Source organism: Sturnus vulgaris, chromosome 29 (genome assembly GCF_052056855.1).
Source record: "Sturnus vulgaris isolate bStuVul1 chromosome 29, bStuVul1.hap1, whole genome shotgun sequence".
NCBI classification, from domain to species: domain Eukaryota; kingdom Metazoa; phylum Chordata; class Aves; order Passeriformes; family Sturnidae; genus Sturnus; species Sturnus vulgaris.
The window spans coordinates 1942150-2011089 of record NC_142271.1 but is presented as its reverse complement, the minus strand read 5'-3'; the positions used below and the strand labels follow the sequence as shown (position 1 = coordinate 2011089).

At 56.0% G+C, this 68940-nt stretch overlaps 2 protein-coding genes across 6 annotated transcripts; both read right to left on the bottom strand.

Annotated features, from left to right (window-relative positions):
* Window positions 1–16555: 16555 nt before the first annotated feature.
* Window positions 16556–40257, bottom strand: KCNC4 (potassium voltage-gated channel subfamily C member 4). Of its 4 annotated transcripts, none has more exons than XM_088180400.1 (5): window positions 39891–40249; window positions 37298–38044; window positions 32122–33058; window positions 30111–30296; window positions 16556–17590 (listed from the first exon to the last, which is right to left on the bottom strand). In XM_088180400.1, exons 1-5 carry the CDS (start codon window positions 40056–40058, stop codon window positions 17529–17531), a joined length of 2100 nt encoding a protein of 699 aa, XP_088036526.1. In that variant the 5' UTR covers window positions 40059–40249; the 3' UTR covers window positions 16556–17528. The 4 variants fall into 4 exon arrangements, with proteins under 4 accessions (XP_088036526.1, XP_088036525.1, XP_088036524.1 ...); XM_088180399.1 differs by lacking the exon at window positions 16556–17590 and adding an exon at window positions 17602–18719 and having other exon boundaries at window positions 39891–40257; XM_088180398.1 differs by lacking the exon at window positions 16556–17590 and adding an exon at window positions 24372–24906 and having other exon boundaries at window positions 39891–40257.
* Window positions 40258–42822: 2565 nt separating this feature from the next.
* Window positions 42823–66275, bottom strand: SLC6A17 (solute carrier family 6 member 17). Of its 2 annotated transcripts, XM_088180397.1 has the most exons (13): window positions 66102–66275; window positions 60491–60542; window positions 58722–59128; window positions 54844–55001; window positions 54497–54623; window positions 53658–53839; window positions 52461–52571; window positions 51221–51462; window positions 50733–50925; window positions 50204–50396; window positions 49630–49789; window positions 49015–49177; window positions 42823–47219 (listed from the first exon to the last, which is right to left on the bottom strand). In XM_088180397.1, exons 3-13 carry the CDS (start codon window positions 59005–59007, stop codon window positions 46851–46853), a joined length of 2184 nt encoding a protein of 727 aa, XP_088036523.1. In that variant the 5' UTR covers window positions 59008–59128; window positions 60491–60542; window positions 66102–66275; the 3' UTR covers window positions 42823–46850. The 2 variants fall into 2 exon arrangements, with proteins under 2 accessions (XP_088036523.1, XP_014728108.1); XM_014872622.2 differs by lacking the exon at window positions 60491–60542.
* Window positions 66276–68940: the final 2665 nt, after the last annotated feature.

Below are 68940 nucleotides of genomic sequence, written 5' to 3'. Positions count from 1 at the left end.
AGCTCCTGCCATGCTCAGACCACAGAATTCACACAATTCCTGGAATTCATGGAATTCATGGAATTCACAGAAGCACAGAATCACCAGGTTGGAAGAGACCTTCAAGATCATCGAGTCCAACCCATGCCCTAAACCTCAACTAGACCATGGCACCCAGTGCCACATCCAGGCTTTTTTTAAACACATCCAGGGATGGTGACTCCACCACGCCCCGGGCAGACCATTCCAGTACTTTATTATTCTTTCAGTACTTTATTATTCTTTCAGTGAAAAACTTTTTCTTAACATCCAACCTACATTTCCCTTGTTGCAGCTTGAGGCTGTGTCCTCTGGGTCTGTCAGTGCTGCCTGGAGGAAGAGACCAACCTGACCAACTACAACCACCCTTCAGGGAGCTGTAGAGAGTGATAAGGTCACTCTGAGTCTCCTTTTCTCCAGGCTGAACAACCCCAGCTCCCTCAGCCGTTCCTCACGGGGTTTGTGTTCCCAGCCCCTCCCCAGCCTCGTTGCCTCCTCTGGATGAGCAGGGTGGGTGTGAGAGATGCAGTGACTGAGAGGCCAAGGGAAGTGGCCTGGGTCACTATTTACAGCATCACTGCCAGCCAGGGCAGGGATTGTCCTGCTCTGCTCTGCTCCAGGGCAGCCTCACCTCCAGTGCTGGGGCACTTCTGGGTGGCACAGCATAAAACACATGTGAGGCCACGAGGATGGGGAAGGGTCTGGAGGGGCCTAATGAGGGGGTGCTGAGGGGACTTGGGCTGCTCAGACTGGAGAAGGAGATGAGGGAAGACCCCGTTTGTGTCTTCAACATCCTCCCAAGGGGCAGCAGAGTGACAGCTGCGACCTCTGTGACAGGGACAGGAGCCAGGGAAGGGCTGGAGCTGGGCCAGGGGAGTTTAGGTTGGATTTTGGGAAGGTTCCTTCCCCAGAGGGTGCTGGGCACTGCCCAGGCTCCCCAGGGAATGGGCACAGCCCCGAGGCTGCCAGAGCTCCAGGAGAGTGTGGACACTGCTCCAGGGATGCCCAGGGTGGGATTTGGGGGTGTCTGTGCAGGGCCAGGGCTTGGACTGGATGGTCCTGGTGGGTCCTTCCCATTCAGGGCATTCTGTGATTCTTTTATCCCAGGCAAAGTGGTGTCCTTTGCACATCAGTGGGACCCGCGTGCTCAGAGCCACAGTGACCATTGCACATCTGGACAGAGGTGCTCTCCAAGGGCACTGGGAGACCTGGGGACACAGACACTGTTGGGGCACTGATGTGGGCAAGTGGGACACTGGATTTGGGGTGCTAGGTTTGGGGGGCTGGGTTTGGGGAGTTGGTTTTGGGGGGCTAGGTTTGGGATGATGGGCTTGAGGGGCTGGGTTTCAGATGCTGAGTTTAGGAGGCTGGGTTTGGGGAGTTGGATTTGGGATGCTGGGTTTGAGGGGCTGGGTTTGGGATGCTGGGTTTGGGATGCTGGATTTGGGATGCTGGGTTTGGGGAGCTGGCACTGATGGAGAGGTGGCAGTTGGGTGTGTTGCTGAGTGTGACACGGGCTGAGAGAGCTGGGAATGTTCAGCCTGCAGAGGAGAAGGTTGTGTGGACACCTCACGGCACCTTCCAGGGTCTGAAGGGGCTACAAGGAAGCCAGAGAGGGACTGCTCATAATGAACTGGAGTGACAGGACACGGGAGAATGGGTTCAAACTGTCAGAGGACAGGAATACATGGATATTGGGAGGGAATTGTTCCCTGGGAGGGTGGGCAGGCCCTGGCACAGGGTGCCCAGAGCAGCTGTGGCTGCCCCTGGGAGTGTCCAAGGCCAGGCTGGACAGGGCTTGGAGCAAGCTGGGACAGTGGAAGGTGTCCCTGCCATGGCAGGGGTGGAACAGGATGAGCTTTAAGGTCCCATCCAACCCAAACCATTCCATGATTCCATGACACTGGCATAGGTGACCATAGGTGTGGGAGGGGCAGAGGGCACTCACTGAGTGTGCCCATGGCAGCCCATGCTGAGGGGACCTGGCTGGGACCCCCGGCAGGGTCTGGCTGAGCCTCTGAGCTGCCCAAAGAGAAAGAGGTCCCCCCACAACCATGGCTGCCCCCCCAGGGCAGCTGCAGACATCCCTGGAGAGCCAGGAAGCTGAACAGGAGTAAAAACAGGCGTAAAAATAAAACAAAATCCCATCCTGGGCTAATCCAGGTCCTGCTCCAGCCTTGGACTGCTGTTCCCCATGGCTGCTCCAGCCCCTCTCTCCTGGTGAATCTGCCTCCCCTCCTTCCTCCGAGCCACAGCATCCCTGTGAGAGCTCTGATCATTTGATCTGGAGCTGCTGCCCGGGGAAGGACTCCCAAGGACACCAGACAGGGAAGGGCACACCACGCTCAGCTTGATGAGATGGATTTGAGACCAGCTCTGAGCCCTCCTCCAAGGCCAGTGGAGCAGGCCTGTGATCTTCCCAGGTGACTGGCTCCAGTTTGCTTGGGATACCAAAGGGGAGATGATCCCATCTCCGTGGCTTCCACATTTTCCTCTGGGCCAGGGGTGCAGCCCTTCAGCGTTCCCCCTCCCCTCTGGCCACTGTTCCCACAGGGAGAGGAGCAGCAGCTGAGATAATTTACCATTTCATGTGAGCAGATGGCTTAATTTAAACCAAATCAGAGGGGAGAGAAGCTGGTCTGAATATCTCCAGGAGTTCAGCCTGTCCTCCTGCCTCTCCCTGCACTGCCTTTCTCCAGCAGCAGGGAAGGTCCTGCAGGGCTGGATCCAGCCCCAAAGCTCCTCAGGTCCTGTCATCCTTTCTCCTCCCCAGGCACTGCTGTGCAGGAGGAAGGAAAAATCTTTGCAGGCGTAGCAAAAATTCCAGCCTCCCCCAAAGCCCTTTGCACAGAGTCTTGGTCTACAGCAGCCCTCAAGGTCACCACTTTGGGAGTGGTGTTGGCTGGGGACAGGTACTGGTGTGGCTGGAGGTGGTGGCACTGTCACCCAGTGGTGCAGGGGCAGAGCTGGCAGCAGTGGGGAGGGACCAAGGTGGGCACAGGGAGCAGGAGGACCAAGACCAAAGGGACTTTGGCTCCTGTGCTGAATCTGTCCTGCTCCTCAGGAACATCCAACCATGGTGCCCATGAATCCCTTCCTGACCTGCCCCCCAGGCTGTGCTGCCCTCCCCTGTGCCCATCCCTGCCAGCTCTTACAGGGCTACAGAAGGGTGGGAAGGTTGGTCAGGCTGGGCAGAGCCCTCTGGGTTGGCCCAGCCCGACCCCAGTGCCAAGGCAGAGTCACCTGGACACGGGAACACCCAGGTGGGTTTGGAATGGCTCCAGAGAGAGGCTCCACAACTCCCGGGGCACTCTGTGCCAGTGCCCATCTCGAGCTCTTCCCCTGGCTCAGGGCTTCTCCTGCCTCTTGCCTTCCACCCAGAACCAAATCCCACTCTGGCTTTGGCCACGTGGGTCCCATTTTATGCCCTTCAAGTCCCTCACACCATGAGATCCTGCCCAGACCGGAGCTTTCAGTGCTAAAATTCAACATTTTCTTGGTCAGCAGGGGTGGAGGAGGCAGATCTGAGGCCAGGCCATCCTAGGGCACGGTGTGAGAGCGGAGGATGATGAAGGAAAGGTGTGATCAAGAGTTCAGCACTGCCTTTTCCTACCCAGGAATTAGCCCAGCACGGCCTCCTGTGCCCACAAGGAGAGCCAGGCAGCCAGCCCTGCTCCTGGCAGGCATCACATCCATGGGCTGCCAGCCTCCACCATCCCCACCTGCACGAGGAAAACAACTCTGAGATGGGGGGAAACACCTCCAACAACTGAGCCGACCCCCCTAATTTCCAGAACAAACACACCAGGCTCTTCGCTGTCAAGAGAGGTTGATTTCCCTCTAATTACCCACATAACAAATCCATCCTGGTTATGCAGAGCTTTCATAACAGGTTGCATGGCCGTAGGTGATTGCTTTAAAAAGCTCCCCACCCATGGAGCAGCGCTGCCGAGCCTGTTCCCTCCGCAGTAATAAATGCTAATAATAAGGCTCAGCACCACGCAGCATTTTATGGCCTGTCTAATGCAGGAAGTCAAAGTAACTGAACACAATGGGCTCTTCTAGCCGCAAAAATGAGCAGAATCCAAGGAAAAAGCCAAAGCAGAGCGAGCCAGCAGCCTTGATTTGGGCTATCAAAGCTGAATCTGCGAGTTAAATGATGCGCCCGAGGCTGGAAATGCATCGGTGGCAGGAGCCGGGGCTGGCGATCTGCTCCTCTGCCAGCCGTGCCCGCGATTCTGCCTCGGGCACACAAGTGCATGGATGGATGGTTGGCATCCCCTCGCAGGGATTTTCTCCCCCTTTAGAATAATTATTCCCCCCCCATTAGGATAATTATCAGCCCAGCCCGGTGCCTGCCGGGGGTCTCGGGAGCTGCTCGGTATCAGCACGGAGCAGCTGCTCCACCGGCTGATGGGCGGCCAGGGTGTGCTGAGCCGAATTTCAATCAGGCCAGGCGAAAACCCATCCACCCGCATCCTCCACGGGAGAAATCTGGAGGGGAAAAACCCGGGAAATGTTTCTTTCCGCGGCTTGGGAAGGGTCTGATCCCGTGGGGATGCAGCAGCAGCGGGGGGCTGAGGTGGGCAGGGCAGCTCCGGAGATGATTTTGTCCTGCAGGCTGAAAACGTGGAGGGAAAAAGCAGCAGTGAAATGTAGGGAGAGGAGCCAGGAGTAAAGGTTGGGGCTCACAAAGGATGGACTCACTAAGAAAATTCACTTTTTTTCTCGCTGCTGGTGAGATTTTGCGGACGGGCATAAACCGTGACCACCAGAGACTGGAGCCCTTCCCTCCGCAGCAGCTCCGTGCCCACTGTGGGAGTTGAGGAGGGCTTGTTGCACCTCCTTTAGGCTCAGCTGGACTCGGGAGCCATCCCGATTCACCCCTGGCTGCGGGGCTGTTCCGGCTCTGCAGCGCAGACAACGGGATTAGCATCGATCCGCCGGGAGCAGCATCCTGGGCACGGGCTGCGCACCCACCGCCCCTCCCTGCCCCGGCTCCCCCAGCCAGCAGCTGACATTTCTGCAGTGTCTTGGCCCCGTTCTGCCCCCAAAGCTGTCCATCGGAGGGGACCAAAGCGGGTCCTGGCCCAAATAAACCCTGACCCAAACAGGCGGTGCGGGTCTGAGAGCTGAAGCCCACCGTGCATCACCTCCCTCCCTCCCTCCCGCTTGGCGTTTTGGTTACAAATGTTTTAGGAGCACGGCCATCCCCACCAGCAGCTGCTTTCCCGCACACGAGAGAGGGGAAAACATCCCTGGTTTATCCCCAAATACCTCTCTGGCTCCAGTAACATCTGTGCCGTTTCAGAGGGAAACGGGGAGAGGGGCTGAACATGAAAATAAGACAATTCCTACTGCGTGCTGCATTTTGGGGTGGGGAGATCCCAGCAGCCCAAGGAGCTCCTGCATTGAAATTCCTTTTGCTGGGAGCTGGGTCCCGGCCCGGGGCTGCTGAGGAGGGGAAGGAGCAGCACGGCCAAGGCTGCGTTTGGAATCGTGGAATACTGGAATGGTTTTGGGAGGAAGAGACCTAAAGCCCATCTTGTTCCAACCCCCTGCCATGGGCAGGGCCACTTTCCACCAGACCAGGTTGCTCCAAGCCTGGTCATTGCCAGCAATTTCAAAGAGGTGCTGAGAAACAAAAGCCCTTGAGCATTTTTAATGATGGATGTTCCCTGTCTGCTCTGCGGTGAACAAGGAGCCTTTAAAGTCGGGCTCCCTTTGATTAGACAATAGACTCGGGGAGAAAGAAGTGCTTCTCCTCCTCCTTATCTATCATCTGCCCTCCTCCAGACCCATCCTGCCCCAAAAGGGCTAAATTTAGAAGCAAAAGCCCAAGAATTCCGAGCAAGGGGCAGTAGGGGCTGCCCGGGAGTGGAGCAGCAGCCCCACAAACAGGAACTTTTAATCTACGGTGTCCCCTGAGGGGTGTTAGCAGAGGATGGGGGACATCAAGGGGGTCCCTCAGCATTTATCCCCAGTTTATCCCTATCATTTTCCGGGATACAGGGACTCTCATTGTGCTGCACAGAGCCAGCACAGCCCCTCCATCACAGCCAAAAGAGGAGAACTTGCTCCTTCCCTGCTCCTCCTAAATCTCTTCCAAAGTGCTGCTCCAGATGAGTTAGGAGCCCCGAGCTCTTCAAAGGCCATTTCTCCCCACAAATCCCAGCCCTGCCAAGCTCCTCAGCTCATGCTGGCTTTCCACATACCCGACTGGCTCCAAGGACACTTAAAGCAGTGACGGGAATGTGACGTCCTTCTCTGAGAGGGACAATACTCAGGAAGCACCAAGAGCCCCCAGCTGCAGCTGACTCCCGATTATTCTGCTCCCAAAGTGCTCCGTGGTATTTTTTGGAGTTGTTAACATCCCATTAAAAGTGCCCCGTGCTGGCTGGCAGGGAATAGGGAGGGTGCACGCCCGGAGGGAACCACAGCTCTCCCGTTATGGTAAGTTTTCCAAAACCTACTGCTTGTGTCCCTAAATAGTTTCCTTCCATTAACAGTGAGATGGTGTCAGCTGCCTTTTTGAAATGAACAGCAGAAAACAAGAGAAGAGCTGCAAGTGGCGGCTGTAAATGCAAAGCAGGGGCTGGAGGGGGTTGGGGTCCCCTGGAGAGGGGCTGGGGGGTTGCAGGGAAAGTGGGAATGCATTCCAAGGGGAAAATGCTGGGCTGGCCCTGCGAGGAGCTGCTGCAGCCTGGCAGAGCTGCTTGGACACCACTGACCTTCCCTTTGCTGCCAGTTTGGGAGGAGATGGTGTCTCTTCCAGCTGGAAGCAGCCATCCATCCCTGGAAGTGTCCAAGGCCAGGCTGGATGGGGCTTGGAGCAACCTGGGACAGTGGAAGATGTCCCTGCCCATGGCAGGGGGTGCAATGGGATGAGCTTTAAGGTCCCCTCCAACCCAAAGCATTCCCAGTGAAAGCTGCTCCTTGGACTTCTCCCCTCTTCCCCTGGCCACGTCTCCATGCTCAAGGGGGGACTCTGTGCTCTGCTGCAAAATTCTTCCCGCCAGGGCATAAATACATCAGGTTTGTCATCTATCTCTGCCCAGCCCTGTCTGACCCTCCCTGCTTCCCACCAATGCTGGGAATCACAGAATCATTGAGGTTGGAAAACACCTCTAAGAACGTCGAGTCCAGCCTTTGAATGAAGCTGCAAAAATCTTCCTTTCTCCAGGAAGAACCCACGGAGAATTCAACCAGGTTACTGAAATAAAGTCAGTGGATATCTGGAGTGCTACAGTTTGGTTTGGTTGGTTGTTTTCCTTGCAGGCTGTTCCACAAATAACATTTTCTGGGAGCAGGAAGCAAAGCCAGGGACTTGCTCTCACTGGGAAAAAAACAAAGGCTGACAATGGAGCAGCCTGGGCAGGGATGAGAGGGAATTCGTTTGCATGTGTTGCATGCAGCCTCAGACACACACGAAATGAGCCCCTGGTTACCACAGAGCTTCTGGCAGCAATGAGAGAATGCCCTTGGCACGTTGTCCCTAAGCCAGGGAGAAGGGACTCCCTGGGACACCCCTGCTGTGGTGACAGCATTCCCAGGGATGGGATCACACCTTGCACCCCACAGGAATGTCAACCCCAGCAGCACGGGCAGGGCTGGCCCTTTCCTGACCTCTGCCAAACCTTGGCCAAATCCACGATCCAAGAGCTGAACCACAACCCCCCCAGCACCAAAATGCCTCTGGCAGCACCCCCTGGACTCCATGGGGAACAACACAGCTTCCAAGAGTACAAAAAGCAGGGAGTTGGGCAGAAAAACGACTTTTTTTCCTCTTATATTACTGAGAACAAGGAAAACAGACCATTTTCTGAGCATGGCCTGAATAGGAACAAGTCTGCCTAAATTCTCTGTGAATGGAGATGAAATGCCATCGTGTCAGCTATTTCCAATCCTGGAAAATAATCCGTTGGAAAGGAACAGTTTCAGGCGTGCTGAGGCAGGGCAGGGCTGGGGGAGCAGCTATTAGTGCCAGTGGAAGTGGTTCTCAATTAAAAAAAGCCGATGCCAACAGTTTTTAGATCAAAAGAAGCCTTTTCACAGGACATTTTCTTTGCTTGGGCAGAAATGTTAATCAATCAGGCTGAGAGGAGCTGTAGCAAAAATCGTTTGGTTTGGTACAAGGTGGTGAGTTGGATTTGGCTCAGAGGACACGGGGTGTTAAACACCCATTGCTGTTCTGATGAAAACACCTCGGGGAGAGCGAGGGAGCTTCTCTGCAGATGGGATTTCAGGATTTTTCCTCAGGTAACGGATGGCAAAGCACAAACTCTGCTTAGAAAATGGAGCAATTTGTTTTCAACCACGGCTGCTCATGACTGGTTTGAAAAATCCAAATAATGAACTGTGCTGTGAACAACGTGGCCTTGAAGTGCCTGATTGCACCAGAGGTTTGGTGGCTCGTGTGTGTCTGCAGCCTTCCAGCTCTCCATGGATCCCACCTGCCCTCACACCTTGGCTCTCACCAGGACATCTGGGTCTGGGGAGCCTGCCAGGAGCAGCTCATGCTCCATCCAGGATGGTCCATCCCTGCCCAGCAGCTGCACCATCTCCATGTCCCCCATGGAGTGTCCCTGTGGGAGCAGCATTCCTGTGCAGTGAGGCAGTGCTGGGGCTGACCAAGGGCTGGTCTCTGCTTTGTCCTCGATCCCATTGTGCTTTTTAGCCTCCCTTGGGGCACCTACAAGTGGCTCCAGGTTGAATTTTCAAGGTTTCCACATGCTGGATCACCACGAAAAATCCCACCACAGCAGGGGAAAACAAGCAGCAGGAAATTCTGTGTCTCCAGCCTGGATCTCAGCAGCTCAAGGCTCATTTGGGAAAATCATCCCTGGGCAAGACCCCAGAGCTGGAGCTGCATGAGCAGAGATCAGCTCCAGGGTTCAGCATCTGACCCACGGCCACATCCCCACCCAGGAGAACCTCCAAGGGTGCCACGGGGTAAGTCCCCAGGCCAGTCATGGTGTGGTTATTGGGAAAACCAAGAGGGCTGGGTCCCTCTGCCAAATCTTCTCCAGTGCCTCACTGGGAGCACTGGGTTTTCTCCCTCTGACCAGCTGTGCCCCCCAACACTCACTGCACCAGCTGGGCTGAGCCCTGGCCACAGGTAAGAGAAGTTAGAGCAAAGTCCTGCAAGAATGAAGAGTTTTCTCTTTTTTCCCTCCGAATTTCCAAGGCAGATGCAGCGGGAGGGGCGAGTGGAAAGGGGAAATGTGCCAAGAAAATGACAGAGAACCCAAACACTCGGGTCTCTTCTCCATGGGAGAGTCTTGTGGTTGATGTCTCTGTGTTGGCCAAGCAAACCAAGACAAGAGAATCCTGTGGTGTGACCCTGGACCTTCATCCTCTCATCCTCTGAGGCCTTTTCTGCTCCTGCACGTGGGGCTGGAGACAAACCTGCCCCTGGAAAAGCCCTTTCAGAGATGCCTCAAGAAGATGACACAGAGCCAACCTGAGTAAGAGAATCTTCTGACTTAACTCATTTACTTCCTGGACATGGGGTGACAATTCCTGTTTCCACCACTCCAAACCCAACCTTGCCATCACATTGCCCCTTTTCTCCACAGCAAAGCTCCAAACCCAGCCCCTAAAACCCACCAAAGGGCCATGGGGTGGCTTCAGCAGCACAGCCCACACCCAAGCACCTTGACCAGCATTTCACACCCACACCCACACCTCTGCTTCTGCCCCAACATCCCAGCGGAAAGGAATTGGGGTTTCCAGCCTGGATTTTCCCCCTGGAGCCATCCCATGGCCAGCCCTGTGCCCGCTCTCTACCTGCCGCCTTTTTTTTTCTTTTTTTTTTTTTTCTTCTCTTCTTCTTTTTTTTATTATTTTTTTTTTATTATCATTATTTTTTGCAAGGAAAACGGGTTGCCCTGGAGCTGTGTCTCCATGGAAACTTGGGTTTTTCAGACACTCAATGGAAAACGCTGGCACGGAGACGCTTGTGCAGGAATACTGATTCAGCCCCAGCGTCTGTAACACTGACTGCATTTTAATCCCGCTCCGCTACCCGGAGAGCTAAAAATACCCTGTGAGCTGTCGCCTCCTGAACTCGAGTAAACAGCTTAAAGCAACACGGTGCTGCCAGAGCAGAAATTCCATGAATCAGCTAAAAAAAAAAATAGGGGTGGGGGAGGTACCGTGGGGTCTCAGCTCTCGAGGAGCAGCAGCTCGGAGGGGAAGAGCAAATCCCACTGCAGGGATGGAGAAAGAGCCAAGGCTGCAGACAGGCCCTTGGGGCTTTGTTGCACCTCTCCAAGATGCCCTTTTCCCAGTGTAAAGGCAGGAAAAGCAGGTTTGCCCTGGTCCCCGGCTGGCTGGGAGGAGCGCTGTGCCCTCTGCCATGCCAAGCCCCACGCGTGGCACTGACACGGGCAGGGAAGGAGCCAGCTGTCCCCACCCAGGGGGCTGGGGACAATGAGGGAGGGGTAACCTTGCTGGCACCGCGTTTTTCCTTCTCCCTTCTATCATTTCTCTGACAAAAAGAAAGACCTTGAGGTGCAGCAGAAGGGGCCCTGGGGCCGTGGGCACTGCCAGCCCCTCGCCGTGCCAGCCCAGCCTTCCCAGGGCCCTAATAGGAAAATAAAACCCAGCTCTCCCCTCCCAATTAGCGGGGACTGTCCTCAGCTGACTCCCAGAGCTGCTTTTTGCAGAATACACAAACACCTCCTTAATTTCTTTTTTTTTTTTTTTTTTTAAAGGACATTCTCCCTGCAGCTCAGCATTCCCCGGGAGAGAACACCCAGATGGGGAAACTGAGGCACAAGCCTGCTTGCTCGAGAGCTCTTTGCAGGCTGGGAGTGAATCCAGGTTTCCCAGATCTGTGCCAGGAGCTGGGATCAGGCATTGCCCTGCAACACCCCATCAAGGAAACTCTCCTACCCTGATTAGTGCTGCTTCCTAATTAAAAGGCTCTCTCTAAAGTCCATTGACCCACATCCAAGTGGCTTTGTGGGGGCTCCAGCAGCTGGATGGAGAGTTGGGATTGATTTTTCTAGGGAAACTCTGCATTTATACATTTGGTTTTCTTCCAGCTGTGGGGGAATCAGGTGGCATTCCCAGGATGCTGCTTTAAACCTTCATTTCTAGCAGGATCTAGGGAAGCAGGAAAAATGCCATCCCCAGCTCACAGTCAGACGATTTAGGGTGGGTGATAAATGGGGTTTTGCAGTGGAAAATTCCCCCCTGCCCTGCTCAGTGTGGGAAAAGCCTTTTTCCCAGTAGAAACCATTTCAGGGATCAGCCATTCCCAGCACCCCAGGCACCCCTCCTAAGCCTCTCCCCAGCTTATCTGGCTTTTCAACACATCTTACAATACTGCAAAGCGGGGATGAGGAAAAAAAGAACATCTTAGGTCAGTTTTTGTGGGCTCTAAGATCTCACTCCAGCAGGGATGGGATTAAGGCCATTGGCTCTGAGTAGCCAGAGCAGTGAAATAAATCTGTGCAAGGCAGGCATGGCCTGGCCAAAACCAGACTCAAGGCTTCTTCATTCCTTGATGATAAAGAAACTCTGTTTGGGGCTTGAGTTATTTATTAGACTGCATCTCGTTAGAAGAGTGGAAACTGGGCACACTGAACACCCCCAGCCCTTCCCTCCCCTCCACACTGAAATCCTCTGCCCCAGCACCAAAACTGGGAGCCTGGAGCATCCCTGGAGTGGGGACGTGCAGGGATGTTGCAGTCAGGGAATGCTGCAGCTGTAAATCCCCGTGGGATCACGGTGGGATCAGGGGGATTCACCCCCCCAGCCCCACCGTTGGCTCCTGTGCATGGAGCAGCATTTGCCACGCAGAGCCGTGCTGGGACAGAGCCCAGGAGCTCGGGAGCTCCCTGGGCATGGGAACACCAGCTGGGAGAAGCCCTGAACCAAACTGGTTCCAGTGGGTAAAAGGGTAGTGATGACCTGGTGGAAACAGGGATGGTGGGAATAGTGTGGGAGATGCTGGAGCTGCTGGAGCCAGTCCAAAGGAGGCCTGAGATGTTCTGAGCCCCTCTGGTCCAGAGCCAGGCTGGGAGAGCTGGGAATGCTCAGCCTGGAAAGTCTCCAGAGAGATCTTAGAGCCCCTTGCAGAGCCTAAAGGGGCTGCAGGAGAGGGACCTGGGACAAGGGCATGGAGGGACAGGACACAGGGAATGGCTCTCACTGCCAGAGGGCAGGGATGGATGGGATATTGGGAAGGAATTGTTCCCTGGTGAGGGTGCTGAGGCCCTGGCACAGGGTGCCCAGAGCAGCTGTGGCTGTTCCATCCCTGGAAGTGTCCAAGGCCAGGCTGGACAGGGCTTGGAGCAGCCTGGGACAGCGGGAGGTGTCCCTGCCCATGGCTGGGGTGGGACTGGATGGGATTTATGGTCTCTTCCAACCCAAACCATTCCATAGTTCTGTTCCATGAATAAAGGTTCCTGGAGGCTGGAGAGAGGCTGGCTCAGGGGTCTTTGATCACACCCAGCCAGGGGAGGGGGCTCCACCTGATGCCAGGGTACATCCAGCACATGAGGCTGAGGCTCTGCAGGGGAAAAGGGTTTTACAGCATCCCACTGATCCCAAAGTGAACATGGCAGCCCCTTGAACCCCATCCCTTACCTTCACCATCCTCGCTCCAAGGCTCTGACCGGGGACATCAACTGCACCAGAGACTTGGGCGAGCTCGGAGCTGCTCTGGGCTGGGTTCAGAGCCCGTCCAGTGCCCCCAGCTCCATCCCCTGCAGCCCCCTGGCTCCCCAGGCTGTGGCATCCTCAACCAAGAGCTGGGATTAGAGCAGGGAATCAATCTCCTCATCTTTCCAAGGTGGGAAGGAGGAAACACACCTGGATCGAGGGAACCTCCCCTCCCAAAATCCCCAGGAATGTCCTAGAGGTGAGCAGCCCCACACCATGGAATGCAGAGAGGAGGGATACAGGGATCCACCTGCCCCTGGTGGGGTACAGGCTGCTCCCCATGGTTTACCCTTCCTGGAGCCCTGGAAATGCATCCTGGCCCGGAGCTGGCCCTTCCTGCTCCCTCAGGGGGCTCAGCTCCTGCTGCCCTCCCAGGCTTTGCTCCAGCTTCATCCCACATCCCACTGCTGCCTTCACCCCTGCCCTGCAACGCTCCCTCTGCATCCCCACCCCAAATCTCCCCATCTGAAAGGGGTGATCAAACATCTCCTCTTAGGAGTGGGGAAACCGAGGCACAAAGCAGCTGTGGAGAATCCCAACAGCCCCACACAGAGCACCCATCCCTTTCCCCAGCACCTGGGGGAGACAGCTCAGGTTTGGCCCCTTCCCTTTCCCTGGCTGGATGCAGCTCCTTCCCCAGCCACCTCCACGGCTGTTCCCTCCCAGCGGGTACTTTCCTAGATTAAAAACTCTGCTCTCCTCCCCTGGCGTGGTGCCTCGGAGCCTCGCACTTGTTTTTATTGACAGCCCTATCTTTTGTTGATTAAAATTCCTTTAAGTGCACCTGATGGTTAATCCCATTCCCGAGCCAGGGATGCTGTCATTGTCCCTGTCCCCTCCCACTGGGCATTTCTGCCTCTCAGCCGCGTGTCCCCGGGTGCTCCATGTGTCTCCTTGGCTTCAAAAATAAAGGAAAGGAAATAAAAATGCTCTGGGATGATGGGGAAAAGGGAGATTTTTATTTGGGAAGGGAAAGGGACTGGTGTCAGGGCATGCCAGGCTCTGTCCTCATCCCTTGTCTCCCTTCTCCCACTTGGCTGGATTCACACCTAGAGGGATGCAGAGCCAAGGAACACGGGCCAGGAGCAGATCGTGCCAAAAGCTCCGGAATCCAAGTCTTGCGGCTCCAAACAAGCGGTGGCACCGACAAAATCCCTGCCAGCCCCGGGCTGGGGCTGCCGGAGCCGGGCTGGGCTGGGACCGCCCAGCAGGGAGGGTCATCTGCTCAGTGGGGATGTGGGAATGCCAGGAATCCCACTGCCCAGCGAGGGGCGATGCCTGGGTCCAGGAAAGGTTTGGAATCCTCCTGGGGACTGGAGGGCATTGATGAACTCACCTTCCTGCTCCCCTTTGGGATTTCTGCTCCTTTGGGATTTCTGCTCCCTCCAGGAGCTGTGGCTCTTCCACACCTGATCCTGGTGCTCCCCCAGGAGGGTTTTGGTCCATGCGAGGTTCAGCCTCCCCCAGCTCCATTCCCCACAGCATTCCCGTGTCTCCATGCTCTGTTGGGAAGTCAGGTTGCCCACGGCCTTGCCCGGTAGCCCAGCCCATGGAGCCCAGCAAGCCCTGCACTGGCTGGAGTTTGGGATCCCCACACCCCCAGGGGTCCTGGGCTGCAGGACCTTACCTGGCTCATGGATCACCTTCGGCAGCTTCAGAGACGTTTGGCCACTCATTCCCCTGGCCCCGAATTGAGGCTGGGGGCACAGTTCCCACCCTGCAGCCCCAGGCTCAGGCGTGGAGGGATTTTGCTCTGTCCCAAAGCAGGAGGAGGAAGGAGAGGGGCCCGTGGGGATCCGTGCACACATTCCATCCCTGAGCCACCCGTTTGTTCTTCCTGCCTGTTTTTTTTTGCCCAGGGATCAGAGAGGGACAGGTTGCAATTGGAATGGAGGTGGGAAGAGGCTTTGTCCAGGCTGGAGCAGGGACCTCACCCTGCTGCTAGGGATCATCTCCAGCCAGTTCTGCCCCAACCACCCACAGCGTGACCACCCTGTCCCCACACCCCCTGCCACAGCCTGGGCTGTTCCTGTCCCCTCGAGGTCACCCGGGGGCACCCTGGGCAGGTCCCAGGCTCTGCTGAGATGTTTCCAAATTCTGAGATGTTCCAAATTCTGAGATGTTCCAAATTCTGAGATGTTCCAAGTGCTGAGAGTTCCAGGCACTCGTGGTCCCTGGCAGGACCCTGTGGGGTGCAGGGCTCAGCACCCCCTGATCGACCCTCCCTGATCAGCCAACCCCAGCACCCAGCATGGATCCCATGATTGATCCCATGATGGATCCATGCCCACAGCCTGGCAGAGCAGGGCCTGGCACAGCTGGCAGCACCACGGGGCTCTCCCGAGGACTCTGCAGCCACAGAGGGAACAGAAGACTCTTGGAGGAAGGTTCTTCTCTCTTCTCTCTTCTCTCTTCTCTCTTCTCTCTTCTCTCTTCTCTCTTCTCTCTTCTCTCTTCTCTCTTCTCTCTTCTCTCTTCTCTCTTCTCTCTTCTCTCTTCTCTCTTCTCTCCTCTTCTCTCTTCTCTCTTCTCTCTTCTCTCTTCTCTCTTCTCTCTTCTCTCTTCTCTCTTCTCTCTTCTCTCTTCTCTCTGTAATTGCTCTTTGGCCTCCAGCCACCAATCACTCACATTTGGGAATGTTTTCTTTCCAGTCTCATGCTGCTTTTCAGTTCCCTCGCTGGTTTTGTCCATCCCAGCCTCTTCCTACACCACCACTCTCAAATAAAAGAGCTCATGTTGTCAAAGGTAGAGCCCCAGGATCTCCAGAGGTGTCAGCTGCAGCCCCGAGCTCATGGCAGGGATTTGGGGCACCCAGACTTGTGCCAGGGCTCTGTGGTTCTCCGAGGGCTCTCACTGGGCCGAGGGGGTACAGCCCAAAAAGGATGGAAATATTACCTGTGGAGTCAGGAATGAGGTCAGGCCCACACAGCCCAGCAGGACCAGCCCGTTCACCCCATCCTGGTGCTCCCTCTGAGAGCCAAGGATGGCCCTGCTGATCCAGCAATGCTGTGGGTCCTGTCTGGTGGCCGGGGTCAGCTCTGGGGGGCCTTTCCCCCATGACAGGGATGTCACAGGGATGTCACAGGGATGTCACAGGGATGGCTCTTCCCTGGGATTTCCAGTGTGGGCTCTGCTCCAAGCCATGTGAGAAAGCAAAGAGCTCAGCCACAACACGGAATCCCAGAATCCCGGAATGGTTTGGGTGGGAAGGGACCTTGAAGCCCATCCAGTGCCACCCCTGCCATGGCAGGGACACCTTCCACTGTCCCAGGCTGCTCCAAGCCCTGTCCAACCTGGCCTTGGACACTTCCAGGGATCCAGGGGCAGCCACAGCTGCTCTGGGCACCCTGTGCCAGGGCCTCACCACCCTCACTTCTTCCCAATATCAAACTTAAATTTCCTGGTTTTGGCTTGAAGCCATTCCCCCTTGTCCTCCCACTCCAGTTTCTGAAGAACTGCCCTCCCCAATCTTCCCTGTAGACTCTCCAGACCCTGGAAGGTCTCTGAGGTCTCCACAGAACCTTCTCTCCTCCAGGCTGAACAGCCCCAACAATCCTAGCCTGTCTCTATAGGGGAGATGCTCCAGTTCCTTTATCAACTTCATGGCCTCTTCTGGACTCACCCCAACAGTTCCATGTCCTTTGAATGATGGGGGCTCCAGAGCTGGATGCAGCATTGCAGATGGGATCTCATGAGAGCAGAGGAGGGAGGAAGAATCACCTCCCTCGAGGTGATCCAGGCAACACTGAGGCAATGCCATGGCCCAAATCCCCATTCCTACCGCCAGGGACAGCCAGGGTTGGGACAGGACTGTGTGGGCACACGGAGAGCCAGAGGCAAAGACCCAGGGAGGCAGGAGGGGTACAGGAGCTGACTCAGCTCATGGATGTGTTTATTGGAAGTCTATACAGGACAGGCATGCGAACAGGACAGACGGAGACAGGAGTATTGCCTTGGTCACAGAGATATGGAACAGCGTTGGAAGGACCCTGCCCCCTCCAGGCCCCCGGGATCCCCACACCTCGGTCTCCTATTGCTTCCCATCCCCATCCCTGCCCCCACCCACCCCACTCGTCCCCCTGTGCCCGTGGGATCAGCACCCGGGGAGGGAGCAGTGGTGGCACCTGGAGTGGAGCCTTTGGCACCCCGGAGAAGGGCTCCCAGTGGCCGTGTGACAATGGAGGGGTCAGAGCACGGGCAGAGATGTCCTGGTGAGCAGCTGGATCTCCAGAGGTGGAGGGTGAGGTGCAGCCAAAAGCGTGGGCAAGGGGAGGGGGCAGCCCAGGGGGTGCTGGGGCAGCGTGGCCGTGGCAGGGCTGGCACCGGGCAGGGGAGTGGGGCTGTCCCCGACCTCCCTCCTGACCCTGCTGCTCTGTGGCACCTCTCGGGGGGACCCAGCTGCCAGCCCCAGCCCGGGCATGGAGCTGGAGCTCTGGGAAAAGAAAGCTCCTTGGGAAGAGCATCCCTGGGCTTTGGGGGGAGCATCCCTGGGGGAATGCATGGCCCAGCCTTGGGGAGAGCATCCCTGGGCTTTGGGAAGGGTGTCCCTCAGCCTTAGGGAGAGCATCTCCCTTGGGAAGAGCATCCCTCGGCCCCAGGGAGAGATCCCTAGAGGAATGCATGTCCCAGCCTGAGGGAAAACATCCCTGGGCTTTGGGGAGAGCATCCCCGGGGGAGTGCCTGTCCCAGCCTTGGGGAGAGCATCCCTCGGCCCCAGGGAGAGCATCCTTCCACCTCGGGGAAAGCATCCCTGGGGATACACATCCCTGCCCCTTGGGGAAGGCACCCCTGGGGAAGATGTCCCTCCCATGGTGGTGCCTGCATCCAGCTGGGGCTCAGGAGAAGGTGACCACCTCACCCTGGGGGTAACTGGAAGCGAGGGTGTCCTGGCAGGAATCTGCAATTAAAGACATAAAGATGAAACATGGCATGAGATATTTGATTCCATGAGCTCTGTGGGGAGAAATAGGAGAGGGAGAGGGAGAGGGGACCCCGGCCTAGCAGGATGCAGAAAACAGAGTAACCACAAAGTGAAGTGGCCTTTTCCAGAGGGATAAAATGCTGATGATCCATCTGTAAGTCAGGGAAAAATGGTTTTAAAAAGCCTCAGAATGGTGGCAGAGATGGAGACTTGGGCAATGATTCTCCAAGGGAAACCACGCATGGAATTGGTGATTTTGAGGGCATAAATGAAAAGCAGGGCAAAAACATCACCCTCACCACATCCCTCCCAACCCTCCCCTCCCACAAAGCTGCTCTTGCCCAAAACTTCCCAAGCCAACCCCAAGCCACATGTCCCTGGTGCATTAATCCCTCGGTGTGTTTTCTTCTCCCTGTCTCCCTTTCATTTGTTATCATTGAATTAATTATCATTGATTGGAGCTCTGAGTCACCCCACCACCTCTCCCCATGTGCCAGGGCCCAGTTTCCAGGCCAGGGGCTGTCAGGCAGGGAAGCCAAGGAATTTTGCTTTAAACCTCACCCCCAGCTCCTGCTCATGGGTTTGACCCAGCTGCCTCCCCTGCAGACCCAACACAGCTCCAAAACCTCCTCCTTTTCCACAAAATAAAGGTCTTGTTCTCCATCGAGCATCTCTGCACAGCTCAGGTGAGCAGTGCCCAGGCATGGGGGCTTTTCAAACCTCACATCCCATAAAACCCCTGGGGATTAAAGGAGCTCTCCTTCCTGAGCTGGCAGGAGAGCTCCCCACCTCCAAAGACAAAATGGTTTGGGGACCCAACAAAATCCCCCTGCAGCAATTTGGGGACCAGCAGTGCCCACACATGCAGCAGCTGCTGCAAAATATCCCAGCTCTTGATTCAGTCACTCCTGCAAGCAGCTAAAAGCTCTTGGCAGGGCTCGTGTCCTGCTAGAAACATTCCCCATCAGGTCGATTGATTTACCAGGGGCACGACTTGGCTTTTACCTCCCATCTCCTCCTCCCCGTTCAAAGCCATTTTGTGTGTTAGCTCGAGACCTGCTGCCCGCAGCCTCCAGGGACCTGCCTTGGAAAGCAGCTTCCCAGCCTGGGGAAAAAATGAGCACGACTAAAAATAAATAACAACAGCCCAGATTTGGATTTTTTTTGTCCCCCAGACAAAGGCACCATGAGAAAACAGCTCTCCCGTCTTGGTACCAGCTCTGTTCTGCCCTCGCCCTCACGGCCCCTTGGTGATGTGCAGCCCCTTCCTCAAGCCTATTTTTGGGTGCAGATCTGCCACCAAGCTCCCTAGGGTGCTGCCCTGGGAAGGGCAGGAGGTTTGGCACAGCCTGGCAAAACCCAGCTCCAAATACCCCCAAGGTTTGCAGCGCTGTGCCCAGAGCCATCACCCCCAAATTTCCTCACATGGGGGGGTTCACCCAGTCCCTCCCTCCCCAAACACCCTGGAGTGCTGCTTCACACCCAGCTGTGCCAGCACCCAGCTGTGCCAGCACCCAGCTGTGCCTGCACAATGTTTGGGTAGGTCCCAAGTGTTTGGGCAGAGCAGCCCTGAGGAGGAGAATTTGGGGGTGTTGGAGGATGAGCAGCTCAACATTCCCCAGCCACTGGAGCCAGAACCCCCCCGTGGGCAGCAGGGAACGGGGGGGATTCTGCCCTGCTCAGGTGAGACCCCACCTGCAGAACCTCAGCCCTGGGAGCCCCTCTGCTCCAGAGCCAGGCTGGGAGAGCTGGGGGTGTTCACCTGGAAAGGATAAAGCTCTGGGAAATCTTAGAGCTCCTTCCAGAGCCTAAAGGGGCTCCAGGAGAGCTGGAGAGGGACTGGGGAGAAGGGGGAATGGCTTCCCATTGCCAGAGGGCAGGGATGGATGGGATATTGGGCAGGAATTGTTCCCTGGGAGGGTGGGCAGGCCCTGGCACAGGGTGCCCAGAGCAGCTGTGGCTGTTCCATCCCTGGAAGTGTCCAAGGCCAGGTTGAACAAGGCTTGGAGCAACCTGGGACAGTGGAAGGTGTCCCTGCCCATGGCAGGGGCTGGAATGGGATGGAATTTAAGCTCCCTTCCTACCCAAACAATTCCCTGACTCTTTTTCACAGCCACCAGGACACATTCCCTGTCCCCACCTGTCCCACACAGGAGGAAGTGTGACTCTGTTCCCAGAAGTTCACAGAACCCTTTCTGAGCCTCCATTTACCTTTTCTGTGGGTAAAACCTAAGGATCAGTTGCCCGGGTGGAGGTAAGGAAGTAACAGACTGGGAGCTGGGAGGCTCCTATTTATAAGCTCCACTGATCCTATTTTGCATCTGCCTCTGCTCCCCCTGTTCCTCGTCAGCACGGGCAAGCCATGGGGTTGCTATTTATTTTCTGTTTTTCTTTATTGTCATCAAATAAGCAGTGAGGATTTTTCCTGGCAGTGCTGGGGAAGCCAGGAACAGGCTCCTTCTGGGTAGAGCAATTACTCTCTTGACATCTTCACCTCCTGCCCGGCTGCCTGACAGGCCTTTCTATTTTCTCAGCTCTCTCAGGCATCTCCCGAGAAACAGAGCAGTTGTTGCAACAATAAAAATTAATACTTTGCAAGCAACCCCGGGATCATGGTGCAGCCTCCATGCAGTGCTGGACTCTGAGTCTTCCAGGAGGAAAAGAGAAGGAAGGGGCTGATGCTGGAGAGGGGAACTGCTCCCAAATCCCCCTGATGCTCTGGTTTGGCTCCTTGAACAGGGGTGGGTGGTGACAGGGGTTCAATCCTTGTCCCAAAATGCTGATCCATGTCCCAAAGTGGGCAGACACAGGCAGAGGAGTGCAAGGACTCCACCAGGGCAGCCCTGTGTCACCCAGACCTCTGGAGTGTTCCAGGCCAGGCTGGACAAAGCTTGGAACACCCTGGTCTGGCAGAAGCTGTCCCTGCCCTTGGCCCTTCCAACCCAAATCATTCCATGACTCCAGGACCTCTGGTCCCATTCCCACTGCTGAGCATCGCAGGAGGAACACACGGGGCACTGAAGCTCTGAGTGTTCCACCCTGCCCAGCATCCCACAGGTGAGGGACACATTCCTGTACCACACCCAGTGCTCATCCCTGTGTTCCTGCTCAGCCCTGCCAGGAACGATCCCCAGCACACCCATCCCACCCCACAGCACCCAGCACACCCATCCCACAGCACCCAGCACACCCATCCCACCCCACAGCACCCAGCACACCCATCCCACCCCACAGCACCCAGCACACCCATCCCACAGCACCCAGCACACCCATCCCACCCCACAGCACCCAGCACACCCATCCCACAGCACCCAGCACACCCATCCCACCCCACAGCACCCAGCACACCCATCCCACAGCACCCAGCACACCCATCCCACCCCACAGCACACCCATCCCACCCCACAGCACCCAGCACACCCATCCCACCCCACAGCACACCCATCCCACCCCACAGCACCCAGCACACCCACCCCACAGCACCCAGCACACCCATCCCAGCACACCCATCCCAGCACACCCATCCCACAGCACCCAGCACACCCATCCCAGCACACCCATCCCATCCCATCCCATCCCATCCCATCCCATCCCATCCCATCCCATCCCATCCCATCCCATCCCATCCCATCCCCACACTGCCATGCCATGACAGTCACTGCACACCCCTTGATGTTATTTTTTTTTTTTCAAAGGCCATTTTAGGGATTGGGCAGGGGCAGTTGGACTCCTGTGGATTTATTCAGTTCCTCAGGAATAAATCCAACAGCTTGGCTTTCTCTTGGTGCCTTTTGCCTGGGCTGGAACGTGAGCTCCTACCAGATCCCCAAACACAGATAAACCCTGCGAGGATATTCAGGGGAAGTATCGAATATTCGTGCTCTATTCTTATCCTATTCTCCAGGCAGCCAATTTTGGCCACTGTTTGAGATAAAAACCTGAGCTCCAGAGATATTTAGAGGTCTGCTCTGATCCACTACGGCTCCTCTTCTAATCTTACCCGGGGATTAACCCATGCTAATTCGCCCCCAAAACCAACCCAGACCCCACCTAAAAATAACAACAAGCTGTTTTCTCCCTGCTGCATCCCCCAAATCCTGTTCAGAAGAAGGCGAGGAGGAAGAGGGAGAAGATGCGTTGGGTTTTTCAGCAGTTTGGTGCCTCCCACTGAAATCCCTCCATCTCCCTTTCGGGGCTGGGTTGTTTTAGAGGAGCTTTTTGCACATTAGTCATCCCTTCTCCAGGGTTGCATAACGCCCCAGCTAAAAATTGCATCCTGCCAGCTCCGTGTCAGCTCATGCCCAACTCTCCTTGCTCTGGTGGGGATAAAATTTTGGGGTCCACCAAAGGTTTTCCACCCCAAGCAACCACTCTGGCATTGGGATGAGCTGCTCTGGGAGCCTGAGGGGGGAAAGGCAAGGATGGGATCTCCCGGGACCTGTGGCTGCTCTGGGTTTAATCCTCTACCTCCAAGAGACTCAAACCCCAAAGTTTGAGCATCTCGATCTGATTCTTCTGCAGGAGACAGGGTTTCATACCTGGCTCATCCCCAAAGTCAGCACGTGTCCTGGATAAATCATTTATGATCCAAAGACCACTGAAGTCACGGAGGGTGACCTGGGGATATTCCAGCTCCTCCTGCTTCCAGAGGGGAGGATGAGCCAGAGAAGCACCTGCATGGTGCTGCTGTACCGACCCCTTTGCCCAGTTCATGGAATTTTGGGTGATTCATGAACGTGCCCTGTGATCCTGTCCATCTGCTGTGGGAATGCACCACTACAGAAATCCAAGGGATGCAGCTGCACCCAACACAAACTCAGCTGTGAGGGAGGGAGCAGCACCACAGCCCAGTGTGGCACATCCTGAGCAGAGGATGGATGTAGCTCATCCCAATTTCTCCCCAAATCCACAAAAATTCTGGCTCCAGCACCAGTGCAGTGCTCAGCTCCTGTCATCCATCCCAAGATCCAGCCCAAGGCACAAAATTGTTCATGTCTTTTGTGCTTCTCTTTGGCTCTTGCACAGCTGGGACAGGGGAGGGAGGGAGGGAGGGAGGGAGGAAGGAAGGAAGGAAGGAAGGAAGGAAGGAAGGAAGGAAGGAAGGAAGGAAGGAAGGAAGGAAGGAAGGAAGGAAGGAAGGAAGGAAGGAAGGAAGGAAGGAAGGAAGGAAGGAAGGAAGGAAGGAAGGAAGGAAGGAAGGAAGGAAGGAAGGAAGGAAGGAAGGAAGGAAGGAAGGAAGGAAGGAAGGAAGGAAGGAAGGAAGGAGGGATTGGACATTTGCTGACTGTTTCTCCTGGCTGCTCCTTCTCCACACCGAGGGAAACTGAGGCACAGGAAACCTGGGATGGAGTACGAGGGTCTTGGCTGTGGGATCTGCCAAAATCCTTCTTTCAAGTGCAGGGACCATGGAATCACAGAATCATTAAAGTTGGAAAAGACCTCCAAGATCACCGAGTCCAGCCTGTGCCCAGCCTTGCCCCACAGGAATCCTCACGTCACCATTCCCTGAGCATTTCCTGCTCCAGTTTGGCCATGATGGAGGGGACGGGTCTGACCCCAGGAAAGATCTTGGGGCTCTTTGCTTTTTAAACACAGCCACATCTAAGCTCTCCTGCCCAGAAAAGTCCCCAGGCTCCAGCCCTGACTCGCTCAGAGTGAGAAAAGAGGCCAAGAGAGCACCGAGGGGGATCCAAGGCCAGGGCTGGACACCCCTGGCAGCCAGCCAAGATCCAAACAGCTCCAGGGGGGCTGAGCTGGACAGAACTGAAATGAGCCAGAGGTCAGGGACTGAAGGGTTTGTTCTAGTTCAGGAAGACACCTGAGATCATCCAAAATCATCCCAAAAACCAACACACGTGAGCAAAAACCAGGGAGTTTGACTGTCCAGCCTCATCCTGCCAGGGATGGGGAGAGCCAGGTTCAAACCCAGCTCCCATCCCATGGGAATGTTCTGCCCCACTGCCTCACATCCATCCCGAGCAAGGATTCATCCCTCATCTATTTCAGCATCATTTGGTCTCAAATCTTTCTCTTCAACACCAGCAGCAGCTTTCCCAAGGACCTTTATTCCTGTTCCCACCACTTCCCAGCTCTGCCTGGGAGTATCCACACATATTATCCCAGTTCTGTGGGCTCCCTGCACCCTCTCCCAGGGCCCTCCAGCCTCCATGGGATCTCAAGGCTGGTATCCAAGGCCCTCAGGCCCATCCCTGAGGTTGGAAGGAGAAGTAGACACAATCTGGGAAAAAACAAGTAGGATTTAGGCAGAAAAAGGCACAAAAAAAGAGGGGAACCACTGCTGGGCAGGGAATAGAGGTTTATTCATCTGTTGCCTCCAGAAACTTGGGGCTGGTTTAAAAAAAAAAAACCAAACCAAACAAAATAAAACCTAAAAATATATGAATTCAGCCATTTGCAGCACAATGAGATATAATTTTATGAGTCAACTTGTCCTTCTTGCTTTTCCACCACCCTTTAGCCCAACACAAATGGCCCACAGGAGGCAGGGCTCGACACCAGAGGGAATTGCAGGGTTTATTTAGGATGAATAATGTTTCAAGGAGGGGAAAAGTACCCCAACACCTATTGCAGGGACTGTCCATACACATGGACACCAGACAAGGTCAGTGGAGATGTTACAGGTCCTGCAGCCAGGGCAGGGGCAGCTGGGGAGAGTCAGAACCAGCAGAACCAGCTCCAGGGGAGGGTCAGAACCAGCTCCTGGGGGGGATCAGAACCAGATCCGGGGGGGGGGGGGGATCAGAACCAGCTCCAGGGGAGGATCAGAACCAGCTCCTGGGGGGGATCAGAACCAGATCCGGGGGGGGGGAAATCAGAACCAGCTCCTGGGGGGGATCAGAACCAGCTCCAGGGTAGGATCAGAACCAGCTCCTGGGGGGGATCAGAACCAGCTCCAGGGGAGGGTCAGAACCAGCTCCAGGGGAGGATCAGAACCAGCTCCTGGGGGGGATCAGAACCAGCTCCAGGGTAGGATCAGAACCAGCTCCTGGGGGGGATCAGAACCAGCTCCTGGGGGGGATCAGAACCAGCTCCTGGGGAGGATGGGAGGCTCAGAACCTGCTCCTGGGGGATGGAGACGTCCCAGCTCTGGGCACTGGAGATGCAGCGTGGTGGGGACAGCCGGAGGGACACACGGGGCACAGCGAGGTCCTTTTAGAGGATGGCGGGGACGGGGGAGCAGGGGGAGCTGCAGCGGGACGCCAGCGGAGCCAGCCCCAGCGCGGGTCCTGCCGCACCGTCTATGCTGCTCAGGCTCCGCGATTTTCCGTAGCCTCGGTGAAGAAAACAGACAGGTTAGAGCCCAGCAGCCTCCTGGCCTGGGCTCGGCAAGCTGAGAGCACCGCACACCCCCAGCAAACCCCTAGAAAAATTCAGGAAGGGATTTCTGAGCGCAGCCAGGCTCCCCTGGATCCTGCAGACCTTCCCCTGCATCGAGCGGCGCCGGCCAAATCCAGGACTCGAGAGTCATCAATGACGAGACCAAATTGCTCTGCTAGAGTGTTGGGTTTTGTTTCCCAAATTGCTCTGAATGAGGAATGAGTCTGGGGATTTTGTGGGCTGAAGCAGACGGGGAAAAGCAGCAGAACTCAAACAAATAAGGGATTTGGAAGGAGTGATTCCCCCAGCTCTGGTTCTTACACCCCTGTAGCAGCAAGCTGCTGCTGACACCTTTCTGTGTGGAAAGGAGCAGGTAGACTTGCTCATTATTTTCTACAAGAAATTGCATTAAAGAACAAATATTTCTATTTCTTTAAGCATGGGGACCCTTCACACTCCTCCAAAGAGCCAGGAATTTCTCCAGCATTTATTGAAAAAGCAATAGCCAGAGGAAATGTTCTCGCAGGTGGAAAGCCACTTTTCTTGCTGGAAAGACACAAAGTCTTTGCACTGAGAATTGGATTTTTAGGTCCACAAAGCACCACTGCTAAGGATGAGTCTGTTCCCTGGATCTGCTGCCAAAATATGGAAAATTAATGATGCTCCCAGCTGTGATGAGCCCAATGTCCCAGCGCCTGGATCTTCCCTGAGAGCACCCGGGTGAGCAAACCCAGCCAAGCCTGAGCCTTCCCAAGGCACCAGTGAGTTCCAGGGAAAGCACGACCATGGAAGCAGCGTGTGGGGGGAGAGAAGAGAGAGGCAGCTCCTGACAGCAGAAAAACAAAGTGATGGATGGTCCCTATGGCAGTGCCAGGCTGGGAACCCCTCCCTGTGTCCCCAGGAGTTCCTGCCACATCTCTGGGTTCTGTTTTGCTGCTGCTGGTTTGGGCTTGGATCAGGGATCAAGGCTCACACCAGAGCAGTCACAGCATCACCAGGGGGGATGCTGAGACAGGAACACCCCCTGGAAAAGGTTCCAGAGCACTACCTCTGCAAATCTGGGGGTTTTGACATTTTTTTTCCCAGCCCCAGTAGCCAGCGAGGATTCTTCAACCCTTGAGAATGGAATAAAAGTTTTTTAAGATACCTCTCAGTTTCCCCATCTCTGGGTCAGAAAAGGGCAAAATCCGACACCTCCCCAGCTCTCAGCCCCTCGAGGACACACAGCTCTTCCAGCTGTGGGGCAGACACAGCTCCAGGGGACACAGGGACACCTGCCCAAACCTGTTGCTGACTCCAGCAAAGCTTTCCCCTCCCTGCAGTGGAGCAGAAGCAGGCCTGAGGAGAAGAGCAATTTCCTTATTTACTCCTTGGCAGGGATCCACACAGCGAGTGAGGAGGGAAGTGAGCACAGCCCTGAGCTGGGGGAGCTGAGCTGGGAGTTCCCCACCCACAGCAGCTGATGCAGAGACCACCCTGCTCCCCACAGCACTCCCCAAAACCTGCGCCGGGCTCATCCTTCCTTCCCCTTCTGCTTTCCCCGGCTGTGCTGGGGCTCTGTGAGGAGCTCCCGCGTTTCCTGCCGCCCGGAGCCGTGCGTGGGCAGCAGCCGTGCCGAGATCCCAGCGGTCCCTGAGAGCCTGGGCCAGCCCTGGATGCAGCACCCAAAGAGCAGCAGTTGGCAGGAGGGTGATGGGGCTGGGGATGGCTGGGAGCTGATGGGGTTTATGGGGCTGATCTCTGCCTCTGGCTCCCAGCTCTGAATAGAAAAGGGTGCAAACAGGCACAGAAACTGTCAAAATCACACTGCTCACTCTCATTTAGTCTCAAGCATCACATTTTGGGGCAGAACTTCATAAAGGTGTTTGATTCCCCCAGGGACCCTCTGCAATGGGAAGCCAGAACAAACCTGCCCCAAGCCCAGCTCTTCATTCTCTCCATCCATTTATCCCAAGCCACGCCTGCAGGAGCACCTGGGAAGGAGCTCAAGGCTCGGTCCCTCAAGGCTCTCGTGGTTTCCCACCACGCCCAGGGCCAGGTGCCACCACAGAGTGAAGCCACACCGCACAAGGGATTGTGCTCTGCTAATTGCCACAGCGGACAATCAAAGCTGGTGTCCCAGTAACTCGCCCTGGGCTACCCAGAGTCACTGGGATTGCTTTAGGAACGGGCTTGCTGCCAAGAAAAGAGCGTTTGTGTGTCCCCAGGGGCTCCTCCTGGACCTTGGCACTGCCAGCTCGGCTCTGAGTGCTCACACAGGCACGGGGGGAGCTGGGGGCAGATGGGACAAAACAGGGAGGCAACAAAGTCCAGGAACGTCCTGTTGTTGGTCACAGGGGAAATAAATAAATTTGCAGGTCCCCACGCAAATGTGGGCTGGTCCTCAGTCCCCCCAGCCAGGCAACTGCAGGGGATGCTCCCGTGAGCATTCCCAGCTTGATCCCATCCCTCGTGCTCGGGCCAGGTCAGAGTCATGGCCCTGCACTGACACCAAGGAACAGAGTGAAAATCGGCTGCATGATGCTCCACGGAGCCAAGAACTGCTGCTGTGCCCTGCTAATGTGCTGATAAAGGAGGGGGAGATTTTTAAGGGACACACAGATGTGGCATTTGGGGACATGGGTTGCTGGCCGAGTGCTGGGGGAAGGTTGGGCTGGTTGAGCTCTCTTCCAACCCAAGTGATTCCATGGTTCCATCCTAACCAGTCTCACTGCTGGACTCCATCCTCCAAGCAGAGGACTTTGTGCCAAGGCAGCCCCATGCCAAGGTGTCTGCATGCAGCAGGACACGTTTTTGGGAGCTGCTGAGCAGGATCCCAGTGCTGAGGGGAGATAAAGGGTCTGAAACCATCCCTGGCAGGCAGGGAGCAAAGCAATACCACTGGAGGCAGCCACAGCCACAGAAACACATTCCACAGAGGAATCCACAGCAATCCAGCTCAATCTGCTCCAGGCTCAGGTCCAAGGGCAGGAGCAGCTCTTGTCTCTGAGCTGCCCCAACAAGACCAACTGCTGGAGTCGGGGTTAAACCACAGTGGATGCCGGGATCTGCAGCTTATTCCCAAACCAGCTCCCTCTCCTGATTTCCACAGCTTGTACAGACACCAGTACCTGTCCCAGGATCTGACAGATGGCCATCAGAGAGTCGGGCTCAGAACCAAGCTCATCTCAATTTGCAGAGCTGCCAACATCCCAGTACCAGAACAAACAGCCTCAGCAGGAGATAAATCAAGCCCAGGGGAGGAGGTGCCTCTGCAGTTCCCAGTGGATTTTGGCTGGAGGCTGCTTTGCCCCCTGGTCACCTTGGTCACCTCTGGTCACCCCTGGTCACCCCTGGCCATACTGGAACATTTCACTAGGCCAGCCCTGGCCTCCCAGGCCAGCCTCCCACCCATCTGTCCCACACCCCAAGCAGAACAGGGGTACTGATGTTCCCTCTTCCCAAAAGCAACTGGAGCATCCCTGGAGCCCCTCTGGACACCAGGTCCGGCTTCCTCCAGGTGCAACATCGTTCCAGCAGCATGGGGATGAGTGACCCGTGCACACCTTCTGGTTTGAAGTGTAAGAGGCACTCTGAAACTTGCAGAAAAAACACCAGAACACCCCAAGAGCAATCACCACAGTGCACTTTCAAAGAGCTGCTGCTGCCACCACACAAGGACAGAAATCTCCTGGTCTCCTGCAATCCAGTGATGGGATTTGGGAGTGAGTGAAAGCAGCTCTGGATCTTCAACTCTTAGAGCTGCTCCATTTCTCCTGGCTTCAGTGGAACCACACTGAAATGCTTCAGTTGAAGCCTGACTTCAGCATTTTCTAAGGAGGAAGATCAGCATTGGCTTTCATCCCTCTCCTTCATCCCTTCCAGTTCAGCATTCCAGTCTGGAGTGGGACTAAACCTCTCTGCCCTCTCCACAGGCATTAAGAGACCAGCTTCACAGGAAAAGGCACTTCCAGGGAAAAAACATCAGGCATTCCAAACAGATATCTGATGGTACCCCAAGGATGAGCAAAGCTTTTCCTCTTTGTCCCCTTTCTGAGGTTGAGCAGCAATGCCAAAGGGAATCCCTGATTTCCCAGGAGGAAACAACCAGTTCACTTCTACTACTGATAAAAGTGATTGCCCCAAACACCTCCCTGTGTCCATCCTGTCTGTGCCATCCCAAGCAGTTCCCGAAGGAACAAACCCTTGAGGCTCTCCAGAGCACCAACAGGTTTTGGGGAGCAGCTCAGAGAGCAGCACATCCTCCCTTCTCCTGCCTGGTCCCAGCTCCCAGGGAGCTCCCTGGGAGCCACGGGCATCACTTGGTACCAGGGAGGTAGAAGTAGGTCAGCTCTGCAGCTGCAGCATCCCACGCCACCTGGACACACAAAACACTGCACAACTGGAAAACTGAGCAATGCCCTGAGAGTTATCCCAGCAATCGAGGGTGCAGCTGGATTTTGGGGCGCTGGATTTACCCTCTCTGGGGCTGGCGTGCTGGGGGAAGGCAGAGGAGCAGAGAAGTCTGGGTCCAGGTTGAAGAAGATTTTGTTTTGTCATGGGAAGAAGATTTTGTGTTTTCCTGACTCATCTCCCCCTCAGTTTCCCATGGAGAACCTCAACACTTAGCACAGCTCCCGTTCCAAAGCCAGAGGAGCCTTTCTGGCAGCCCGGAGCTGCTGGCAAGGCAGCACCTGACACATCACAGCTCCCCACGCTGCAACCCACTGAAAGCCACCAGAGGGGAGGGGAAGGGAAAAGCCTCTGGACTTTTTTTTTCCCTGCTGAAAATCTTTTGGTCACCTTCAGTCACAACCTCACCACGTCCCCAGGAGATGTCCCACTCACACCAGCCAGAGATGAGTGGTTGAACCCCAGGGAAAGGAGCTGGAGGGGCAGAGGTTGGAGCATTCTGTCCTCAGGGAGGGCAGTGCAGCCAGCACGGGGTCACAGACCCCAAACGGGGCCAAGTGGGGAGGAGAAAACAAAACGTGGAGCCAGCACGGAGAGATGTGTTGGACAGAGGTGAAGCAGATGGAGAGGCAGGAAAACGTGGATTTGGGGAGCAGAGAACAGCCAGGCAGGCACATGGAGATGAACCGGTCTTGGATCGGCCCAACAAACCTCAGGCTCCACCTCTCCCTCCCTGCCCAGGTGCTGCTCACACCTGCAGCCGTACCTTTCTGGATGCCTCCATCTGCTGCACAGGAGAAGTCCCCCGTGGCCAGCAGGAAGCACGTGGAGGATTTCTTGTTCTTGTCGCGGGTGCTGGAGCGCCGCATCGGCCGCTTCTCCTCGTCCGCCGGCGACAGCGGCTGCTCCTCGTCCGACAGCACCACGTTGGCCTCTCCGTTCTGCTTGGAGTCTGCAAGGGGGTGCCACAGACCCATCAGCAGCTGACAAACCCACGGCACAAAGTGCTCAGGGGTGGCCAGAAGGGCTTGATCAGATTGTGCAAGGAAGCAGAAGAGCAGGTTGCAGATGGCCCAGAGCAACAGCCACCGGTTCAGGTGCTGATCCAAGCTGGACACGCTCACTTAGAGCAGCCAGGGGAGCAGGACCAAGACAGAGATAATTCCAAGCACATCCAGTCCTGCTGAGGGTTATAAAACCTGCATGAAACCAAAGCTGGGGATGAAACACCCCAGGTTTTTGAGATCCACCCACCTAATTGGAGGGAATTAGCTCTCCAAAATTCACACTGCTGAGGAACGGGCTGCTCGGGGTAGTGGGAAGTGCTAATTTATGTCCCCTGTCTCCCTGGTTCGTTGGCTGAGAGGATGCTCTGCCACGTGAGGGCCTGGCCTGAGCTCCTGGCTCGAACTGCTCCTTGCTGCCAGGGCTCCTGGGGCAGATGGCATTCGCAGGCATGTGGAAAAAGGAGATTTATAAAGGAAAAGAGCTGTTTGGGCACCCAGAGCTCCCTGTTTCCCTGGCAGGAGAAGGCCCTGGGTTAAACACATGTGGCCAGATGTGCAGCTGCCCAGGGCTGACCTCGGTGTTGGTGCAGGACACAGCCCCACCATGGTGCCTCCTGTTCCAGACACCCTGGGGGTGCCACTGGCAGCAAACCAAGAGAAAAGGGGCAGAACAGTCACCATGGCCAGCACTGACAGTGGGGCAGGGCTCACACGGACCCCCAGAGTTAGCCCAAGGGGTATCTCCCACAGTTGGGGCTGTGTCTTCTCCTGATCCAAAGGAAACACTGGCCAAACCCCAAACTTCAGCTCAGCGTGTGAGATTAAAAAATGAAATATCCAGGGGCTGGTTTTGCTCAGGATTTGGTGCAGCAGGCAGGGATTCTGTCCACCAGCAGATGAATGAGGAGGTGGGGTCAAGCCCTGGGGAATGTCCGTGGATTTATCAGTTTTGGTGAAGGTTACCCTGATTTATGGTGGGGGAAGCAAAGGAAAAATCTGTCCTAAGGGAATGATCAGGCTAACATGGCAGCCTTACCTCTGTCACTGTGAGGGGAGGTGGGTTAGACAGGGACACCTTGACACCCTCCATGGTGGTTGGATCTGTGCCATTAGGAGGGGAGGATATGGCCTTTGGGAAAGCAGGATATGGCCTTTCCCTCCTGCCTGGATGGGGGATTTGATGAGCAGTGCCCTGGTGCACCAGCACAGTCCCCAACACACCCGAGGGGCTCAGCCCTTTCCACACCAAGGTCTCACCCACCCAGAGGTGGGAGCCACATCCTGCACCATCCCCAGGGACTTGGGGACACAGGGCACCAAACTCATTGCCCTGAGGGCTCCCAGAGGTCTCTCCCTGTGGACACACACATTTAGAGAGCTAGGAAATTACAGCTTGAGAATTTTTTCTCAGGCCTGGACTTCTCCTGCCTCTCAGGTCCATTCCCAGACTGATAAGCTGATTGTAGCTTCAGTTAGGGAGGAATTCTCCCAGGATGATAATATGGTCAAAACAGAATGGAATTCATAATAAAGGTGTTTTTCCCATGGGACACATCCTGAGGTACGGTCTCATGGATGTTTTTCCCAATTATCCAATGAGCTCCTGTCCTGTCTTAGCTCTGCATGATATGCTTTAAATACGAGCTGTCCATTCAATAAAGGTGACTTTTTTTCCTAAACAGGTCCATGTGTGCTGCTGTTTTTGCTGTCTCTCTCTGTCTAGCCCTGTAACCACATCCCCCTCCCTCGGCCCCACCTCTGGGCTCTCACCTGACCGTTTCCTCTCAGTCGCCCCCTCCTCCACTGCCAAAGGGCAGGTGTCGCTCTGGGTGCTGTTCCGGGGGGAGTTTTCCTCGGATTTGCCGTAGGTGGGGGAGTCCAGCGGCGCCGGACGGGGTATATGCTTTTTCTTCTTCTTTGGCAGCTTCTGCTTGGCCATGGCCAATGAATAGTACATCCCAAAGTTATTGACGATGACGGGCACGGGCATGGCGATGGTCAGCACCCCGGCCAGGGCGCACAGAGCCCCCACCACCATCCCTGACCACGTCTTGGGGTACATGTCACCGTAACCCAGGGTCGTCATGGTGACCACGGCCCACCAGAACCCGATGGGGATGTTCTTAAAGTGAGTGTGGTCGCTGCCGGTGGGGTCGGACGTCTTGGCTCCGATGCGCTCGGCGTAGTAGATCATGGTGGCGAAAATCAAGACCCCCAAGGCGAGGAAGATGATGAGGAGCAGGAATTCGTTGGTGCTGGCCCGCAGGGTGTGGCCCAGCACACGGAGACCCACAAAGTGCCGCGTCAGCTTGAAGATGCGGAGGATGCGGACGAAGCGCACCACCCGCAGGAAACCCAGCACGTCCCGGGCGGCTTTGGAGGACAGGCCACTGAGACCCACCTCCAGGTAGAAGGGCAAGATGGCCACGAAGTCAATGATGTTGAGCAGGTTTTTAATGAAGAGAAGCTTGTCTGGGCAGCAGATGATGCGGACCAGGAACTCGAGGGTGAACCACAGCACGCAGACCCCTTCGATGTAGGTGAGGATGGGCTCCGTCTCCACTTTGTGTGTCAGCAGCACTGTCGTGGTGTTGCCCACCACCAGGGTCTCGGTGACGTTGACGTCGATGTTGAAGGCCTCGTGAGTCTCCAGGCAGAAGGTTGTGATGGAGACCAGGATGAAGAAAAGCGAGGCAAAAGCAACCACCTGCCAAAGTCAAAATCACACGGGCTCTGAGCTGATGTGGGGCAACCTCTTCTGTCTGGAGGAGTCAAAACGCTCCAGATGCTGCCACCCACTGCCCCAAGACCAAGGGTGGAGAATGAGGAGGGATCCATGGACCTCTCCCATGAGCTGACTGCAAACCTCAGTGCCTGGAGCCATCAGTCCAGGACCTTTCTCCAAGCACTAAAGGAAAAGGTGAGCTGGGCTCCAGCTGTGCCAGGAATGGCACTGGTGGGGATGAAGGGAAACTGAGACAGTCTGGGACTGGAGCAGCCTTCCAATGGGAACAGACATGAAAAGGGAAATTTGACAGGACACATCCAAAGAGCTTTCCCCCACATCCATCACAACCCCCTCCAGATGCCAGGCTCACACTGTTCACAGCAGTGAGCTTTGGGGTCTGGATGTGCCAGAGCCATCCTTTCACCCCTCCCTGAGGGTCAGTGCCCACAGAAGGTCCAGGAGTGGGAGGGCAGGATGAGGAGAGGAGCTCAGCCTCCTGTTGTTGCCTGGACCTGGTGACACCCAAATGTTCACCCAGATGTCCCCATTTCTCTGCTCTGCCCAAGCAGGGAGACTGCTGTCCTCTCCATGTCACCTCCTCCCTTCTCCCCGCCTCGGGGCTGGCAGCATGCACTGGAAGTCACAGCTATGTCACAAAGAGCACCTTGTTGTGCTCCCCTCAATCCTGCTCAGCTCCCTCACTCATGACCAGCCCGTTACCTGGAGCATCTGTTTCCAAGAGCCACCATCCCCCCTCCAAAAAAAAAAAAAAAAATTAAGCTTCAGAACAGAAAAACTCTTGTTCTAACTTCCTCCAGCACAAAACCCAGGTGCTTTCAGCTTCCCAGGAGCAGGTCCTGCTGCAGCCCCTCTGCTGCACCTGCACCTTTTGCTGTCAAAGCCACCCAAGCAGCTGTGCCTGGCAGAGCTGCACCACGAGCTGCTCCAGGCAACAGCCCAGGATCCTCGGCTGGAGTGAATCAGCAGCAGAGACAGCCTGAGTCACGCTGGAGAAACACCCGGCCGTGGACCAGCCCAGCCTGCCAGGAGCATCCTCGAGGGGTGTCCCCAAGGGCAGGCCCCTGTGGGCTCACCACAGAGAGCAACAGCCTTGCAAGAGTTTGGTGTGAAGTTTAAATCGGGCATTAAATGATGGAGAAACCTCTGGAAGAGGAATGATTGTCCTGCTCGATGAGAGACTCCTGCTTGGGGATGCCATGAGAGGCTCCTGACCCTCAGTCAAACCCTTTGGACCACACATGGGGATTCGGCTCTGAAGGCTCATCAGTCGTGTGCAATTTGGGAAACAAATCCAACAAAATTGGGATCTTAAAGCATGGCCAGCTTAACCAGACAAATGTCTCTACACAGGGGTGGCACAGCCAAAATAATCCTCTTTTCAGCTGAGGGCTGAGTCACGTTCCTGAACTTCCCTGGATGGGGAATCTTGGGAAAACCTGAAGAGTAAAAATTTAGACTTAAAGCAAAGCAGAAAGAAAAAAATCACCCAGGAAGGGAGTGGGACCATGCAAACACTTGAGTAATGAAGCAGCCCTGCTGCTGGGTGTGAGGTGAGACCTGATTTAGCCCAGGGAGCAAAATCAGCCTTTAAAAATAGAAGAGTTGGGTTTATAACCAGTGCCAAGCATCGTGTCCCCCCAGAGTGCTGCTCCAGTTCTGTGACTGACCCAAGATGTCTCACCTCAGCTTCAGTCTCTGCTCCAAACTCAAGTTCTTTTCTAAAAATATCTTCAAAATAAAATCAAATCTATGTATAAACCCAGTACAACCAATACACACCAGAACTCCCACCAAACAAGTCCTCCAGAACCTGTTGATGTTCTACACAATCTTGACCTGCACTCAACAGCTTGAGATGGGTGCTCCCAAAAATTCCATGACCCTACAAAGGGTCACTAGCCTGAAAGTCCCCATGAAAGTGAGGTCAGGACTCTCCAAGTCGGGCTGCAAAGGGAAAAAATAATGAGGAGCTGCATGGGAGAAGAGTTTGGACGTAGAGGTAAAATCCCAGCCAGGGCAGTTTCCCACGGGGAGGAAAAGTGTTAAGCTCCAGCTGGGACAGCAGTTGCTCCAGGGATCAAATATTCCTTGAGTGGACTGGATTGAAGAGCCAGGGACCAAATATTCCCTGGGTGGACTGGATTGAGGAGCCAGGGACCAAATATTCCCTGGGTGGACTGGATTGAGGAGCCAGGGACCCCATGGCCATCGATGGTGCATCGAGGCTGAAACATGGGATTGATTCTCAGCACGCTCTCACACAGGTGCCAGCTCAGGAGGAGAAGTGCTGGAGGGAAAGAAAGATGGAAATAACAAGGAACCAACTGAGTCAGGGCCCGAGGGGCTGCTCCATGGAGAGGAGGAGCAAGGACCGGAGAAATTCAGCTCTTGAGACTCTTAGTCACGGCTGCCACACAGAGAGGGAGAGATTTTACATGGACAGCCTGGGACTGCTGCTTCCCAAGGTTTGGCAACATGCTGTTCAGCTGCTCCAGCACATTCCAGAGCCAGCAGAACCCTTTTGCTCTGGCAAGAAAGGGGGAGACCTCAAAATGGGGTATTGAAGAAACCCCAACCACTGCAAACCTCACCCACCACAAAAGCCAGGGCAGCACCTGGGGATGTTCTATCCACAGACATGCTCATGAATCCTGCAGAGATGCACATGAGATGCTCATGAATCCTGCAGCACCCCAGTGCTGCATGGGGACTCCAGCCAGGAGCTGGGTGCACTCACTGGGATGGTTGCATTGCTCTGTGCCTCAGTTTCCCCTCTTACCAGAGCAGTTCTCCTAAGCTATGGCAAAACTATACCGGTATTTTTCCCTGTTGCCTCTGGAAGTTGATCGTTCCCATGGCACTGCTGAGCTGAACATTTATCTAAAGCAGTGAGAAGGAAGCAGGAAGATCCCAGTACAAACTGGTCCCACTCCAGTCCCAGTTGGGCCTCAGTCACAACCATCTCTGCTCCCTCCAATCCATTCCTCCTGCTAAAGCCTGCCAGGAGCAGCTCAGCACACAGGAAAAGCAGAACCAAATGACACCAGGGGGAAAAAAAAAAAAAGAGTTGAATTATTGTGCTCGGGTTTATTTTTAATTTTGTTTAATTTTTTATTTGGAGCTTTACACCATTCAGAGCATCTCTCCAAGGTGAAGAGCACTCAGAGATGGGCAAAGGAGGGGGTACCCGTTTAAAATGGGTTCAGCTCTTGCTGCCCGAGCATTCTCTGCGTGTGTGTGTTGTTCTAACATTTGCTGCAAAAACACCTCCTTGCCAAACTGACCCCTGCCCCGCGTGCTGCTCGTGGGTGTGAAATGCCTGCAGAATTTCTTACCATCGATGGGGCTTTTTTACACCTCTAAATGCATCCAGAATTCCTCTCGATCCCAGCTGCCTGCCAGTGTGTGTGCAGCAGATTTACACGCTGGGCGGGCTGGGTGGGCACGGGTGGGCACCGGGGGTCGGTGGGCAGAGCTGGTTTAGGGGGACACGTCCCGGGCACATGGGTGCCCGTGGGTAGGGACTGCCTGCGTGCCCAGGGAGGGTGGTGGGGTCTGTGGGGTGGGGATGAGCTCACGTGTGCACACACACGGTACCGGGGCCGTGCTGGGCGTGCTGGCTCCGTGGGCGGCGGGGGTGGCCCCGGTGGGGACAGCGGGCACGGGGTGTCCTTTGGGGCTGCAGTTCCTACACATGAGGAGCGTGAGCTGCTCGGGGACAACCATGAGGATCCCGTTCACTGCAGGATCCGACTCGCAGCCCTGATCTCCGCTCCACACCTGGGCTGGTAAATGCGGGTTTTGGCATCGTGCAGCCCAGCAAGAGGAACCCAAACATCCTATCCTAGAGCATCCTGAAACTCTGCCAGAGTCAGCCCTGCCAAGGACAATCCCTCATCTCCGTGTGCCCAGGAGGTGCCCAGGGAGCACTCGAGGGTGCAGGGATTGTTCTTGCCCGCAGTTTCAGCCCAGCTCTCCCAGATGTGCTGTGTTGGGAGGGGATTGGGAGACAATGGAAGATGTGTCCTACAGGATGGGACATGGCTCACGTGCCCCACAGTAGGAGGGGGACAGTTATGGGGGGGCCTCATGTAACCCATCAGGAAAGTCAGCCTTGACCTCGGGGATGGGGAGGTGAAGCCACAACCCCGGCACGGCGCCATCCCTCCTCCCCACCGGCGCGTTTCGGGAGCTTACCCTCGCCGCCTTGGACGAGTAGGGATCCTCAAAGAGCGCCCACATCTTGGGCTGCCAGTTCCGGCAGCAGCCACCTCCTCCAGCAGCCCCCGCCGCCCCTGGGGGCCTGTCATCCATGCCCAGGCGCTGAAGGGCCATCTCCCTACCCCCTTCCTCTTCAGGCTCCTCTCCAGCAGCCCCTCCACCAGGCTCGGGACTCTCGAAGATGTCCAGGGCCTCCTCGGCGTCGCGGTGCTGCCGGTAGGTCATCCAGCAGCAGGGCTCCACGTCGGTCTCGTCGATGCCCCAGTAGGTGAGCTCCTCCTCGAAGAGGGGCCCGCAGATGTCCGCGGGGCAGTGCAGCTTCCCGGTGCGGTAGTAGTTGAGCACGTAGGAGAAGATCCCGGGGTGGCGGTCGAAGAAGAACTCGTTGCTTTTGCCATCAAAGTCAAAGTTGCTCTGGGCATCGGGGTCGGCCAGCCAGGCCAGGCGGGTGCCCGGCAGAGTCCGCAGGGTGCTTTTGTAGGTCTCATGCCGGGTGCCACCTACATTGATGGTGATCTTGTCCGACTCTTCCCCTTTGCCCATCTCTTCCTTCAGGCATGTTTTGGAGGGTGGTTTGTTCCCAGACTTGCGTCCACGGTAGGAGGAGACACACACCGAGCTGATCATAGATTTCGGTGGATGGGAGATGCCCACAGCGTGCACCCTTCCTCCGGGCGAGGAGCTGGGGTTCGGCGAAGGCGGGAGAGGAGGACAGAGATGGGACTGGGGAGGGGAAAAGGGGGGGCTCAGGCTTGGCTCTGGCCTCGGGGGGAGCAAGCTGGAGCCGCGCCGGACACCGCTGGCTGCTGGGGGACAGCAGGGGAGGCTGCAACCTCCACCCCCTCCAAAGCCACCCCCCCCAAATAAAACCGCCCTAAACCGGGAGCCAGCCCAGCCCTGCCGGGCAGCAACAAGTGCGGGATGGAGGGGCCAGGAGAGGGCGGGGGGGGTGTGCGGCAGGCGGGGGGGGGGGGTGGGGGGGGGCTGCGGGCCCGGCCGGGAGGACGCTGGGGAAGGGATGGGGGGATGCTGAGCCCGGCCGGGCGCTGTGTCCCCCCCTCCCTGCCGGTACCTGCAGCGCCAGGCGCGGGGGGGGCCCCGCCGCCCGCCCCTCCCGCTCCGGCGGCTCCGCGCTCCCTCCGCCCCCCCCGGGCCGGGCTCGGCGAGGAGGCGGCGGCCGGGGGGCTCTTCCCCGTTTGCCGGCGGAGAGAAGGGGGGGATGGATGCTCCGTGTCCGCCTCCCTTCCCGCTCTCCCTCCCCGGGGGTCCCCGTTCACGCGTGCCCGGCCCGGGGGGGGGCCTGTTGCGCCCCGGCGGTGCCTCCCCGCGGGGCTCGGCGCCTCGGAGGGAGGCGGCGGGAGCGGCTGCGGGGCTCGGCGGGGCTTTTATAGGGCTGGGAGCGAGCGGTGGGGTTACGGGAAGCGGCACCGCCCCGCCGGGGGGCCGAGGACCCCCCGCCCCAGCGCCCAGCCCCGCATCCCGCCCGGTGCCCCCCCCCCCCCCACCGCCGCTGCCCTTCCTCTCATCCCCGCATCCATCCCTCCCTCCATCCTCCCATCCCTCCATCCATCCCTTCATCCCCTCCACCCCCAGCCCGGCCCTCCGCCTACCCCCGGCTCCCCCGCACCCTCCGGCACCGGCTCACCTCCCCGCGGGGCCCGACGTGCCGCTGAGGGTCTCGGGGGGTCGGTGTCAGCGAGGAGTGAACCCCGGACACCCCAGCTCCTCTTCGCGCCGGAGGGGAAATGCAGCCCAGAGCTGCCTGCGGATCTGGAGCCAGCTCTTGGCAGAGGCTCCCGCAGATCCCATCCCTCCCTGGCTCGCAATCCCTCGCTCACCGAGAGGTCAGGAGGGACCGACCCCGGGGCCGGTGGGGAGCTGGGAGACTGCACTCAGATCTGACCCCCCTTCCCTCCCACCACCCTCCCCGAGCATCTCTCCGCCCTGTTTCTGCTCCTGCGTGTGAGATGCCCCTTCCCTGCAGCGGCTGCCGGGGCTCGGGGTACCAACCCCCCCAGCCCCGGGGCCCTTCCCCTCAGCCCCCCTCCCTGGGGGGCTCCAGCCCCCCGGGATGCCGCCGATGCTCAGCCCCAGCTCCTGGGGCTGGGGAGGGGGTGAAGGGCTGCGCTGCCCCAGGGCCAAGGCTGTCACCAGGTGAAGACCTGAGGGACTCATCCTGCCAGCACTGTTTACTTCTGCACCGGCACTGCTGGTGCTGCTGCACGGAGGGGCTGGGGGGTGTTTTGGGGTAGTGGAGGGGATCCAAGCCCAGCACAGGCCTGTTGTTGGGGTGGGGGTCTCCTCCAGGAGGGTCAACGCTTGCATAAGGGAGTTCTTGGTGCAGGACAAGGGGAGGTGGAGCGGGGGATGCTGCCTCAGCACCCCTCTCTGCACCTCCCTGGGCTGTGTGGGGCATTGTCACCCCGCCAGGACCCCTCCTCACCCCCTGCCCAGCTTTGTCCCCTCAGAAAAGTGCCCCCAAAATCCAGGGGGGGGCATTGAGGGTGACTGAGGAAAACGCTCCACCCAAGAAAATCCACGAGGCACGAGAGCCACGCTCGAATCTTACCACCAAGAACGCCCTGCTCCAGCTGGGACTGCAACTCCACAGCTTCCAGGGCCGGATCCTGAGCGGGCGGAGGCTGGCGGAGCTCCACACCCAAAGCACCCGGAGCTGCACCAGCGGGAGAGCCTGGAGCCCGAGGGAAAACCGTGCTGGAAAAATCGAGCCTTGCATCACCGGCCAGGCATCGCAGCTCAGCTCCTCATCGTCGTAATGCGAGTTTGGCCAGGAGGAAGGAATGCTGCGACCTGATGCTAATATTTTATCTGTCGACTTTCATCCCGCCAGGAAGAGCTTCGTGCACCCAAGCGCGGCCGTTCCTGGGTGGGAGGAGGTGGCCAAGCAGACAAATGAGTTGTTTCTGGGGAAGGAAGAGATCTTTTAGCCAGCAACACCCGCCCAAAGCTGTCTGCTCTCTAAATATGCCTTCTGATTTTTAATGTCCATGGGAAGAAAAAAAAAAAAAAAAAAAAAAAAAAAAGAGAAAATAGAGAGAGAGAGAAGGAGAGAAAATGGAAAGAACTGGATGAATAAGGGCCTTTTTGGATCAAGAAGGAGTCACTTTCTGCAGGAATGTCCTGCAAGGCTCAAGGCATCTCAGATAACATCCAGACAAAGGATGGAATGAAGAGCAGGACCTGGGAGATCTCAAGGAGGATCAGCTCTAAACTGGAAAGCCTTGAGTGGGTCCTGAGGGCATGGAGAGGGGTTTCTGGATCCCCCCCATCCATGGCCCCTTCCCCTGGCCCAGCACAGCACCCTGAGGCTGGCCCATGGTCCAGCACATCAGGCACATCCCCAGAGGTGGGCAGAGACCAGCACAGGATGCTCAGGGGGCTCAGGGGCCTCCCAGAGAGGTTGGGCATCCCTCAAGGTCTCTGTCCACGGAAGGACAGAGGAGGAGGGTGCACTGCAGCAGTTCAGGAAGAGACAATCCTGTTTTGGTGTAGAAATAGCCAAACCAACCTCTCCACGGGTTTCCAGCCCAGAATCTTGTTAATGACAGGTATGCTGTCCTCAGGAACCCCTGGATGCTCCAAACAAGGTCTCTGCCCTCATGTTTTTGGTGGGACAGATTCATCTCTGATCCCCAGCATGTGATCCCCGAGAAACCTCTCTAGACTCTCTCTTGGAGGTGGGTCTTCCCAAAAAAAGCTGTCACAAGCCATGGACAATCCCTGTCTCTGCTCTCTGCCTGGTGGATTTTTTTAGCTACAATTATTTATTTTAGCAGCGCAGGTTACACGGCCAGAGTTTGCAGCCCCATCCCTCCATGAGCTCAGCCTGGCAGGGGAGCTCGCACATCCCTGATTCCCGGGTGGGGAATTCTCCCCGCATTCCTGGCGGGTCGGTGTGTCCCGTGCTCTGTCACACAGTGCCACCTTGTGTCCTGGGGCTCCGCCAGGGAAAACGCGGGCGCCGGAGCGTGCCGGGGTCTGGCGAGAATCTGGCTCCATCCACGGCATCGCTGACGCAATTTCAATCCATAAAAGCAACTTGAGAACGGGAGGGGGCTGGGCTGGAGTGGGGACAGCGGTGGGGATTGTCTGGCTTTGGAATTCTGCGGATCGTGAGGCGGTGCTGTGCCTCGGTTTCCCCGTCTTTAAGCATCAGGATGTCCTTTTCCTTGCCGAGGTGCTCAGGGATGCTCGGATGTTGCTGTAGCAGCTCCACCTCGTGTCCGAACCCACCTCGCAGCCGTAGCCTGGTCCAGAGCTGTTTTGAGATGGGACACCCAAAATCCACCCCCACATCCGACAGCAGCATCCTTCACCTCCCACCGGGTTCTGAAACCTCTCTCTCTGTCACAGGAAGTTCAATATTTATGGGGTATTTAAAATAGAATGTATTTGGCTTAAATTCCACATTTCGGCCTATTTCTGCATCATTTTTCCAGCCCCCAAGGAACAGAATTGTCCTTTCCAGTTTGTTTCTCTCACCCGTTTTCAGGAAGCCCCCTGGCACTGAGATTTTCTGGCCCCTGCAGACCCTCTCTCAGCCCCGGGAGCACAGGATGGGCTGGGCTCAGCTGGTTCAGCACTGCAGTGACACCACACGAGTGTCCTGTCCAGCACCTGGCATTACCCTGAGCTGGGATCTCCATCCCTGCTCCCCCAGAACGGGGCTGTGCTGGGGTCAGAGCTGTCCTCTGTGTCCCATTGTCCTGGGCATCACTCCTGGGGGATGTTTTGTCCCAGAGCTGGCTCCTGGATGTCCTCTGGGACACAGATAACCCAGTGCCACCTCCTGTCCCCTCCCTGGGCACTGCTGCTCCTCCAGCTGTGTCAGACCGTGCCCCAGTCCTGAACCAACATCTCCAGATGGTGCCTAAAGACCTTCCCTGCTTCCCCACAGCTGCCACTGCGTGGGGACAGGCTCAGTTCAGGGTCATGGCAGTGTCCCCATGGCATCCCCAGTGTGGGGGTCTCATCTGGGTTCATCTCATGCTCCCTGAAGCAGCCCTGGAGAAGCCAAACAAGCTCCCAGAGATGGGAGGGAAGAGGCAGCCACTCTCCCCAGCTAACCTAAGATAATTCCCTGCAGTTGGACTCATCTGGGATTGCTGGAAACCCTTGGTCTTTCTGCAGGAAGGGTCTCCCAGCACTCAGGATAAACCCCCAGCACTGTCAGCAGGGCATTGTGCAGAGGAGCAGAGGCTGCATCGTGCTGGTCCCTGTGCCCTGGAAACCAGGATGGAAAACAACCTCCACAAGGCTCCTGAAGCACCTACAGACAGCTCACTCTGAGCAGGGGCCTTGCCAGACTGGTGCTGGGAGGAGGAAGGGATGAGGGGAGACAGGACAGGACAGGACAGTGAAGGACAGACCTCACCCACGGGCCCTTTGCTTTGTGTCTCTGCCACCCTAAACCTCAGAGAAACCCCAAAGCCCACCCAAGAAAGGAGACAGAGGCACAGAAGAGACTCGGTGAGGAGAGATTTGGTAAGAAGAGACTTTTAATCAGACTCCGATACAGCTCTTAGAGGGTTTCTCTCGATGGCCGAGGAGCCCGGGGGGCGCAGCCCGGCCCCGCCCGGCACACCTGGGGACTGCTGCGGCTACGGGGGACACGGGACGCGTCCTACAGCTCTGTGCTTTACCTGTACGGGAGGGTTTCGCCAGTGTTGTGCTTGTCCCAGGGGAAGCAGCCGCGTCCCGCGTGTTCCCATGGCTGTGCCATGTCCCAAGGCCACCCGGCCCCGCTCCTGCCAGCGAGACCCACGCTCGGGAAGGGTGGGGGCCATTAGAAGGCAGTGCGAGTTGCTTCTGGGAGGTGCTGGGGCTTAATGTGACCTGTCAGGGTCTGGGCAGGAGCTGAGAGGTGACGGAGGGGCTGTTTGGGAGGGATTGAGGGGAAGGAGCCGTGGGACACCCTGGGGACCCAGCTCCAGTCATCCCCTCTGCCCCGCGCCGGGGTCAAGGTCCCTGCAGCAGAGGCTGATGCTGGGGAACAGAACATCCCAACTCCAGCCCTACAGGCCGGGCCTGCAGCTCCAGCACCACAGGGTGTGCCCCTCCAGCAACTCCCTTCTTGCCCTCTCCAGACCCACCGAACACCCTCCCCCCAAAGAGGGAACAGGGTCTGGACCCCTCCTGGCCCACCCAGCACCTCCTCGTCCCCCAGCCAGGGACACCACACTGCTCTGAGCATGGATCTGGGCTGGGAACCATCAAGGAGCTGATGTGGGGGGACAGGGACATCGGCAGTGGTTCCCCCCTCTTTGTGCCACTGCCTGAAGGAAAACTGAAAAGTGCCTGTGCTCACAACTAGCAGCTATTCCCTGTGCCTCTGTGCAGAAAAAGAGGAGAAGAAGTGATTTCTAGGGCTAAAAGCCACTGGGGGTCGGCCTGATCCACAGCCTGGGACCCCAGGAAGGTGTGTGGAGGGAGAACCTGCCCCAGCGAGCGGGAGAAACCCCCACGCAGGCTCCAAAAGTGAGCGAGTAGAGCCAGAAGTGAATCCTAAAGCCACCCACGCACACGGACACGCACACCCCACACACGGCAGCTACGGACGGACACAGCCACGCTCCCACGGCGACAGCACGGAGCTCCTACAGCCTAACACACACACACACACCCCCCACCCCGTGTCTAACACCGAGCAAATGCCACGACAAAATACAGGATTTCCACAGATAAAAGTAAAGGTGTTGTCCCTCTTCCTCCTCCTCCTCCTCCTCCTCCTCCTCTCTGCTGGATCCCCAGGGCAGCTGGACACGCCCTGGGGTTGGGGGGAGAAGGGGACGTGCACCCACCACGCACAAGAAATAAAAAGGTAAAAATATGCCCTGCTATAGAATGAGAATTGATCTGTACAGCACTGGGAATGAAAATAGGTCATGGGCCACTTTGGAATACGATTTGTCATTTAACAGCATTTACAGTGACATTTACAGAATAAATATACAATAGAAATAGAGAATCTCTAGGTTATTATTCCATCTCCTCTCTCTGTATATATTTTATATATATATATAATATAGCTTCTTTGTTACCTTCTTATTGACTTTGCCTCTTATGGATGCTGCAAGAAGAAGAGAGGAGAGCGAGTGCCTCCCTGGCTGGTTTGGGAATGGGGGTGGGAGAGACGGGGGCCGGATCCTTCCCCCCGGGGTTCGAGGAGCACATGGGCTGAGAGTTTTGGCTGTGGGGGGTGTCCTGCTCCAATAACTCCATGGGAGCTACGGTGGGAATCCGGCCCCCGGGCTCGGGGGTGCTGGGGAGGTGATGCTGGGCAATGATTTCACTCATCCTCTGTTCTGCTGGTCAGGTGAGGATGGGCCCCATAAGAAATGGGAGGGAACATGTTGCCCTAATGATGGGGAAATGCCACCAGATTTGGGCTTCTCCCTTCCAGAGATGACGCCATGGGGACATTTCTGTGTCCCTCTTGCATGGGCAGAGGAAGGAGAAGGACATGGGAGGGGATGAGGAAGGGGGAACTTCTGGAGGAGCGTGGCTGATCCTGACCCACAGATCTGGTGCCTCTTGGAACCATCACTGAGCTGCTTTGGTTCAGTCCACTCCTCCACCTTCCCCCCAGAAAAACAGTTAACGAAGGGCTTGAGCTAATTGTCCAGGAGCAGTCTCCAGGTCACCAGCCAAGTCCGTGGAGAAGATTGTGAGTAAAGGATCACACCCACAAGAGATGAAACTGTGGGAACCTCCTGGCCCAGGGATGCTGAGAATCAGGGATGCTGATGAAAGTCAGGGGTGTGCTGAATGGACCAGCTGCTTCCTGCCTTCACCTCCAGCCAAAAGGAGAACCAAGGTGAAAGAAAAGCAACTGACAGGAAAGCAGAGGAGAGAAGGGCTCATGAACCAGCACCTACAAACGTGGCCTTCAGAGCAGCCTGGAAGATCTTCATGCACAACCTGAGCCCAGCAGGACCCAGGCTGAGGCGCTTCCCCAGCCTTGGAGAGTGTGCAAGGAGGCTGCTGCTTCCATGTCCCCAAGGAAAAGGGGAATGGTGCCAGGTTATCCTGATACCCTTGGCAGAAGTGCTTGGTTGCATGTGGGATTCAGGGAAATGACCCTCAGTGCCAGTGGGACAGACTCAGAGCTAGAAGATCCCAGCCTTTCCTAAACAGCCTGGGGAGAAACAATGTGAGGTCACATCAGTCTGATCCCCCAAAAACATGGATGGGCACAATAGAGGCCTCTGGAGTCTCACAAGGGCTCCCCAGCCCGGATCAAGAGCTAGTGGGGACCTGGCACCTGGCACTGGCTCCCAAGAGCCACTGCTCCTCGGGTGCCTGTGGTCCCCAAGAGCTGGTGACCCCCATCCAAAGGCTGGTGAGCTCTGTGGGGTGGGACAGGAGGCAATGCCAAAGCCCTGGCTGGGAGGACACATGAGGAGAAATGAGGAGGCACATCCAGAGAGAAGCACTGCCCAGCTCACCTCAGCAGGGCGGCAAGGGAGGGAAGTCAGGGTGGTTTCCTGAGAGCTACACCAGGAGTGTGGGAGGACTGATGTCCCACAGCTCCTCTGCTTGTCCCTCTGGGACATCTAAAGAGAGGAGTGAGAGGAGATGATCACCATGCCAGGGATTTTGGTTTGGCAGAGCATCCCACACGTCAGGAGTAATTCCAGGAGAGAGCTCCTGACCCCCATCACACCAACCCCCTCCAGACCCCTCACAGGCTCACACACCCAAGCCACTGTCACCTCAGGGGTCCTCCTGCCACTCAGCACCATCACCACCAACCCATGGAGCATCCCAGCCCCTCCATCCCACGGCTGGGATATCTCTGGGCCTCCAAACAACTCCCAGCCACCGTCCCTATGCTGGTGCCAACAAAGATTCCAGGGATGCACCATGCCCTGGCTCACACACCCCAGCATCCCAGCTGAGCCAGTGCTGCTCCCTGCCAACCCTGGTCAGAAATTGGGGGGGTTATTTGGGTGTGTCCACAGCTATAAAAACCTACAGGAGATACAACAACAACAACAATGGTGACAACAACAGCACCTTTTTGTGCTATGAACATCGATGGTTAATTGTGCTCGTTGGAATAAGGCCATGACTCCTCCCGGCTAAAGGACGACAGACGGGGAGGGAAGAGCGCTGGGTGGCAGGAGGAAGCCTGAGATTGGCTTCCCACCTGCTGCCAGGTCCTTGTTCCAACCATCAGCTGCTTAGAAAAGAGAGATTCTTTGCTTCAGATTCGAGCTGCATGAGAACAACTCTAGGAAAGGTATTGCAGCATCTCTTACTCCTCCTCCCTTCCCTGGAGATGAGTCCAGGGGTCCTGCCTTTCCACCGAGGGTTGTCAGAGGAGTCCTGCCCCTCCTGCAATCCCTTCTTCCCGATGTCATCTTAGAAATGGCTGCTTTGCTTACGATTTTAAGAGGGGTTTCTTCTTCATCTTCCTTAGTGATTAATTTTCCTGTTGCCTGGAGAGCCAGGATCCACTCCCCAGTGCCCTGCTCTCCCGGTGGGGGTGGCTGGCAGGCGACCATCACAGTTCAGACTCGGGGGTGCTGGCCAGCAGGTAGCCGCTCCCGTAGCGTCCGTTGGGAGCGCTGCTCATTTCCAGGGGGGAGTTGCTGCCCGGGCCAAGGTAGGAGCGGTGCGTGGGCATGGGGGAGGGCGTTTCGCTGGGCACTTTGCTCAGGATGAAGCGGGTCTCGTCGTTGTCCTCCAAGTTGGAGATGTCCTTCATCATCCGACCCTTCTTGTAGGTGACAGAGAGGGCGTTGGAGCCGTCGGACACGAGGTGGAACTGCCGGAGGATGAAGACCAGAGGCAGGGGGAGGGAGGCCAGGATGATCAGCGAGATGAGGATGGCCATGGCCCAGGTGGGGTAGAACAGGAACTTTTCGGCAGCCTGGAAGAGACAGAATGGACGTGACTTTTGGGGCTGTTGCAGCAGAGTGATGCCCACGACATCTCTGAGGCACCAGAGAGCTCCTGCTGCCTCCTGCCAGACCCGGGGACACCACAGCAAGGTGGGCTCAGTCGAGGGAAAGGATCCTCACACAGGATCCTGGGCACAGTGTGGAGATGTGGGAGCCAACCAAAATCAACACAAACTTCAGCCCACGGGCAGAGCTGGCTGGAGATATCTGAGCAAACCTGACTGCTCCCAGGGGATGAGCAGGGCAGGAATGGCACCCAGCAGGAGAGGAAGGAGGAATGGGCAGAGCTGTGTTGGAGTGTGGAAACAGAGGCCTCTCTGAGTCCCTCAGAGAGAGAACAGAATGCAAGAATTAAATTAAAAAACTTCAGAAATAATTAAACTACATTAAGCCACACAGACATGAAATAGAGGTGTAAGATTTAGTTTTAAGTAGTAAAAATATGTTTAAGTGCCTTAAAGAGCAAAAGCCTTAGAATTTGGTGTAAAAAACAAGGTTCATAAACAAGCTGCAGTGAGAGCTCAAAAACGTAGTTCTAGACATAATAAAAATATAGTAAGAATATTACTTATATTCTTCAGATAGAACAGGTAGGCTATATACACAAATGATACCTAAACTTTTGTATTATAGAACCATAATTCTAATAGGTTTAGAAGAAATGCTTCAGATTTGTGTTTTTAGCTCATTGGGTAATTTGTAAATAAGAATCTGGGCACGGGGGAGCCAGTGGGAATTCTCTCTCTCTCTCTCTCTCTCTCCTCACCACCATCATCATTTCCCAGAAGAAGAGAGGAGCTGCTGCTGCAATTTTGGCCTTCTCAGAGCTTTGCACCAGGACCTGCTTCTACTTCTAATCAGCACTTTACCTCTATTTGGGACTTTTCTTCTATTTGGGACACTATGCCAAAAGCTTTTAGCATGGACTTTAACACTTGGGACTCTTTGCCTTTCGAGACTGATGTGCCTTTACAATAAACAACTTTACAGCAACCAACAACTGCTCAGCCCTTTTGAAGATATAAACCCACAACAATCTCGACAGAGCTGGGATGAGCAGAGGGGTCTGCAGCCCTGAGCTGCCCCTGCTGTGCTGGGGCATGGCTGGGGTGGGCAGGGAGCTGTGCCCTGGAGGAGCTGAGGGTGGTCAGGATGGTCGGGACTGACAGAGAGATCTCTAGAGCCAGGGGTTGGAACCTGGGGTTTATTGTAAAGAGTGTGGGTAAAAGGCCCTGCTTGGAGCTGCCAGTCACAGCTCAGAGCAGGCTGTGAGAGCAGGAGGGCAAGAGGAAAAAGAGAAAGAGAGTAAGAAGAGTAAAGAGAGAGCAAGGGGTAAGAGAGAGCGAGCTTCCCATTACAATACAATCAATCTTCTTCTGTGTTGAATATTCTAATTTTCACTCACCAATCTAATACAAGATACAAATCCTATAGCATTTACATACAGCCTATAAGAATCACTACATTACCAGACTGTGTTACACTTTAAACCCTAAAACCTGCTCTTTGGACCCCCTCTGCCAAGTTAGTAGGGTCTTCTCTGCCCTTTGGACCTGTCTGCAGGCAGAGGGGATTGTTCAATCAAGAGGGGATTACTTTCAGTTGGCCATGCTATTGTTTTCTAATTGTTCACTAACTAAGGTTTGGTATCTCAAAGATGGCTTTCATTTCAATCTCGCTCATAGTTTCCATATTCTCAAAATCTTTTGCCAGGCAATCATATTGATAAGGTTTTCCAGTTTCATTTTGCCCAACAGTGCTCACCTCCTCTCTGATCCATGCACTGTATCCTGGGGGGCTGACTCCCAGCTGGATGATGCTGGCAGTCATGAGCACGGCCATGCAGATGGGAGACACGTACTTCCAGGTGTAGTAGTAGAACTGGTAGGGCCGGAAACCCAGCATTTCTGTCAGCTCCTGCATGAACCTGCCGAGGAAAGACACGGAATCTTGATATCAAACAGCCTCCCAGGAGCCCTCAAGGTAGAGCCTGGAGAAGAACCCAGCTGGGCATCTCAGCATCCCTCAAGCCTGAAGAACTCATGGAAAACTCCTCAGGACAAGACCATCTGAGCACTATCCAGAGCTGCCTTTGCTCTGGACAACTTCTGAACAAGAAGCACTGTGGGGAACAGCTTCCCCTTCCAGATGGACCTGGAAAGCTCAGGAAAAAGGGTCATCCCAATTAACTGAGCATCAACCAACAGGAGATACCACGAGAAAAACCCGCTCCTGGGGCAGGAGGATCAAAGTGAACCCAATTCCTGCCTCTACAGCTGCCCTTGGAGCATTTTCTCCTGGAGAAAAAGCCATGTGGAAGGAGGGTTTTTAGTCAGGAGTTACAGCACAGTTAACCCTTTTGCTGGAGAAATTCCTTACTTCTTAGTGCCATAAATCCAGGCCACAGCGATGTTCTCCAGGATGACCACGACGGTGAGTGGCAGCGTGGCTGAGTAATCATCAAACATGGTGACAAAGTAGTTCCCAGAACGCTGCACAAAGATCAGCCCCACCACGAAGGCGAAGATGCAGCAACCGACTGTGGGGAGCAAACAGGCCTGGTCAGCAGAGCCAGCACCTCCACAGGGTCCATTCCCTGCACTGGCATGGCCAGCAGAGCCCTCTGAGGAACACCAACACCTCCATAAGGTCCATTCCCTGCACTGGCATGGCCAGCAGAGCCCTCTGAGGAACACCAACACCTCCACAGGGTCCATTCCCTGCACTGGCATGGCCAGCAGAGCCCTCTGAGGAACACCAACACCTCCATAAGGTCCATTCCCTGCATTGTCACAGTCAGCAGAGCCCCCAGAGGGACCCCAACACCTCCACAAGGTCCATTGGCATGGCCCAGCTCACCCCCCACTATGTCCACACTCCCCTGGAGTGGCTCCTCAAGGCAATGGGGACCCCCCAGCCCTTCCCAAGGAGGTTGCAGGAGAAGAGACCTCACCTGTGAACACTTCCTTGCGCACCTTGAAGGTGTCGATGATGGGCGTGGTGATGCCTGACATGGTCCCAATCATGCTCCCCAAGCCCAGGTTGATCAGCATCAAGAAGAACATGACAGACCAGAAGGGCGAGGCTGGGAAGTGGGTCATGGCTTCTGTGAAGGCAATGAAGGCCAGGCCAGTCCCTTGCACCGACTGTTGAGGTGGGGAGAGGACCAAAAGATGAGGAGAAACTTGTCAGGGACACAGACTTTGAGCCCCTGATGTCTCAGGTCTCCCTCATCAAACCCTCTTCAAGGAAAGAAAATCCCAGTCTGGTACTGGAAATGACCCTGCTAGACTTGCACTGGGCAGAGTTTCTCCCACCCCAGGAGGACCCCTGTGTGCTGGGTAAAACCACAGGGACTTGGATTCCCCATCCCTGGAGGGTCTCTAAAAGTTGTTTTTCCAGATCCATGTGTCCTGGATTGACACAGGGAGAGGCAGTGGGGCTGGTGACCTGCTGGTCCAACCAGGAGTGCCACCAGGTACCTTGTTGAGCTCATCCTCCAGCAGGCAGGCATCCAGGCCCAGCTCTTTGAAGTGCCCCTCCTTCACTGTCATGATCACCCTGTACATCTCGTTGTAGTCCTTGGCAGTGAGGTGGGAGAAGTTCACGTGGGGTGGGATGAGGTCATGGCTCAGCACGTTGGTGTTCAGGTAGCCCAAGATCTTCTCAGCATTCCTAAGGGAGAGCAGAAGCTCTCAGGTGATGCAGGGCACCTGAGACATTGGATTCACACTCGAGCTGCAGATTTAGAGCCCATCTTGGGGCTGGATTTCAGACTGGAGGAGCTGAATATCCAACTCCCTCAGCTACAGTGGTACATCTCTGGAAAACCAGGTCATGGCCATCAGGAACTTGGGTGCACCAAACCCCAGGACCATCCAGCCCCAGGGCACTTTTGTGCCTGCACACCCACCACAACTGGCAGCAGCAAAGACCTGCCCAGCCCAAACAGAGGAAAAGCAAATCTTACTCCACCACGCATTTCTCGTTCATGATGTTGGCCTTGAAGCCCAGCACAGCAAACACAACCAGGGTGGCCAGCACAGATGTGAAGAAGTTGATGAAGGAGACAAGGGTGGCATCGAAGTGGCAGTTGTTGTCCTGCTTGTTGTAGCTGGAGAAGGCAATGACCCCCCCAAAACCCAGGCCCAAGGCGAAGAAAACCTGTGTGGCTGCTTCACGCCACACCTGGGGGTCCAGCATCTTGTCCAGCTGGGAAGGAAGACAGGAGAAGAGGTCAGGTGGCCTGGTGGCCCCACAACCCATGCCAGAGCTACATTAAAAGGGCTGGGTTGGTTTTGGAGCAGCTGTGGGCTGCTTTGGTGTGGAAGTGGAAGGAAATGATCTCTAAGGCCCCTTCCAACCCAAACCATCCCATGATCTGCCATGGTCAGGTCTGGCTTTACCCAGCACTCACAGGTCCTTTCATTCACACAGAGGGGGAAACTGAGGCACGGAGAGGTCAGGACAAGGTTTGACCTGGCCACGTCTCTGTTTGCTCCACCTGCCCCAGAGGCCTCACTGGGGGTTCCATCTGTCCCAGTACAGCTTCCCAGTCCGTGTCCCCCCAGCCCAGGGAGCCACCACAGCCATGGTGGTCAGGTCATGGTGGTTCCATCCTCCCCTGGCCATCTCCTGCTTCCAGAGCACTGAAATCAAACATCCTGCCTGGGGAGGGTTTTTTAACCCCTGGTCCCCCCCAGCCACACTCCTCCTCTCCTGGGAGCCAGAGCTGCAGCCTGGAGGCCTCCCAGCATCACTCATCAAGGGACCACAATTAATGTCTTCTAACAGCCTTGCCCGCTGAGCTGATTCATCTACATCTCTGCTTAATTAATTAATTAGCTGGTTAATTAATAAGTGCATACCACCAGCAGAGGTTTTGCTGCCAGCCAGCATCTCTCCATTAAATCTTTATATTTATACATTCCCTTGGGCAGGTCTCTGCCCCCCACCCCGGGTAGCTGAGGATGGTGGGTTTGTGAGGCCCGAGGCTGTCCTGGCCACACCCTGAATTTTGGGAGCCACTCCACATCCTGATGATCTATCAAGACCCCCAAATTTGGGGTTGGTACTCTGATTTTTGGGGTGGGGAGGAAAATAAGGGGAATAATCAGAGAATAAGGGGAATAATCAGAGAATAAAGGAAAATAGAGCATAACCAGCCATGAGGGGAACGTGCTTGGAGTCTGCTGGGTTGGAACTCTCACCTTGGGTGTGAACATGTGCATGATCCCATCCACTGCCCCCCGCAGCAGCAGCCCCCGCACCAAGAAGCAAACGAGCACCAGGTATGGGAAGAGGGAGCTGAAGTACATCACCTGGAGCAAGAGGGATGAACACAGCACAGCCTCAGTGCCTGCCCCTGGGCCCAGCCACCCTCCATCCAACCTACAGGAGGGAGAAGGAACATCTCCCTCCCCACCATGGGGTTGGCTCCCCAGGGATCAACTGTGGGAGCCCTTGGAGCAGGATGGTGCAGATGGCTGGATGGACAATGGGACCCGGGGGCACTGATGGACAGAGGCTGGACATGAGCCAGCAGTGTGCCCAGGTGGCCAAGAAGGCCAATGGCTCCTGGCCTGGATCAGCAATGGTGTGGCCAGCAGGAGCAGGGCAGTGATTCTTCCCCTGTGCTCGGCACTGGTGAGGCCACACCTCGAGTGCTGTGTCCAGTTCTGGGTCCCCCAAATTAGGAAGGACATGGAGGGGCTGGAGCGTGTCCAGAGAAGGGCAGGAAGGCTGGAGAAGGGTCTGGAGCACAAATCCTGTGAGGAGGGGCTGAGGGAGCTGGGGTTGTTTATCCTGGAGAAGAGGAGGCTCAGGGGAGACCTCACCACTCTCTACAACTCCCTGACAGGAGGGTGCAGCCAGGGGGATCAGGGTCTGCTCCCAGCCACAGGACAAGAGGACACAGCACCAGGGGAGCTTTAGGCTGGACATTAGGAATAGGTTCTTCATAGAATGGGTGATTGGGCATTGGAAGGGGCTGCCCAGGGAGGTGGGTGAGTCACTGTCCCTGGAGCTGTTTAAGGAAAGCCTGGATGTGGCACTGAGTGCCCTGGTCTGGGTGACAGGGTGGTGTTAGGTCACAGGTTGGACTCCATGACCTCAAAGGTCTTTTCCAACTTAATCCTGATTCTGTGAAGTGCTGGAGCTCAGGGGGATTCTCTGTGCTCGTGTGGCTGAGCCCTGGCTGCTCATGCCAGCCGAACTAAACCTCTTCTGATCTTAATCTGGATCCCTCCAGAGGTCACCCCAGCTGTGGAGGGGGTGTGAGCATCCCAGGGGACACAGCATTGCAGGAGTGCCCCAGAGCAGGGCAGGAGGGTGTGGCAGTGTGGTCCAGGCAGGCTCCTGCTTCCAGGACAGAGCCCAGCCAGGCTCAGGTGGCCACCAACACCCACCTTCCCCGAGGACTGGATGCCTTTGATCATGGCCAGGCCAACAAGGCTCCAGGCCACCAGCAGACACAGGGTCATCTTCCAGTTGAGCCCCCCGCTCTCAGAGATGGAGTTGGAGATGTCCAGGGTCTCCCGGTACCAGAAGTAGGTGGTGGCCGAGCTCCTCTCACATTCGGTCTCCACAACTGCAACAGAGCAGAGGCAGCAGAGCATGAGGGGCAGAATCACCCACTGCCTCTGGACTGATCCAGTGTCACAGACCCACTGGAGCCAGCCAGGGAAGGGACACACCTCTGGAAACTGAGGGGCAGAAATTAATGGGGCTCATTCTTAGTGGGGAAAAGAAGAGACATAAAACCAGTGTCAGGTGAAAATGAGATGTTAAATACAGGGAGAGATATTTTCATTTGCTGTAAAACCTTTCAGGGAGTCCCAGGTTGATGCTCAGATGTTATTAAACACCATTAGCTCCATCCATGTCTCAGCCAGGCAGTGCAGCAGCCCCTGCCTGACTCTCGCTGCCTCCCTCCATGGTCCTGGGGCAGAACCTGGCCCCAAGCACTGAGGCAGCCCGAAAATCCCATCAGTGTGGACTCTGCATTCCCAAAGTGGCATCAGATCCCACCAGTGGGGAGAGAGAGCATGGGAGACACCCAGCCAAGCCAAGGGGAAGCTCTCCATCTCCCAGGGCAGCTGGGCCAGAGAGCACCCAGTGCCCCAGGAGACACCTCTGCCTCCTGCAGCCCCACCCTCTGTTGGGGGTGCTGATGTGTCCCACAGTGTCCCCCAGCCCCCCTTCCCCGGGAACTGCTCCTTCCCAGCCGAGCTCCCCCGTCCCTCACCGGCCACCGAGCCGTTCTTCACGATGGGACACTCGCTCCAGGGCAGGGGGTACTGGAAGGACTTGAAGAAGTAAAAGATGCTCCAGCCGATGATGACGTTGTAATAGAGACCTACAAAAAAACAGACCTGGGGGGAGGAAGAAGGAGAACACGGCATCAAACAGTGCCACTGTCCCCGGAGGGAAGCAGGGCTGCGATCAGGGGGCGGGCGCATTCCCAAACCATTCCCAAAACTGCTCTCTAGCCATGAGTGGAGCTGGAAAAACACCTCTGGAGCCTCCCGTGGGGCTCCTGGAGGTTTGTCTCAGCCCCGAGGTGGGGCTGTAGGGTGCCCCGGGGGTGCTCACCAGGCAGCTGGCGTAGCCGATGCCTCCCAGGCGGGGACAGATGTAATTCCAGACGCCGATGCTGCCCCGGCGGATCCGCTGCCCCACGGCCAGCTCCAGGAAAAACAGGGGCAGCCCGATGATGACGAGCAGGACCAGGTATGGGACCAGGTAGGCACCTGGAAGGGGACAGGAAGGTCATTACAGATCTCCCTGCTCCAGTGCAGCCAAGGACAGATGGACATGGGTGGACAAGCAGGGCAGAGCTGGGACAGGCTCTGCCCGGTCCATCAGCTCATTTGCAAACAGCCTCAGGTTGCTCCAGGGGAGGCTTAGATTGGATATTTGGACAAATTTCTTCATGGAAAGGATGGTCAGGCACTGGCACAGGGCAGCAGAGGAATCCCTGTCCCTATAAGGGTTCTAAAACTGTGGGTGTGCCACTTGGGCACATGGGCTAGTGGTGGCCTTGTGGGTTAATGGTTGGACTCAATGATCTTAGAGGGCTTTTCCAACCTAAATGTTTCCATGATTTTGTGATCCAGGAATGCAGATCAGAGCTTGGCCAGAGAAGTTGTAGAGAGGAGCAAACACGTGTGTGGAAGGAAAGGGTCACATGGGATAGACCCCAAGGACTCCCTGAATGCACACAGACAAATCTCCATGTGCAAGGAGCCACCTCCATGAGCTGACCCCTAGGGACACAGCCACATTCCCACCATCTCAGACACACAGGAGCCATCCTGTTCCCCCAGGCACAGCCAAGCCCTCTGTCCCAACACCTCTCCCTGGCCATCCCACACTCCCAGCAGCAGCAGCACCATGCCATGTGCCATGTGCCATGTGCCACCCTGCACGGTGTGAGGAGCAGAAACAGCTCCGATTAAAACTCGGTTAATGTCTGGCTGAGTGTTGAGGCTGGAGAGGAGTCGATGCTTCCCGAGGCAGAAGTGCTGACCGTGAAGGATGCAGTGACTCACCCTGCAGCTGAGGAACAGCTCCAGCTCCTCCACAGCTGAGGAATGGGCTCAGGACAAGGTGCCTGGCTCCTGCAGGGTACCAGACAGTCCAAAGACAACCAAAATTGACACCCCAGTGACAGCCACCACTCCAGGCAGGACCTGGGGTGATGGAACCCTGAAGCCTGGGAGTTTTGAACTTTCTGAGCTTTCTGACTCTGACCCTCAGGGGAGCACTGCTTTTGACTTGAGGCCTTGGGGAAGCTTCCAAATCTGAGTGATGGAGTTGGAATCAGTGGTGTGTAGCTTGTGTAGGATGTGTAATATCACATGGTGAAGGGTTTGGAATTTGGGGTTTTAGAATATGGTAACAGGTATGGGACAGGATGGAGATTCTTGGGTGGTGGCTCTTCTTCCTTCTTGTTCCTTCTTCTTGATTTTAGGTAGTAGGTTTTGGTTGGATAGAAAGTACCACAGTGCAGGTCACAGGTGTTTAGCCATTGGGTCAAAAGTAAAAATAATAGAGATGTTAGTTTTTAATTGGATAGTTAGGCCTTAAAAGACCTTGTAATGAGCAAGATCCAGCTCCATTTTCTCACTTTCAACTTGTTAGCTGGAGGTGCTGTGGAACTCACTGTGCTTTAGATAAGAATTAATAAACAACTGAGTCCAAAAACGAAAATCCATCTCTCGTGCTTCAATCCTGACTCTGAGTGAAGGCAGAAGAAAAAAGAACAAAGCCAATAATATGTGGTGCCACTAATACTGGGACAGGGGTGCTGCTCCATCAAGGGACTCTGCAAAGCAAATCAGCCCTGGCTTGGTTGGGGATGGTGCATTAAAAATCTGGGTAGGGAGGGGAACTGAGGTACAGCAGCCCAGGGTGATTGGGAAGGTAAAAGGAGAGGCAGAGAGCAGAGCTAGAGCTCAGGGAAATTCGGGAAGGGGCACGAGCATCTCATCTGTGCAACACTCTCCTGGCTATCTCAGCCTACAGATAGGTGGGCATGAAGCAGATGGACAGATTGAGATGCAAATTTGTCCAGTAGTGGAGATTTTCTCCCTGTGATGCCTGGAAAGGGGCACAGCAGCTCCACCAGCCCTGCTGGCTCCCAGCACTCCCAGTCCTGGGAATTTGGCTCCAGCCCATCCTGCCACCAGCACTCAGCCATTCTCCCCTGCAGACACCTGCTCTGGGAGCAGCAGAGAAAGCAGCTGCTGCCTTCACATCCTGGAGCTGCTCAGAGCAACAGGAAGGGTCTGTCTGTCCATCCCTCCCAAATTCCTGCATCCTCACGGCCTGGTGGGAATCCCAGCCAAGAGGATAGACAGGCAGGAGGAAAAGGCAGAGAATCAGTGCCTGTCCCATGGGACAAACAGATGATGCCACTTGGGCAAGAGAAAAACCACTGCAACGCCCAGAAATCTGCTGCTCAAACCAGTTCCCAGCTCTGTGCCTCAGTTTCCCTATCCATGGAATAGTGGCAATGCCTAGGGCAGCTTCTAAAGCCTTTTATTTTAATTCCTGCTGCAGAAAGATGTTCTAGGAGCTCCTAAAAGCAGCTGCTTGTCCCAGTCCCTGCCTGGCTCCCCCCTGGATCCCACCACAGGGTGGGTCAAACCCACTGTTCATCCCCTGCTGCAGCAGTGCCAGGGCTGTGCTGCCTCAGTTCCCATTCCCATTCCACATCCCATCTGGTCTGGTGTCCAAAATCCCTTCTTTAATGCTCCCCATGTACAAGCAGCTCCTCCAGCCTTGGATTTGAGGAATGCACCAGGAGGAATCCCAGCCTGGGATTGGTTACACCTCCTATTACCCAGCACCTGCAGAGCTCAGGCCAAAGCCCCCCAAATACCCAGGACAGCTGAGAGCTCAGCATAAGCTGAGAATTTTTCATTGATTGCACTAATTATGATTAATTAAGGATTACTGAGGAACAACTGGGTTAATCCTTATAGAGAAGAAGGATGCTGGTTCTCCAATCTCTGGGCTTGAGCTGGTTCTAAACCACATTTAATGGGGAAAACTTCCTTGGCAGTCAGAGGCCAGCTGTGGACAGCTGTGCAATGAACCCAGCAGGGCTGTACTGACCTCTCCCAGCCCTGAATTTGGGGTGAACACACCGTGCAGAGCTGTGCTGTGCCAAAACTGAGCCGAGCTGGAGCCAAACCAGGGCCCTGGGAGGTGCTGGGATGCAGGAGCCAGGCACAGCCCAAATGGGAACGGGAATGGGAATGGGGGTGAGCGGCCCCGGGAGGGGAGTGCTGACTGCACAGGTCTCTGCTTGGCAGAATGACTCATCCTGACCATGACACCGGAGAGGTTTTTAATTATTGAGAGCACTGCAGGTTCGGCAAAGGATGCAGGGCTGGGAGCACAGAGAGCTCAGGGGGATGGCCCTGGCTCCCTCCAACATGGCTGGGAGGGGACTGGGTTTGGATTAATGATGAGGAGCCCACTCTCTCATCAGTGTCACGAAGGGTGGTGGGGCTCAGCACAGCTGGGAAAGCCCTGTCCCTCTGGGCTGCTCCTGGAAGCCCAAGGAGGAGGTGTGGAGGGGGATGAGAAAATGGCCTGGCTGGAAGGAGGATTTGGGAATGGAACCACAAAATGTGGCTTCAAGGACCCAGGGAAATGGAAGGACTCTTCCCTTTTTAGCTCTAATTTCCAAATTGCCCCAACAGGAATCAGGGGGTGCAGCCAGAAATCCTGGCTCCCATCCTGGGATTCCCTGTGACTTCGGAGCAGGCAGGTGGACAACCTTTAGGAAGAGGCCACTCTGGAGATTTGGAGAAAGAGCTTCTGGCAGCCCTTTTCCCCCTTCAGAGCCCAAAGAACCCCTGTCCCCTCCTGGGATCCACACCCCAACAAGCAGCGAGGCAGGACTGGGTCCCACCCTCTTCCCCAAGGGCTGATCCCATCCGTGCCCCATCTCTCACCTCCTCCATTCTTCTGGCACAGGTAGGGGAAGCGCCAGACGTTGCCCAGCCCCACGGAGTAGCCGATCTGTGCCAGGATGTACTGCAGCTTGCTGTTCCACGCCGGCCGGTTCTCTGCATCCAGGTCCTCATCTCCCTCCTTCTGCTTGTCCCAGCTCTCCCCTGCCACGTTCAGGACGCTGCGTTTGTAGTCCACGGGCTCCTGGTGGGCCAGCAGGTCGGCCACCGACTCGGTGACATGCTCGCTGCTGTGCTCCCGCTGTGTCACCTTGCTGTTCTTCGGCATCGGGACGGCTCCGGGCGGCCCCGGGGGCGGGGTGGGGACAGGAAAGAGGATCAATGTCCAGCAGGGAACAGCGCAGCGTGTGAGCTACAGCTCGGGCTCACCTCCTCTTCATCAGCAGGACCTGGGGGGGGGAAGGGGTCAGCTGGGGTCAGTTGGCTTTGTCACCTGTCCCCAGGTGAGAAGTGTCCAGCCCCCCACGTCTTGGGGACCTTCCTCTGAGCCTGGAGGGTCTCCTGCTCCAGGAATGATGGACCAGGAGCAATGTTCTGGCTGAGAATTAGAGAATGCCAGGCTGGTTTGGGTGGGAAGGGACCTTAAAAGCTCATCCAACCCCACCCTGCCATGGGCAGGGACACCTTCCATGGACCAGGCTCTCCAAGCCCCAAAGTCCAGCCTGGCCTTGGGCACTTCCAGGGATGGAGCAGCCACAGCTGCCCTCATTCATGGAGAAAAGCCTCCTGTGTCCCAGAGAGAGGAATTGCCCTGGGCCGCAGGGGACAGTGACAGGAGATGGAGCTGGTGACATCGCTGGGACACCTCTTCTCCCCTCTGACACCTCCGGCCCAGCAGCTGAACCTCACAAGGCCTGACACCAATTCCAGCCCTGGCCGAGGCTCTGCCCTCCCTGTCCTGCTCCTTCCCCTCCTGACCATCAGCACAGCCCAGGCTTCGATCCACGACAGCTTGGGAGCACTCAGGGGACAGTGACAAATGCCCAGGCTATCTCTGCATCCCAGCAAGTTATCAGGAGTGACTTGAAAGCCTTGGAGCCTGATGTTAAACCTCCCCAAGCAGCTTTACAACAGATAACTGCTGCAAAAACAGCAGCAGCCAAGGCAAAGCCTTCAACCCTGGCCCCTTGGCTTTCCCAGCTGTCAGCGTGGGTCAGGAGCAGTGATCCTGCACAGAAGCACCTCAGGAGGTGCCCAGAACCCAGCCCAGCCCTACAGATTTCTCCCCTGCCTCAAAAATCTTGGGGATGTCATGAAAATCTGCTCCACTGGGCTGGGGATCCCCAAACTGAGGAAGCACCATGTCCCTCCTCTCCATACTGGGAGAACTGGGGTCAGTTCTGGGAGATGGGAAGTTCCCACCCTAGACTGGACCATGGTGCTGTATGAGCTGGGGAGAAAAACAGATATCCCATAATAAATCCCCGAGCTCGGAGCAGCGACCCTCCTGAAGAGCTCCTTCCTTCTCTCCTCCCCTCTCCATCTCTGCTCCCTGGGGACACTGGGCTGGTGGCTGGTGCACCAACACCTGACCCAGCCCAGCGGGCACAGCACCACCTCCTCCCACCCTGGGGGCTTTTCCAGAGCCATTCCCAGCTCTCCTTTCTTTTTGGATATTTTGGATTTAATTCATCCCACAATCCCAACCTTTTTCAGGGCAGTGGGTTCAGCCCACCCCCATCCCATGAACAGAGTCCCAGTTCAGGAGCAAAGCACCGGGAGCAGGAAACCTCCCCCTCAGCCTCCCTCACCTCGGTGTTTTCTCACCCCTGACGGAAGTTCCCCCTTTGCCAGGCCCTGTTCCTATAAGAAAAAAAAATAAAATCTATTTTCAACTGTCGGCTGCATCCGTTGCCAGGCAACCATCTCGGCTCCACATCTCTCCTGGATCCGGCTCCTCCGGAGAAGCCGCTCGAGTTCTTTTTTTCAAGCCTAGGCCAGCGATGTTTAATTTCCTAACGAGGGCTCATTCACATAAACCGCTCACTGCTCAATCGTGCCAATTACCGGCGCGTGGCTGCCCGGGGCTGCAGCATCCTCAGCCGGGCTGCGATGGCACAGAGCACGGGCAAGGGCAGAGCCTCATCCAGCAGCCGGGAGAGCTCAGGATTTCCAGCAGGTTTGGGTCAGGCTCCGTGTGGATTTGTGCAGACCTGGGGGGGATCACCCGCGGGTTGTTTGCTGTTCCCTGGCTGCTCAGCAGCTCCTTCCGAGCCAGGGTGACTCAGAGCACCGGGAGGACTCAGCCTTGGGGCTGAGGTGTCTCTTAGGATTTAGGGAGAGAGCCAGAAGATACAGGATGTACTGGCCAAGCCCCCAGAGTTCAGTGGCCCATGGTGAGGGCACCCAAACAGCTCTCCTGGCACCCTTGTTTAAATCTCTCCAGGCAGCTTTACAACAGATAACTGCTGCAAAAACAGCAGCAGCCAAGGCAAAGCCTTCAAGCCTGTGCCCAGCTCCAGGGCAGGTGGTGCTGAGCCCGGCCAGCCCCATGGAGTCAGGACAGACCCCACAACATCCCTCTGGATCTCAGCATCGTCCTCTCCTCAGTTTAGGTCTCCCCTGGGTTATTCTGCAGGACACAGATCCTGCAGGAGCAGGGTCCTTCCAGCACCTACAAAGCCCCAGAGGCTCTCAGAGCCTTGGAGAACACTCCAGACAGCACCATTCCCAAAGGATTTGGGGGATCAGCAGGGCTGCTTGGCTGCTTTCATGGCATGGGGAAGGGCTCTCTAAACATTGGCACGAGGGAGAAGGACAGAGGTCCACATCTTCTGCCCGTGGGAGATGTGCCCAACCTAAACTAGAGGGGAAAACCACAGCAGAGATCCAGTTCCTGATCCTGGGATGGCTCTGGCACAGCGTCCCCATGGCTGGTTTGGGGAGTTCTGAGTGTCCCCATGGCTCAGCCCCATCTGGGCATGGCTGTGCTGCCTGGCAGAGCTGCAGGCCTGCAGGAGAGAGGATCATTCCCAGCAGTGATTCCATGAGCACACCCAGCCCTCACCATCCCATCCCTGCTGGAACTGGGAGATGAGCCCAGCCAGAACCTGCACGAAGCCACCAACCCACACAGCACAGGAACACGATCCAGGGAAAGCCAGGTCAGCAGGGCTCTTCCCATTAATTTCTCCAGCCTTTTGCATCAGCCCCAAAGTCTGCACCCTCAAATAAAAAAGCACAATCCAAATCCATCTGAGAAAGGTATTTCTGTGCATTTCCTTGGTTGAAAAGGGAATTTAATCAAAAATTCATCTGCCAAAAATAACAACCACCCTGTGAGAAAGACAAGGCAGATCAGCTGACAACCAGGAGCTTTCCAGGCTGGAGAGAGATAGAAAACCCTTGTCACTGACAGATGGAGATTCAGCTTGTTTACTTAGTCCCCATGACCTTAATTTTCTTAAATGTGCATTTTTTCCTCTCTCTTTAGAAGACAGATTAGGGTCTTTCAGAGCCTATGGCTTACAAGAACCTCATTCATGCTGCCAGACCAGGGCTGCCTTTGCACCCACAGCTTTGCCCAGGTAAAACCAGTGCTGGTTTTACCTTCCTGGAGGGGGAACATGGCTTTTCCCACAGCAGGAGCCAGGAAAGGACCAGTTTGTGCTGTGGTCAGTGCTGGTGTCTCTGAGCTGGGGATAACTCACCTTGTCGTGCTCCATGTCCCTGGGTGTGTCCTTGAACAGGATTGCCACTTCCCAGCTCCCAGTGGATGCCCTCACATTTAACTCCTCAACCACCATTCCCTGAGCCCTGTGCCCAGCCCAGACCCCCAGGCTGAGTCCAGGGCTCCTGTTTGCACAAAGTGACAGTCCCCCATCCATGTCCTCCTGTCCAGGTGACACAGGGTGACCCCAAGCACCACATCCCTTTGGACTGCTGTGGGAACCACCAGTGCAATGGATCCAAGCCACATGGGACTGGTTTCTTATGGGATAAACTGGATTCAACCCACCCGGGAAAGGGCAGGGATGGAGAAGCTCCTGTCCTGTTACACCCAGGGTTTAATCCCTGCTCAGAGGTTCCCATCAATCCCAAAAAGCTGCTATTTGGGATGAGTGAAGACCCCCACACCCCCCAACCCTGCCAGCAGCATCACAAAGGGGTCAGGGGAGGAGGGAGGCTCCGAGCCACGTGTCCTGTCTCAGCCCATCCTTGCTTTCTTGGGAAGGCAGCTGGGGAGCAATAAAGAGGCTGGAAATGTGTCAGCAAAGCTTTCAGCTGGGCCCAGGAGCACAGGGGAAGGCAGGGAGGGGAGGAGGAGATGGGAATTTACAACAGAACCCAAGGAGAGCAGCCACCAGCAGCAAATGTGCTCTGGGTTGGGGCACGGGGGAATTTCTCCTCTCCTGTGTCCAAATTCTACATTTATCCCTTGTTTGGGTCCACAAAGGAGAAATGGAGGCAGGAAAAGCCACAAGATGAGACTGGGTGAATGAAAAATCAGCATTTCCATCCCTGGGGACTCTCTGCTGGTCCCTCCCTGCCCCACCATTACCATTTCTACCCCTTCAGCTTCCACACAAATCCCCCACAGCCCCTAAAGGAGGGGAAAGCTGCTCCTGGTGAAGCATCCAGCTAACCAGGCCTGGGAAGGTTCATCTCACCCCATCAAGGTCACAGAGCAGGGAAAGGAGGAAGGAGTAGGGACAGAGGAACCGAGGGATTTCAGGAGGTGGAAATCTACTCTCAGCTTCGGGCTCGGAGATCTGAGCATCAATTTGCAGCCGGGGAAATCGTGCACCCAGGGCCAGGCTGCTCCATGCAGATGGGGACACTGGAACAGGGAGGAGAAGGGACAGACCCAAGGTCACCCAGGAGGCAGAGGAGGAGGGAAGGAGCGTGCATCCTCCTGTCCTCCCTCTGTGCCACACAGCCAAGAGCCAAGGGAAGGAGACCTGGGTGCACATCTCACTTTGAGCCCAAGTCGTGAGAGAAGCAGCTCCAGGCCCCTTCCTGCTGCTTCCTGAGGTCAGGAGAGCCCGTGGTGGTGGGATGGGGATTGCCCTGGCAGAGCTGAGCCTTGGGAAGCACCCTGCTCTTCCCCAGCCACAGGAAATCGAGGGCAGGACCCTCTCAGCAGCATCCAAGCTTCTCTTCAAAGCCCCAAGAAGAGATTTTTACCTAAGGCAGAGGTTTTGCAGCTCTGACCACCCCTGCCCTGCTCCGAGGACCTTCCTGCAGCCTCCTCCACCTGAATCTCCCTTTCCCACCAGCCAAGGCTGGTCCAAGACACCTCCATCTTCAACCTGCTCCCTGCTAGGGTTTGCTCCTCCCTGCTCGGCCTCTGGCTCCACAGGGAAGGCTTTTACCATCTGGGCTCATTAGGGCTGCTCCCATTCTCCGTTAATTAGCTCCCTGCTCATTAGCACCCAGCGGAAAGGACAGGGGGTGACTCAGTGCCACCAGGGCTGTCCCCGCCTCACAGGCACCCTGGGGAGGCGCAGAGCAGATGGGGTGGGTGTGAGAGAGCACAGGGACACCTGCGAGAGGAGCGGGGCTGGCAGCCGGCATTTCCCCGGGAGCCGCTCCTCGTCCTTCCCGTCCCGCTTTAGCATCGTGACACAGGAGAGCGATGAATCAGAGCTGCCCCCGCTTCTGTCTTACACCCACCGCAGTGGCTTTCTCCAGCTGTTATAAATAACCCCAGCTCCTCTCCAGGAAAGCAGAGCTGGGGCTGCAGCAGCCCCTGCCCCACCCCTGGCCTGCCCAGCCCAGGGGGTGCCTGTCCCAGCTCAGAGGGACACGGCTGTGACATCACAGTCACTCCTGTCCCCAGCAGGTGCCAAGAAGGCTCCAGAAGGAGCCATCTGCCCATGGGTCACGGGCACAGGAGCAGCCCTGGCACCTGGCTTTGTCACAAGGTGTATGAGCCCCTTGATTCATCGGCTCTGGGCTCCTTTGATGTCTCATTTGGTGGCATGAAAACACACAGAGCTGCAATAACGTGACACCAGAGCAAAGCCGAGCATCATATGATTCCTTCAGGGCTCCGTTTGAGTCACCAGATGATCTTTTCCCACTTAGACCTCAATGATCCCTTGTAACTCACCCACTCCAGCCAAAGGTTACTGACTGAACCCCAAACCAGCCGGGATTTATCAAAAAAAGCAACAAACCAGCAGCATCCAAACCCCGCCGTAAGGGCTGCTTTTCCGTGTTGTAATTCATGAAGCTGCTGCTACGTTTGTAAACAAACAAATCCAAACCCAGCCCGGGACGGGGTAAAAGCATCTCCTCCCAAGGTGATGGTTTCACCTGGATGTGCACAGGTCAGCGGCTGATTTGGGGAAAATTTGATCCCTGTGACTCCAGCTCTGCTCTATCTCCATTCCCTGCTCTGTGCAAGCCTGAAGTAGCAGTGGAGTCACTCCAGATTTCAACTGAACCCTTTTATTCCTACAGATTTTAGCAGAGCCATCTCCAGTTCATCCCAGTGGACGGCTCAGACCCACATTTTATTTCCCTTGGAGAAGTCACACCCCCAGCCAGGTTCCTTGACCTAGTCCTGACACCTCTGGAGAAATATTCACAAGGAACTCTCCGCCCTGCCGAGAATAGCTCAGCTGCCGCGGTGCTCCGGGTTTTTTTCCTACCAAGACCAGAAATAGTTACATCAGCTCCTGATGGATTCAAACCTCAGGTGCTTCAGACACAAGGCGTGATCCAGGAAGCAGGATTTCACCTTCTGGGTCCTCTACAAAGAGCTGGGAGCAGATTTCTTATCTGGTTTGAGCCCCGCATTCCCGGGGTGATGGAAATTTGGACCTGGTAAGAGGCCAGCCCGAAAAAACACACCTTTGGGTGTATCCAGCGGTGCAATAAATACACAGAGGGGGCCAAGGGCTCCCCACGCCCAATACCGGGAATTTCACAAAACCAGGACCCCATTTTCTACCTCAAACCCAACCATCCACGCTCAGGGAACAGCAGAAAACCAAAAGAAGGGGCAAAAACCCCCACCACTCCAGGGGCCAGGACTGAAATATTCATTGCAGCCGAATGCTTTCTCCTCTCCCAATGTTATTGTCAAGGTCAACCTGGAGGCTGCATTTCGCCCCATCCTCAGACGGGATGAGCCCCCAGCAGCACCGAGCCGGGCAGGAGCCCAGTGCCACCCCCGGCGGTGACCCCCCCACCCCGGAGCCTCTAAATGTCCCCCCCAGCTCTGGATGCCACCCCCTGAGGGCCACGCCTGATGTCGCCAGGCTGGGATGTCCCCTCCATTAACCTCACCCTGGCTCTGAGCATCTTCCCCCCCCAAAAATCCGCGGTGGGGAGGGGGCACCCAGAGCCACGGGCGAGCTGGGGAGAGCCCGGGAGGGAAACCCGGAGCGGGGATGGGGGGAGCATCCTTACCTCGGCTGCGGCGGCTCCCGGGGAGGATGAACCCGACCCGATTCCAGGAGAAACCGGCCCGGTCCCGGAGGAAACGGCGCAAAAATTCCCGGTAAAATCACCCAGGTTCCGGTGATGGGAGGGGGAGTCCGGGCGGCGTCCGAGGCTGCAGGGAGCCGGGCAAACCGGAGCGGCAGAGCCCGGCAGTGGCGAGCAGAGCCCGGGGATGGCGAGCAGAGCCCGGGAGTGGCTCCGCGCTGGAGCTCGGAGGTGGCGGAGGCTCCGTTCGGGTCCCGCTCCCCGCCCCGCCACCGCCCGGTGGATGCGCGCTGGGCTCGCCCGGCCCCGCTGGCCTTCGCCGGAGGCAGGGAGCGAGGCAATAACTCCTCTCGGGAAATAAAGAGAGAAAGAAAGGCAAGAGCAATTTAAAAAAAAAATAAATAAATTAAAAAGAAAAATCAACGCGAAGGGACACGCAGCCCCTGACGCAGGCTTGAGTCACCAGGGCTGCGCGTCAAAGCTGGGGTGCCGGGCCACCCCCCCTGCTCCGAGGGAGGCTCTCGCGTTCAGAAAAAAAAGTACCGTCGAGTCCTGACACAAGGGGTGGGCTGGTTTTGCTGTGGGGAAAATAAAACCTCCTTAAAATGTCCCTGAAGAGCGGCCCCAGGGGGACCTGCCGGCTGCTGCTTCCCCTGGGGCAGGATTTGGGGGTTTGGTCACCACTTTCCCCTGATTTATTATCAGGGATTTGTAGGATGGTTTGCATTGGAAGGGACTTTGGTGACAACCTCATTCCACCCCTGCCATGGGCAGGGACACCTTCCACTGTCCCAGGCTGCTCCAAGCCCTGTCCAGCCTGGCCTGGGACACTCCCAGGGATCCAGGGGCAGCCACAGCTGCTCTGGGCACCCTGGGCCAGGGCCTCACCACCCCTTCCTCCTTTTTAGGAAGGATTTGGCCCTAAAATCGAATCTAAACCCACTACATTCCATCATTTAAAAGAAGTATTTCATATCTCTTTTATTATCTGGTATTTCAGAGGATTTTCCTTGGCTGGCACCACACAGGAGGGAGGCAGGAGGAGTGGCCAGGCCCCACATTCAGCTCCCCCTCCCTCAGGTGTGAATCCATACCTGCCCCTTCAGTGTGAGGACGCTCAGGGCTGGTCCTGAGCCCTGTGACACACGGGGACCCCAGAGCCAGCCCTGGGCTCAGAGGACACCACATCTCTGGCCACACCAGTTCCCCCTGCCACAGGAGCCCAGGAGCAGCCCTGAGCAGAGCGGGGCTGAGCTGGGCTGTCAGCCAGCTTTCAGATATTTGGGATATTTGTATTTAGTATGGAATGGTTTGGGTTGGAAGAGACCTTCAAACGCATCTCATTCCACCCCTGCCATGCCAGGGACACCTTCCAATGTCCCACGCTGCTCCAAGCCCTGTCCAACCTTGGCCTTGAGCACTTCCAGGGATCCAGGGGCAGCCAAAAGTTTTCTGGGCACCCTGTGCCAGGGCCTCCCCACCCTCATAGGGGAGAATTATTTTCTAATATCTAACCAAAATTCCCTTTCTTTCAATGCAAACCCATTCTCCCTTCTTGTGTCACTCCAGTTTCTGAAGAGCAGTCCCTCCCTGGCTCCCCTCTAGGCCTCTTTAGCTCCTGGAAGGCTGTTCTGAAATCTCCAACTTCAACTCACCTTTAAGGCAGACAATAAAATTCTTCAGATAAAAGGACACCACTTCCCTTCCCACCAGGACATGGGACATAGCAGCACATTCAATCTGCATGAAGGCAGAAATACCTTGCACAAACAGCTCTTGAGGGTGAGCAAACCCCAAACTCAGATTTTAGGCCCAATTTCCCACAGCTTCTCAGGCTCCTTGGTGTGGGGAGCTGAGCCCAGGACACCTGGAGGGCTCAGCCTTCCCTGTCTATCAAAAAACGTCTAATCAGATTAATCAGGAAAAGCACAGGGCTGTTGGGTTGGTTCATTGCAGGGAAAACAGGCAAAAAGTTTTTGGAGGAGTTCATTTCTGGTTCAGTACCTCATGGAAAAGTCTCCTGGTCCTGAAAACACACATTCAGCTCATCCAAGCCCCAGCAATGCAGCCTGGATGCATTTTCCCACCCAGTGCATTTCTGGTGCTGGGGATGCTGGTACCAACAACCTGAGAAACCCGGATAGGAGGAAAAACACATTGGGAAGAGACAAACTCCAGAGGATTCAAACCTCCAGGCTGGAAGCACGCTCCCCAGCTCCTGGATTGCAGTGTTGATTCACATTCCTGGCCTCTGTTTCCCTTTCCAGCCTATTAGGCACAGAACCATCAATTCTCCAGGTGCTTGGGAGCTGGGCCAGCACTGCTGGCCATAACTCTGCTCTTCCCCCGGGAAGGAACGAGGCCACACTCCATTACCTGCTCCTTCCCCAGCATGGGAAAGGGAATGGACCCATCACACTCATGATTTAAAAATCAAAACACTCTCCCAGTGCAAAATCCACCGTGTCTGCTCAGCTGATGGCAACATCTCCTCGTGACCCAGGGAGTGATGGATGAGGCAAACCAGTCTGGAGGAGGTGGGATGTGGTCAGGGCCTGCCAGGGGCTGCTCTGCTCTGTGGTCAGTCCTTGTGACCTCTCCAAAGACTTGGTACTTCCTGGAATGAGGCACAGCCAAGAACATTCCTGTTTTCATTTTGCTTGGTGGGGAAGCAAACACAGAAGCTAAGGATGAGATGCCCAAGCTGGGAAAGGGAGACTTGGACAGGACAGACAGGCAGGCCCTCAGTGGGGACACACAGGGGACAGGGAGGTGAGGACCTGGCACAGGGTGTCCAGAGAAGTTTTGGCTGCCCCTGGAT

Coding starts and splice junctions, on each gene's coding strand:
- KCNC4 (XM_088180398.1), bottom strand. CDS start 40,058: ATGCAAGGCTCGATTTTTCCAGCACGGTTTTCCCTCGGGCTCCAGGCT. Junction 33,059..37,297: donor ACTCGTCCAAGGCGGCGAGG/GTAAGCTCCCGA, acceptor TGACTTTGGCAG/GTGGTTGCTTTTGCCTCGCT. Junction 30,297..32,121: donor GACTGAGAGGAAACGGTCAG/GTGAGAGCCCAG, acceptor ACCCCCTTGCAG/ACTCCAAGCAGAACGGAGAG.
- SLC6A17 (XM_088180397.1), bottom strand. CDS start 59,007: ATGCCGAAGAACAGCAAGGTGACACAGCGGGAGCACAGCAGCGAGCAT. Junction 50,397..50,732: donor TGGAGGATGAGCTCAACAAG/GTACCTGGTGGC, acceptor CCACCTCAACAG/TCGGTGCAAGGGACTGGCCT. Junction 49,178..49,629: donor TGGATTTATGGCACTAAGAA/GTAAGGAATTTC, acceptor TTTCCTCGGCAG/GTTCATGCAGGAGCTGACAG.